Source organism: Patagioenas fasciata, chromosome 2 (assembly GCF_037038585.1).
Source record: "Patagioenas fasciata isolate bPatFas1 chromosome 2, bPatFas1.hap1, whole genome shotgun sequence".
NCBI classification, from domain to species: Eukaryota; Metazoa; Chordata; class Aves; order Columbiformes; family Columbidae; genus Patagioenas; species Patagioenas fasciata.
Genome location: NC_092521.1, coordinates 84,960,059 through 85,032,147, shown reverse-complemented (window position 1 = coordinate 85,032,147; position 72,089 = coordinate 84,960,059). Strand labels below are relative to the sequence as shown.

The window sequence follows — 72,089 nt, the reverse complement described above, 5'->3', positions numbered from 1 at the left end:
TCTAAATTGCATACCAACCTCCGAATTACCTAACTCTATTTTATTCTTTGTGTATTTTATTCTTGGAGTGCTCAAGCACACTGATTAATTGTGTATGTTTACGAGGATGAGGGTGTTTGGATACTTCAGGCTACCTTGTTGCAATTTTGTCTGTGCTTAAAAGGCTTCAGACATTTTACACTTTTAGTTTGAAAGTATGCAAAATACAATAACAAGATGCAATATATGCCAGAAAGTCTTACCACATAGAAAAAAAAAAATTAGGCATGTCATGGTTGTGACAACCTTGAAGCACTCCCCCCGTGCTTAGCAGAACAAAGACCTTGTTATGCCTTAAACGTCTGGTTTTTACTTTGGGAGGAAGAGACAGATGACACCTCATCTTATCTTTCCTGAAGTTTTATGGCCATGGAGGCAGACACTTTGGAAGATAAGGACAATTAACAGTGTTGCTGTAAAAGGTCTCATGGCCTAATTGGGATGATAGAAATGAACCATCTGTCGGACAATCAGCTACCAGAAGAAACCACGAACCAACAGCTACTCCTGATGGGCAAGACAACTCCCTTCTGGTCAATACCATGAACTTTCCCCTAGTTTGAAGACCCCAGACCCATTTCCAGAAGAATCTTCCTAATTAGCATGAAGAGTGAGCAGAGGATGTAGACGAACCACCTTCTCCTATCTCACATGTAAATGAACTGGGTTATAAAACAACCTCACGTATGATACAGGTTGGCGGCGTGTAAATCTTCAACGCTTCCCTTCCTCCAGAGGTTGTTGCGGGACCGATGTACCTGTGGAGTGGTGATATCTTACTCTCCCTCTCTGTCTCTCTCTCTCTCTCCCTTTCTCTTTCTGATATCTTAGTTTTCCCCTTCTCCCTCTCTTCCTTTTTCTTAAACATATAAAGTAATATCATTGTAAGTTCTACTGCTAAAGTCTTGTTAGTTTTGCACTACAGTTACTAATTGTTGCCAATCCACCGGTTTTAGAAGGGCTTTTGCTGTCAATGTGTTGATAAGTTTTGTGGTAGTATAACATACTTTTGCCAAGTCACTTCGCATTGCTACGCAGAATTACCCGGAGTTAGCTCACACCTGATCTCATCTGTTGACTCAAGGTGTGTGTTGCGTTCAGAGTTAACTCATCCCTCATCCCATCTGTTGGGACAGGACAATAGTTTAACCCCAGCTAGTAACTAAGCCCCACACTAAGTTTAACCCCAGCTGGTAACTAAGCCACTCGTTTATTCCTCCCCATGAAGTGGGAGACAGAATTAGAATGGTAAAAGTGAGAAAACTTGTGGGTTGAGACAAAGACAGTATAACAAATAAAGCAAAAGCCATGCACACAAAGAAAGCAAAACAATGAATTCATTCACTGCTTCCTATGAGCAGGCAGTTGTTCAGCCATCTCCAGGAAAGCCAGGCTCCATCACATGTAACAGTTACTTGGGAAGACAAATGACATCACTTTGAATGTCTCCACCTACTTCCTTCTTCTTCTCCCAGCTTTAATTGCTGAGCATGATGTTATATGGTATGGGATATTCCTTCAGTCAGTTGGGATCAGCTGTCATGGCTGTGTCCTCTCCCAGCTTCTTGTACAGCCCCAGCCTACTCACTGGTGGGGTAGTGTGAGAAGCAGAAAATGTCTTTGCCCTGTGTAAGTACTGCTCAACAATAACTAAAATGTCCCTTTATCCACTGTTGTCAGCACAAATCCAAAACTTGCATCCGGAGTTACATCAGTTTAGAGTTTCCCCCAAAAGGTCTCCTTTCTTGCTTGAAAACTCTGTTCAGAAGTATCCATGAAAATAATACAATTTCTGCATAAACTGCATACTTGTACAGTGCATGGTAAACTTGAGGCATCTGGGATGCCTTGCACATATTACTCATAAGCAAAATAGCATGTGAAGTGCTGCAAAGCATAAAGCTTATGGAAGGTATAGGAAGTCATTACGGTTCATGATTTATCACAGAAACTTAGGTTTTTCCCAGATGCACTTGATACATTCAACATGCACAGAGGATATGTGTAGACCAGAAAGTGTTAATTCAGAGTGTCAGACTCACTATTTCTGTTAGGCAAATCTTAGGTTTGACAAATTTGTTCAGATCTGAAAAAAGTTTGGTAATTTATTAATATCTATGAAATGGTCATATGCAGTGATGATAAGCTGAATATTAATATAAAAGCTTTTGAACAAACAACATAGTGGTCATTCTGAGGCCATGAGGTGATCCTTTTTTTAAAAATTAAATCAGTATTTAAGAATTTGGTCATGAACAAGAAGGTCAGATGTCCTTTGACATGTTGAAATATTATGCTAGATAAGGCATCAGAAATATTCTGAAATTATTTTTTTTTTTTTTTTTTTAGATTTCTATCACTGCAGTACAAAAAGAAGATATTTAATCTACCTACCTGCCAATTTTAGAACTATACTGACTTCCAAAGTATGAAGTATTCTGGATTCTGTTGGCCAAGGCCCTCTAGCATCATTTTGATTCTAAGTACAATACACAATAAACTTCTGCCTCTAAATAGCATTATTTGCATCTTTAAAAAAAAAAAAAAAAAGAAAGAAATGTAGTTTTAAGTGCTTTGTTGGACATGAGTGTTGCATGCAGCATCCTTTTACCAAAAGGTAATCTAAGGATTCTAAAGCCATGTCACAGTTGTGTGTGATTTGTAGAGGATGATGGGTTGTGTTCTGCTGCAGTCCAATGACAAGCCTCCTTTTATACCTTTGACTGATTCCAGAAACAAAGCAGAGGTCACTGTGCAGAGAGAGGAACAAAAATGCCAAGCTGCAACTACATTTACTAAAGAATATATTCACATGTCAAACAAATTGTTTTGGTATGCAAATGGTTGTGAATCTACTTGAAACACACGTGCCTTAGGAAAATGTTATTAACCCTTATTATCAGAGGCATTACAATCATACATCATTTGAAAACTGGGCTACATTATAACACTTTTCATTTGTGTTCCTCTGGAGACATTTATTTATTTTTTACATTTTTGTATTAATAGTTTATAAAATATAAACTTTTTGGCAACAACACATTAATAGCCAACAAAGGACAACCTAAAAAAAAAATCTCTTATTCAGAATTCTTCCCTTTGCAGAGCTGATTGATTAATTGGCTTTGTTCATTCACTGGAAAACTCATTTAAATATGAACAGTACATGCCTTAGGAAATTATTATTAAAGAATACCTCATTAGCTACATTGATTCTTTTGACAATAACTAATCATGAATCAACTAAAATATGGAAAAATAATACCTAAATGTTTTATAGGATGTAGTAATTTCACCCATCTCCCCTGACTGGCAGTGCTCTTTCAAATGCAAGTCTTTAAACACCTCATGTAGTTAAAGCTAAATTCTCTGTGTAAATTGTTTGAAAATACCACAACTTTAAGAAAAGGTTTCTGGTTTATATTGATGGTTTCCCTTCCTATATCACTTTGAGCTGTCATCTGTCTAAAGGAAGCAGAGGCAAAAGACAGAGACCCCTAAACTTTCTGCTTCTGGGAATTCATAAGATGCTGCATTTTTCTGTTCATCTGACAAAAGGCTGTATTAGGCTGGTGAACAGTGTTGCTGGTGACCTGGAAAAGTGTTACAAATCTTATTTATAGACTTACAGCTTTGGACATTATGAAAAAGTTATCATTTTCTATGTTGTTGATAATAACTTCAGTCAAAGAATGCAGAAAGACAATTTTTAACATTAGCCATTTTTAGACATTTCTAAGGCTGTCTTCTATGTATATATTTTGAAAGATAACTTTAAACAAATACATTTAGATCTTTCTTACAAACAAAGGAGAAAACTGAACTTTTTCAGAGTACTTGCACAAATTATGAGTTCTTAATTTTTATGCGAGGCTGTTTTCTGAGGCAAAAGACAGCGATGGTTTCATGTTCTGCTGAGGTATTTCTAACTCAAGCAAAAAGAGACTATCATAAAGTAGAAGTGCCTATCAAAGCATCATGAGAATATCTGACAGGCAATTTAGCTGTCTAGCAGTAGAGTATTTATTGCAGACAGTTAGGACAAGTATCTCTAAAATTTTTAGATTCATCTTGTGTGAAGTTTGACACTATCATTAAATGTAACTGTGTTATTGTATTGTAGGATAATTGTATGGAACGAGAAGTAGAAGTAACTTAAAAACTTCCTCTATATAGTACTTTAAAATGTTTCAGTATTCCTGCAATAAAGTTGGCTTGAATAAGTAGTTTTAACATAGGTATATTATTCATACATAGTCAGATAAGAATCAAACTAATTTTACACACCTAATATGAAAGGATTGTGGGATTATTATTATTATTTTTTTTTTTTTTTTTTTTCCCAAAAAGCTAGAAAATTCTTTGTCATAGCCTTTTAGCTTCATATCTCTGTATCTTCCATGTACTGGTCAGCAGTCATCATGAAAGGGTACCATTACTGTATTCTGGGCCCAGCTCTGAAACAGCTACATTTCTGTGAAGAATTATTTTCTTGCAATTTTTGTAATTCTTGTCTGTTAGACATCCATGTTTTGGATGTAGGGAAAGTTTTATTCCTAAAATATCAGAAACACAAAAGGAGACAACTCTGTTAGTATTTTCTTGATGGATCTCATTTAAATCAAAGATTTTTAAAGTAAAAAACTAAGTCATTAATTTATTAGTATTTAATCAATATAGATGCTTAGGTAATTTAACCTAGGAATACCTGTATATGCTCAAAATGTTATACAATACACCTCTTAAAATTATGTTCTTGTACCATGACAGAAATATTACTGGTTTTGTGGATTGCCATGTTATCTCTACTGTATGTCCCTTTTAAAGATTTTTTTTTCTTTTCTTTTTTTCTGAAAGAAAGCTAAGTATCTGCATCACTTTGGGGGTCTAAGGCTGGCTGTAGTGACTTTCTTGAGAAGACGGTTTGTCTTCCTGTTCATTAGGAAATAAACAAATAACTTCCTTCAAATGTTCTTGAGAACATGCCTGAAATTCCTGTGTTATGACCCTCCTTAGTTCTGGATCAGTCAGTGAATTCAGAATTCTGGGTGAAATCAGCATGGAGTTGAGCAGCAATGGGAGACTAATTGTGTCTTTGCCACACAAGAAAGTAGAGACATGGAAACTCTTCTACTGTTGGACAAGGAACTAGGGTTCCAGGTAAGATGCTGTATTTACAGAAATGAAAAATGCAGCCTGATTCTGGAAGTGACTAATGCAAAGGATAGCTGTCTTCAGGACCTAACAGTAAGTGATGCATATATTTACTATAGCGTGCATTTATAGAGATCAGTCTGAGACTATTTTAAAAACAGACAGACCTAGGACATGACTGTTAGATAGGGTTCACTTACATGAACTAATGCAACTTTTAGCCAGTTTTGAAATGTCTTCCTACACATCTATCTTTTAGTTTTTACAGTGTAATAGCATCAATTCATCTTTCTACATTAAAAAAAAAAAAAAAATTAAAATCTATAAACACCATGTACCACAGTTCAAAATTAATGGTGAATTACAGTTTATTGTATTTGCCATTAAATACATCACAACTTCATATTGTATTTACAAATGTGTTTAATGTAATTTCATATGTGCCTGATGCAATGTGGTACATTTTATAAACAAAGCATCGATACACAATGGTGTTACATACAGTTTCTTTGAAATATAGTTCATGCCACGGTCAAAAGAGTGTTTAATTGTTTTGGTTCTTGAAATGATTTTTCGTCCAAGATGGATAATTCAAAAATAATTAAAACTCATTTAGATTGCCTACAGTTATTTAACTTTATTATTTTTGTAACTGCATGGTTTCAAAACCATCATGATAGATCTGCAATTGTTTTCATTTCTTTATCTGCCACATTTAGTTTTTCCCCTCTTCTCACTCTGCAGCAGTCATTGACTTCATTTTGGGTTTTTTATGCTCTAAACATGCTGTTGGTACACAACAAACAATAAATACCAATCACTGTCATCAGCCACATTCGATAATCCTTAGGGCTTGGTGTAAAACCTGCGAGAGCTAAAAGGTATCTTTCACACATAGCATGCTAGTTAGAGTTCCAAGGTCTGAGTTAGAATGCTGTCAGTTCTAGAAGATTCTGGAATGATTGCAGATGTATTCCCACAAGATGAATCTAGGCAAGCTACATTATCATTCTACATCAATAATAAAGGTATATTTTTACTATATTTTTTTGTTTTGTTTTGTTTTGTTTTGTTTTTTACTACAGGTAGTTTTCACTTGTTTTGGTATTTTAAAATATTCAAGTTTGGTTTTAATATTCTATCATTTTATGCACGCTTTAACCAAAAATGCAACATGTTAGAAATATTTTATTAAACTGTGTACCTTTATTTCAGGGAATTTTCTTTCCATACCCACTGAACTGATACCTGTTCTCCTGAGAAACCTGGTCTCTATTTTTTTTTTTTCTCAGCTGTCCTCTTCTTAAAAATCTATGGCCAGATTTTGGAAAGTTTGGCTATGAGTTCAAATCTCCAAATATCATTCCTGATCCAGAGACTGGAAAAGGATATGAAACAATCTGATACAAGCATCTTCTCCATCACGTTTATAGCCTACTTTTCCTATTTCTACCTGAATCTAGGAACAAAAAAAAAAAAAAAATCATCACGAAGTGGGCACCAGTAAGCAGCCAGTGTTATTAAATAATTCTTCATTGAATTCAAATTGGTAACTTTGTTCCTTTGGAATGTAAATATATGAAGATCATGATGTAACACATCTTTAAGTAAGAGGGGCAATGTGCCAACAGAAAAGTTACAGTGATTAGTTATAATATAAGCATACATTCAGCTTTATTATTGGTGTAGAATAATATTGCAACTTGCCTAGGGTTAGCATTTAGGAATATAATGATCTGTTAGTGTTCTTTAGGTAAAATTTTGTTCCAAACACTCTGTGGACTCAGCACTTGAAATGGTAGTAGGAGGAAAGCAGCATTATTGGCCAATTTGAGAGAGCCGTCCCATTATTTTATTAGAAAGTGAAATGTGCATACCAAAACCAACTTGACTTGTATTTGTTAGGAGGCATGGGACTGTTGTAGAAATTCAGGGAAGTGTGCAGAGAGCTTTCTGCAATTTTCAGGCTTCAATTCAATTGTTAGCATCTTAGAACAATACCCTAACTGAAATAGATGTCTCATCTCAGTTCAGAAATCATATGTAAAGACATTTTACTGTCCCTGTATCATGTAGGGATCGGTACTGGATCCCAAAATACTGATTCAAAACTTTTTTCTCCTCCAGGTCCCAGACAGTGCTGGAAGCTTCCAAGGTAACTGCCCCCAGATGCCTCTTGCATTGCCTGGACCTGGTGCTTCCAGCTGTCAGCTCAGAAGGTGATGTAGCAGCCCTATATTTTAGCAGCTGCAGTACTGGGAAAATTGACTTACAGAGTGTAAGGGCACCCAGGCTTCTGTCAGAACTGCCAGGTGGCCTCACAGGAGGCGGGCACAAGATTTCACTTCTGCAACTCAGAAATAGTCTGTTTTGCCAGAGCAACAACTCTTCAGTTGCTGCAATCACTTTACTTTTAATAAAGGTTTGGCTCCCATCAACAGCCAGCATAGAAAGCCTAAGGACAAAACTGGACGTTTTCTACATAGCACTCATACAAAACTGAAATCACCCTGTGATAGGAAATAGTGCGGGGTTCTTTCTAAACCTATGTCCCCATTGTGGGCAATGTTGTAATATATATTTAATCCAGAAAAAAAATCTGTTTCACTTGCCTTGTTCAAAATTCTTGCAAATGGCCTACATTAGTACAGGGCTAGATTATAAGATCAAAAGAAATTAGACATTTTGCATGGAAGAAATTGAGAGTAGGAAATATGTTTGACTGGAAATCCATGAAGCAAATTTCTTTACTGAAACTCAGAGAAGTGTCCTAACCACTCTGGGTATGAAGCTCAGTTTAGTTCCCAGAGACATCTGAAGTAGGAGAGAGACGTTATTTTATGAAAAATATTTATTTTCAGGAATCTAACTCTTGTTATTCAAAAGTAGAAACAGTTTTCAATACTCCAACATGTTCTTGACAACTTTTATATAGAAAGTGTGCAACAGAATGCAAACTGATGAAATATCAAACATAGTAGAAGCAGCTTGAAGCACAGTCTGCTTAGTTCCTTCTTACATCCAAATTATGAAATTAAACTGTCTCCAATTGGGAGCAATCCAAATAGGTAGTTGAGTCAAAATATCACACTGAAAATAAAATGAGCTGTAATTTTGAAGCATGAAATTCCATGGTGCACACAATGCATCACAAAAAAATGTTCCAGAATCATCTCTAAGTATTGTGAGGAAATTAGAAGAAAATAAATAAATATTCGTCAGAAATCATCACAAATTTTAATTTTCTTTGACAATTTTCAGGATTTCCTCTCAAAATCTTCCCTTTCCATTTACATTTTGAAAAACATTCATATTTCACCTTCATACAATATTGTGAAGCTATTACATAATGCAGTTTACCACGGGACAATAATTCTACTTTTCCACCTACCTCTTTTTTTTAGTATGTTTTGCCTAACAAAGTTTTCCATAATTTGCATGTCAGATTGGAGTTTTTGTCTGTGAGGAAATTCTACACATTAAATGCACCAAAAGTAGGGTGTGTTGTAATTTTCAGGACTTCCGAACTGTTAATTTAGATATTGAAGCTATTTTGTTTCACTGCAGCAAAATAGCCTTAATGGTTAAATACTTGTTCCTTTTAAAAACAAATAATCTGTTTGCATTGAAAAAGAGTGGCATTTGAAAGAGACTTTGGGAGCAAAATAATTAGACAGGAAAATTAGCAGTTTTAATTTCAATAAAAGAGTGGAGAGCTAATTCTCTAAGTATGTGTATGCAATAGGTGGTAGGTGTATTCAGATATTAACAGAGTCTAATGCAGTTACTTTATATATTATAAGTCACATCATACAGCAATATCATGTGAATGTTTGGTAACAGAACGAGGACATGAGCAATGGCAGAAAACGAAAGATTAGGTCATCTATCCATGCTTGGTACATATTTTTGAGAAGTTAACTTGCATTCTTTTCCATTTATATGATAGCAGGCTCTCCAGTAAATATTGAAGTACTCCCGTGTCACATTTTGTTCTCTTGGTTTCATCTACCATGCAGATAGTCCTTTTGTTAATTAATACTAATAACTACTACTACTACTACTACTACTACCACTACTACTCCTACTACTACTCCTCACTCTTCCCAAAATCAGAAGTCATAAAGTGCTTAAGGGTGTTGTGCAAAAAGCAGAGAATATTTACTTGGAAGGGGAAGGAGGAGTGGATTGGAGTGCAGAGGAAGCAAAATGAAATGTTCTTGGTCACTTTTACTTTGAATATTATACTTCAAAAATATTTATCTATACTTACTAAAGTTATTCAAAACAGTGCTTGAACTTTGAGACAATTTTCACACTTTATCTTTGAAATCCTTTTTTGTCTGTCTTTTTTACAGGATACTACTAGTTGTTACACTGGAAGAGGAAAGCCTTGCACAGGCTTGCTTTGTAGATTATCATGCAAGAAATTATTTTCTAGTTCTAGTTGTTATCAGAACCTTTTTACATTTCTGAAGATATCCATTCTTTGATTCTCAGAAATACAGTTTCCACAAACTCTAATGCAACGAGTTTTATGTACAGGTTGTCTTGCGGAAAAATGTATTATAAACAATTATTTCATGTACAGTCTAGGCTTGCTTAATTCACTTCTGCCATTTGGAATGGTTTCAAGAGAAATTCCTCCTACCATATATATGTACATATATATGAGGATGTATTTATATGTATAAAATATATCAAGTTACAATATATCATGTGCAAGAATCAACATGAATGAATTATAAATATGTAATGTGTTTTTGTAAATCATGGATTCTTTGTTGTTCTGTTTATTTGTTTGCTTTTTGGATTTTTTTGGCTCATTGGTTTTGGATTGGTTTTGATTGGTTTTGTTTTGAGGTTTTGTTTATTTGGATGTCGGTTCTTTGTTGTTAGGTTCCTTGGGTTTTTTTTAGCAAGACTTTAGGTAAAACCTAAAAAACCTGTTTAGAGCCTTGGCAACCATAGTGAATTGCATGATTCAGAATTATGAAAGTAATTGGGACTTGTTACTAACATGAACTGTATAACTGTACTTAAATAAAATACAGAATGATATGATACGTAAGTATAAACTATATACCTACGCTCAAGCTTTATACCTGGTGAAATAGATGAAATAAGGATAATAATTCTCTCCATCACTCCTTTGTTTTCTGTGAGTTGAAGGAGGTACCTTCTTGAGGTACCTGAAGCATTGAAAGTGTTAAAATAAAAAAAAAAAGCAAAATACTTTTTTTTTCTTATAACTTTTTTTTAGAGATAAGAGCAGATAGAAGCAAGTTGTCTCACACAAATCCACAACATTATTTACAGGAATGAAAGTGTAAATATATTATTTGCTGTAGAGAGTATCTGTAAGGGGGCACTTGAGCATTAGACTATGTACACAAGAGATGCTTACATAATGAGAAGGAAGAAGCTCTCCAGTAACGTGCCTGACAAAATCTACTGAAGAAATATAAAGTATGAAGCCTGTAATTTACATAGCTCTTAACAAATTACATAAGTACCTTAGATCAATCTAATGCAGTTTACAACTGAATGCTTTAAAAGGTACAAAAATGTTCAGCTTACAAAATGGTTTAATGTAAAAAAAGTGACAAATCTAAGCAGATTTTCCCCATGGAATAACATAAGTCTTAGTAAATGTTTTGCTTTTTAGAAGAACCCAAGTAATCTCTGTGAACTTTCAACTGCAAATATGGGACAAAATGCTTTTCCAAGTTCTCCTGGAATTTCATCATAAATAGGATAGTAACCATGTCTTGTGCTTTCAGGAACACTGAGAAATGAGATTTCTTTTATTTTAGACCATGCAGAAGTATTAGTTTCCTTCTCACTTTTTTTTTTTTTTTTTTTTTTCCCCTGTGGTAAAAGATATTTTTCACTTGGATGGTGATGTACCTTACTGTAAAAGATAAAAAGTTTCTGAACTCAGCTATGTGGGAACATTAATGTTAACCAGACAGTAAAGTTACGGAGTTCTCAGCTTTCCAGATTCCAGTTTTTTTGCTGAGAAATGAGATTTCTTGTCTTATTTCCGTATTGAGGTGAGTTTTGGGTCCACGTATCTGAGACAGATTTAAAGCTTCTGTCAACCAGTAGTGATGCTCTTTGCTGTGAAGCATTTCAGTCGAAAATATTAATGCAAAGCACCATCTGTAATTGTTCTGTGACAGAAACCACTACGTTAACTTGTCTTGTTATATCTATCCCACTCCCCACTTTTTTTTTCAAGACCAAAGGCAACAGTCCCTTCTTCCACTTAAAATTCCATGCAGTTGCTAGTCACAATAGGGTTGCACTGAGGGGATATGGCAAATTCAGTTGTTTAACTGGAAAATATGAACACAATTAATTTTAGATTCTAACTGAGGAAGTTTTTTTGGAAGAGTTAAATTTTATTAAATTTGTTAAGTTGAACATTTGGTTAGTTACACAACTTGCACTGCTTTTATAATGTAGAGACTTACTTATCATAAGCTTCCACACAGAAAGAGACTGCTTGTTCATAGGTCTCCTAGCCATGGCTAAATGCAGTAGTCCATTTGTATTGTGCACTATCCCTTCTTCCATCCTACTCTTATAGACTCCTGTGCACAAAGGATGAGAGATTCCAGTTTTACTTGGTGGATATTTTCTCTGTGCTTTTATTCACAGTAAAGAGGACAGCTTCATTTCTAAATAAGAACTGTTTTCTATTTGAAGTCATTCCAAACCTGCTCCCTGATAAGACACTGAACTGTTTCATACAAATTATTTTCAGATAAATTCTTCTTAATTCTGAAATGTGTTTGCTTATCCAATCCCGCCGTGGGTTATGTCTTCAAGAGTGACTTCCTGGTTGCTTCAGGGGCAGAATGTTTCTATGAGGTCAGTACCTAGAATCAACAATTACTGATACAATAAGTCTGTATGAAGAAGGGTCATAGATTTTAGGCATTTACTAAGTTATTAACAATAAGATTCACAGATGTTAGCTTTTAGGCACTATTAGGTGTCAAGTCACAGGAATGGTATTTGTTAAGGAGAAGCGTAGGAGGCAATGCCCTTGCTCTCTGAAGATAATGTGGTGACACCAGCTCAAGTGGGTTTCAAGCCAAAAAACAATATAATGCATATGCAAAGGCTTTCTTGGAAATGTAATGAATATGTATGATCTGGATGGATATGACCTGTGCCTGGAGCTTCTTCCATCCCCTCCTCCATCCCCCACTAGGGGTTGATGGTGTGCCATTAAAGGATGCTTGCTTTTAAAACTGCAAATTTTGATTTTAGAATTTTTTTTAATCGGCAGATTACGGTGTCAACATAGCCATGGAGCCATTTAGCTTGGAAGAGACTCTCAAGATCATCAAGTCCAACCATAACCTAAATCTGCCACTAAACCATAATAATTAATGCTTCTGTGAACAAAAATTTGTGAACTGCAAATAAACTTGAAATCTGCAAATTTCCTTCATGGCAGCTTAGAGTAAAGAGTAAAAAATGCATGGAGAAGTCTATGATAGTTATTGACTTTAGTGAAAAGGAAACCACAAATGCAAAACTGGGGAGGAACTTAAAAGATTTCACCACAGATTTTCAGGAAGATAATATAAGGAGACACATACTCCTTATTGAGTACATGACTTTATGTTGACTTGAAGGAGCAATTGCCCCCTCATCATCATTCCATCCATTCAACCTGCATCTGTCTGGGTTAAACAAACAAACAAACAAACATAACCACACCACGCTCCTAGGTCATGAAATGAGCTCCTTGGACCTCTTTTTGAATGCCTGGCAAATTGGCATATTGGATTATACATTATGCAATATGGATATTTAAAAATGGGATACTTTGAGTGATAGCTTCCATTAATAGTCTACAGATTTTGTATTTCTCTACTATATTTCTATATTATATGAAATTAAATTGTCTTGACTACATGAGGCATAACCATACTCGAACATTTTCCTTTGTGAGAGACAGTAGTGCTTTGCCCTAAAGCTATATTTTCCTGACACTTAGTATTTTTTCTCCAAAGAGAAGCCTTAAGCAAAGGTTACTATAATTTCCACCTCATTGTGAATTGAAGGGAATTATACTTATATTCACCAGCTAATAGTGACTAGCTTCAGATATTAATCCAGAAGAAATATTTTTTTTTACTTCATGGTTTTTTTTGTTGTTGTGAGTTTTTTTCTCTTCTGAATTGTATTGTTTTTCATTAGAAATACTTTTTAAAAGTTGTAAAGATGTTATTTTTTTACTGTGAGTTGCTTACTTGTATTTTGGATCACTACTACAGGTAGCTGTACTTTGTATTATTTTGTTAACCTGGTGAGTTGACACTGAAAGATTATTTTTCTCTTCTCTTAATCAACTTCCCAAACATATTAGTTGTACTTTTATGACACAGCTTACCGTTTTAAGAACACTTCAATTTCTCTTCAGTATCAAAGAGCATCCAATTAAACTAAGTTGGAATCAAGAAATATGTTGTGCTCCTGCAAAAGGAAACACTCTCACAACTTATGGAGGAATTTTAATGTCAATGATCACTTTGCTTACGTATTTATCCTAATTATGAAACATTTTCTTTTTCTTAAGTGAATCTTACATAATATTCAAAGTGTCTATTTTACATATCAAATTGAAAGCTTCTCTTCAATGTGGTTCTCAGCTATAATATGCAAAAACATAAAAGAATTCTACTCATGCAATTGTGGAATGTTTTAAAATATAATTTTTAAATTTCCTTTAGTTTCCTTTCAATTTTTGACCTTATTATATATTAAGCCTTATCTCTTGCCTCAGACATCTGTATCTTAACTACTGGGTGCAGTGCCTTATCTTTATTGTCCTCTCTGTTCTCCTACTGTAGTTTACAAGGAGACCAAAATTCAGGACATTAGTGTAGAAAGGGTTTAGTGTTCACTTAATCAAGGTGGGATAATTGACAGGGTAGATAAACTAGTAAATAGAACTACTGTAAAAATATGAACAAGATGAGCTAGATGAGTAAACTATATTTAAGAGAAAAATGGAATAAAAACAATAGAAAAAACTGTTTCATTTGTGTAATTATAAAATGTTAATTTTAAATATAAAATATAAACCACTATTTACTAAATGATGTTTTATCTCACTAGAATTACACTCTATACAATAGAATCTCTATTGAGTATCCCTTTCTTAGTTTTGTTGCATTGTACAAGCTTCAGATAACATTTTCTGAATCCCACAAGAAAGTACTGATTCTAAAGTTCAAAAGATTGCACTGGTCTGAACCATTTCTCCTATTAATATGAAAGCCTGGGTAATTACATAGTTAAAAGAGGAAAAAATCTTGAAAAAAGTCAAGTAACAAAACTCTTCTGTAATTCACAAAGTTTGCAGTAGTTAATGGGAGTGAAGTTCACCTATTCTTTTTTTTTTAGAACAAAGACATATTTCATTTAAAGAACTTTCGCTTTAACAGCACCTGTTTGAAAATGAGCCCTATAAAGCTATAGTCTTTGGATCATAGAAGGAAACGTTAGGGTTGCCTATATATTTCAGAAGATCAGAAATTTAGGGGGCAGTCAAAGGACTGGAAGATCTACCATCAGTAATGCTTTCTCTTCAGCAGCCATTCTGTGGGGGAAAAGCTTTTTTTGTGCCCAGTTTGTCCCTGTCTAGATTGGTTTTACATTGGATCCTTTCTGACTTTTCTAGTCCCAGGGTTTCAAAAGAGTATAAGACATAATACATCCATAAAAACACCACAGAATTTTGTTTTATCAGCTTTAGATATAGTGTTCAGTATCACTAAAATGGAAATTCTGTTTTGTCTAAGTACCTCTGGGTAATCTGAAGCATACATTTATAGAAAATACATGTGAGCAGGACTCTAGGAAGTTATTTAACTCATTCTAGTTACTAACTACTAGTCAAACTATTGTAGGCCTTTAAATATTTTTAGTTTCTAAATTATTTGACAGAAATTATTCTGAATGATGAAAATAATGGTTGTATCGAGTAAAAATCTGCAAGAAATCTGTCTTGGATCCAATAATATTGAGTAATTTTGTTAAAGAACTGAATGATGGAATAGATGGCATGCTTACTGTACAGGAATTGTGCAAGAATAGCAAGGAGGCTAATCGCAAATATGCTCAAGTGACTGCAGCTGGGATGCAGGAAAAACACATACATCACACTAATTGTTTTACTGACTTTGTGTGCTTGACAAGTAGATCCTCTGTGTTAGATAACATAGGCCTGCGAGAAAATCTAACACACCTTATCATTATGTCTGAGATTCCTGCTTTGTTGTGAGAAAGAGTGGAAGACTGTGCCTGCTTGAAGTCTTGAAATACAGGCAAACACAGCAAGCTCAGTGATCTTCTGCCAGGGCTGAGTTCTGCAGCTCCTGCTTCTTCATTTGTGTCACCTCTGCCTGGGAGCTTAGGTGCTGTTTTGGAGATCCCCTGATAGCAAGGTAACTAAAATAAATTTGCTCTTTGCAATTGCATTCATGGTCTCTGGTTGCTTCTTGTGATGTGCCTGTGTTGGCTCACACACTTACTAAATTCAAGGCAACAGAAAGAAGGTTGGTACCATCAGGTATGTCAAAGTCTGGGTTAAAATTCAAAATAAACTTGCAGTTCATTTTTTTTAGGGTGTTTTCTCTAATTTGTCAGTTCCATAAGTAAGAACACTCTTAAGAAAAAATGGAAGAGCTAAGAGGGATCACAAGATGTATATGACCTAATAACATCATGCCAATGTTTTTTTTAGATATGGAAAAGACAATACTTCCATCTATGAAAAAAATGTAGCAATCCTTTCAGTTGATTCAACACTGGTCAGGCTAAGTGTGTTCTAGTAATTTAAATGTACCAGGGACTCTGTCATGAAAAACAACTGGCAGAGAAAGGCTCATATCCCAACATTATACTTACTGTCTTTCAGAAAAGGATGATTTGGCCTAGATCACCTGCTGGGAATTGTTCCTTTGGATCCTTAAGAATCAATTTGGAAAATGCTAATTTGTATGGGCCAAAATATGACTAAGAACAATTCTAACAGTTCAGCTGTATAAGAAATTGAGCTTCACAGCCTGAAAGTGCTCCATAGAAGTAGTTATTTTAGTGATGCAAATATAAGTGTGGGCTACTATTTACAGCCCTAGACATCTCAAGAAAAGTATGTAACACTGAAGAGTCTTGGGAAGAATCAAACATATCATTAAGTATCTTAATGAAATGGTTTATAAAGAGAGATTTGAATAAATTGCAATTATTTGTTCTAAAGATGAGTTGATTTTCCTTCTATTTCTTCCTTCCCATCATGTAAGTGCTTTTCAAATAAGTAAAAATATTGCGCTGCTTGATCCAAAAAAATTGGAAGAATTTATATTTTGATCATGAAAAATAGGACAAGAGATATCGAGTCTAAAGTTAGGGGAGGAATCTTTGCATGAGACACGCAGAAAGCATTCTATAATTAAAGAACAGCATTAAAATAGGTTGCTGAAGGAGATTGTAGAGACCAAATTCTTTGGAATTCTTAGAATATACTTGGAATAGTCATAGAAATGTTCCTTTAAGAATGGTATTGACATAGGTCTTGGGAATGAAGAAGGGAGATTAAATAACCCTTCCTGCCTTGATTTTGTATGATTGTCTTGAAACAGTTGTACATTGCTGAATGTATTTATGAAAAATCATCATATCCCTTTACATTCAGCTATACTAAGGGAAATCAGACTCTTCTATTCTTGGTGTTCTTTTATATGTGATTAAAATTTATTTTAGATGTAGCCATATCTGATTTTGCATATGCCTCAAAAGTAATGCTTCTCTAGTTTGTGATCTTCACAGTTGTTAACTGTCTATTTAGACACAGTAATACAGCAAATTCTTATTTAGTTGCACACATCATAGGTGTTTCTTGATCTTGTTTTCATACATTGCTGTCAAAGAATGTTTATCTGCGTTGTGTTTCTTCGCTGTCTCCTGGTATATAGCTGCTCTTTATTTAATATTAAACCAATCACATAGAAGGCAAGCTACTGTTCCAAAATACCCAAATAAGTGGCTGTGAGAAAAAAAGTAGGTTGACTTAATGTCTTCCAGTAAGCTCTTAATGCAACTATTAAATTATAAAAATAAGTCCCAATACTGATCCCTGTGGTACTCCACTTGATGTTGTACTTTTTTCCACATGGAGGTCAAAATCATAATTATGACAGAGTTTAAACTCATTCCTTACAAAATGGGAAACAGCTAAGTTGAAAAACAGCTAACTTAAAAGGTTCTTCAAAATATATTCACCTTCTTTACTGCAATGTTAGTCTGAAATTCTGCATCTGTTCACAAGTCATTGATTTCAACAAGAAGTGACACACAGTCTATGAATTTCCACTTATCAAATGCTGTGGGAATTGGACTGTAGTCTGGTTTAAACTGTGACCATAAACCTCAGATATTTCTAATCTTCTCCTCCAACAGTTAACATTTTATCAAATAGTTAACAAGCTTTAACAAATTATCAAATGCTCGATAATGCTCTTCCTTAGTTGTTTTTCCCCCCAAACCTTCTGTATCAGCTGTATATTCGTATGAGTACTAATATGTGTTCTTCAAATATTTTATGAACAGATACAAAAAATTTGCATGTTTCTTGACTTATTTTTTATTGCTTTGTTTCAAAATATCTTTTCCAAGGGTAGAAATTCATATTCAGGGAAAACACAAACTGTATTATTTTTGGTTTTCAAATCTTGTTTATATCTTTTATATATTTGTAAATATGTATCTTTTGTAAGTGTTTGTATATTAATGTCTGCTATGTATGTGAGTCTCTATACTTCTTTTTTTATAAGTGAAAGTATTTTATTTTCATTTATCAGCAATACTTTTTTAGTATTTTCTGAGCTTCAGTCCCTTTTGAAGTTTGATATATGTTCATTTTATTTTTCAGGAAACTTAATTTGCTTTTTTTTTAAGTCAAGCAAAATCTATTTGAGAAAAGCAAACTGAAATTATATCATAGTTTTTACTATTAATTCCCCTGTTTTTCCATTGTTTTTGAAAGGACTTGTTTGCCCCTTCTATAGCTTGCTATGGATAAACATTCTAATGACTTAAGGCTATAGTTTATTATATGTATATTAAGAAAAAAAAAAAACAAAAACAAGTTAAAACTCAAAATTCATACTCATAAAAATCAGTATGTATAGCCATTGGACATTCAAGTGGAAAAAATAGAATGCATAACCTGGTTTTACTTCTATAAACACACAGAAAATCCTTGTATTTTGTTTAATAATGCCATTATTCATTTTAATAAGGTGTTGGTTTGGCTTTAATTGTTGTTTATTTCACTTCCATCATTTTATAGTTCTCAGTCTGCTAGACTTCCAGTATTTCAGTTTGGTTTTCCTCCCAGTTACTCCTGAATAAAAATAATCAGATATTCCACTGATATACGTACTTACATAGTTTTAAAATGACAGCGATATAAGGTGAATATACACAACAGAATGCCATGTGATGAACCCACCTGCATACTCAGTACTGGCAGACCTTAGTGTTATCTTTCTTACTAAGCTCTATATATGACTTGATCTGGAATTTAAGGACATAAGTATGATATGGATATCTGTAATAGTTCAATACAACTTTGGAAAATATGGCAGAGCAGACAGGACTTCTTATGCATGGGAAGGAAAATAAGCACAAGATACCACCGTTTCACCAATTATGTCTCCTCAATTGTAAGGAAGGAAACTTTGAAGAACTCTACATCTTGAGGAATTTCATGTTTAAACTCAGGGAACCATGTTCAAATACTAGTGGTAGACACATTATAGAAAATTATTTTTATAATAGAAAATTACGTCTATGTGTATTGACTGAAACACAATGAGCAGTATATGCTTATGTATAGCAGTGAGATTTGGGACAGGTTGAAGGCCAACAATGTCATAAATAAGTTTATTTTGTAACTTTGTCACTCACTTTTAACTGAGATTTCTATGAATGTGATGTATTTTACTGTTTATATATGTTATTTGCCAGGAAAATACAAATCAACTGTCTAGGTAGAGGACAAATGAACAGCCTTTTATTTATATATGTGTGTGTTTATGTTTGTAAATAGTACTGTAAAACAAAATTGTATGCATGATGTTTTAAAGACACAGCATTCTGTGTGCAATGAAAACATCCACAAAATGTGAAAGAAGGTTGACAGGGAGCACTCAAGACACAGTTAATTACCTGGGAAGTGATATTTAGCACTGTGATTTTCTGTGGCCTGTTCATTTGGTTAAACAGCGCTGCAGAATCCTCTCTACCTGTTCAAGCAGAATGCATGATGGCTGTTGTGAGCATGAATGAGAATTAACCTGGTATGTTTCTGAAAATGGATCAATGAGCACACAGTATAAAATCACCATGTAGAAGGAAAACAAGCAAGTTAGACTTGCATGACAGAGTAAAATGTACCCTTTTTGCAGATCATTGTACATGTCAGAAAAATATAGGGAGAGGGGTGGGGCGAAGTCCAAGAATTCTTTGTGTAATTTCATATCCAATTCAAAATGCAATAATGCTATCTTTTTAATTAGTAGTCCTGATAATACTACCTATATGCACAAGGATTTCTGAAGCCAATGGAAAATCATTGAGAGCCATGAGGCACAGGCAAGAACCTTCTCCAAAGGGAGTCAGAAAAGAAAGATAAGTGTCTTAAAATAAATTAGAAAAGTTCAGTAGAGGTTTTGAATTTGTTAACGCCTATGCAATCTTAATCCAGCCCTTGAGTGCTATCCTGCAATCTCAGTGGAGTTCTGTTTATAAGAGCATAAGGGAAATGGAGTGAGCAAATGCATGTATAAGTAGGAAGATGGTGATGAAACAATGGGACTGTGCAGTTTAAGACTTATCATCCTTCATGGTCACTAGGAAGTCAAGTAAATGATCGGTGTTAAAATGACATCTGATTACTTGTCTCCAATCTAAATAGCAAACTGTGTTCTATAACTATAGCACTTCCCTTCTATTTTTTGCAAGAAAAATAATGTCTCTGAAGCACTCTTTGTTGGCCTTTCCCAAAAGATTTTTTTTCCTATCCTGAAGCATTTTTCCTTACCAAATTTTGAAGTCCTGCCATGAACTTTAGAAATTTAACTTTGAGCTTAAGTGTGAAAGAATTTAAATAGTGATCCTGTTACCTTTTTTATATATATAAATTATATGATATCACATGAGATTGAGCTAAATAGAAGTGTTTGAAAGCCCATATCCATCAAATAATTTAATGCAATTATGGCACTTGCATTATTATGTACTTATTCTGTGGAAAGAACAGTCACTAGGAAAACAATTAAGTACCATGGAAATCCAAACTGTTCTCCCAGTTATTATACAGTTGTATTAAAAGGGAAAAACTAAAAAAAGCAAACTGGGAGTCATTCTTCTCATGCTTTGAAGTGCAGTTTGTTCTTAGGTTGACAGATTTTACCAGGGACTAGTCCAAGGTTCATACCATCAATTTGTTTTTTTAAAGTTGCATAGAAAAGATATTAATAGATATTTCACAAGTTTTAAATACTATTCAGTAATTTTATTTATGAAGAAACTCATTCTCCATTTTTCCAGAATTCATACCTTTTTTTTTTTTTTTTTTTGGTACTGCCAAATTTATTTTCTTATTTTTTGTAAAGGTGTACTTAGTTATTACTCACTGATACTGTTGCTAGGTATAAACCATGAAACATCTATTCAGGAGACCTCTATGCAGTTCTTCTATATATACACATGATAACAACTAGATTTTGCCAAAATTTTATTCAGCTTTGTAAAAACATAAAATATACAAGATATGAACAATCAGAAGCTTTCTCCTCAAGCAGGAAAGCTTTTGAGAAAGGGTTGAATAATGCCTTTCCTTTTCCCTGTGTTCCTTGCCACTCATTCCACCCCACATACACTCTTCAGATGACATCTTATCTATAAATAACAGGTTGCTGTTGTGATGTCTCCTAATGCTGTCCTCACAGATGCAAAACTGTGCCAAGATTGAAATAATTCCCACTTCCTGTAAAAGATTAACATAAGTCAACTGATTTACTTCTATCTGTCAGGTGGCAAAAGATTAACCAACAGTGCTAAAGCATGTAATTTGTGGTGGTTCACTGTCACAAGAGACAAACAAGTCTCCTAATTGGAAATTGACAGCTCTGACACTCATTTGAGCTAAGCTTTGGCTTGCATCAGGACTTGAGTCACCTTGCTCAATCTATAGTCATTAAAACACCATGAAAGTTCTCTCTGCAGGTACATAAAGCCAGTTCCTTGCCTGTGGCAGACTTAATTAAGGTAACAGTTGGATATTCAATCTTCATATAAAAAGAGGAAAATTCAAGGGGTGTTAATGCTTCTCAAAGAACCATGAAAGGAAAGGATAGCACGAGCAGGGAATGATTTTGTCATGATGATGTTATCATAAAAATAATTAAACAAAAAAAAAAAAGGTTAGAAGGGGAAAAAAAGACTCATTTGTGTCAGATATCAAGTCAAACAATGACTAAACTATAACAACATATGTAAACTGATCACACTTTATAGGCGAATGGCTTCATTTCAAAACTAAACATCTGCAGGCTTGAAGTGTTAGGATATGATTCTGCATTTAAATGAGATAAAGATTTTAGTAATTTAATTTCATTCTAGGAAACATTTATTTATGGAGATTCTTCTCTGTAAAGAGAAGTGCAAAGAACAAAATTACAACGTGACATCCACTGTGTATGTATGATGTATACCCAACAATTTTTTACCATAACATGTTTAGAACATTGCATAGGTATGTCATTAGAAAACATTACTTGAAGTGGAAGGAGGAGAAAAGTATAGACAAGTTATGTTTATATTATACTTATTTGTTCTTCTCTTCAAATAGCCTTAAAAAAATACTATTTGGGACTTATATAAGGTTGTCCAGACTATGGAGATTGGTCTTGCAGCCATGTTTCATAACCCTTTCAACAAATTGATCAAAGTCTTTGTCTGAAATGGCAGTATAGTTGTTTATTTTTACTTGCTATTGGAAGACTTTGGGGGAATCCTGTATTTCCACAGGTTGGAAGTTTCCTTTTCGTTGTCAGCCAAAACAGAAGACTTTGTAATTACGCCTCATTTACCTTGCTTGTTTTCAGTTGTACCTGGAATATTGTATTGAATTTTAGTCATCTTGTTGTGAGTATTTTCTTTCATGAACTGTGGGGAGTCAGAAAAAGGCAAAGTGTTTTTTCATGAAGTTATAAAAAGATAACTTGCTTCACTTATTTAGCTACTTAAACACAACAGAAAGGATGAAAAAGGAGCCACTAAATTCTATACAACAGCATGAGTTTTCAATTTCAGGATGATTTCTGCTGAAGCAGTGTTGTGTAGATGGATCACTATTAAATTCCTGTAAGGATTCATCCTTCAGGGCTCACAGTCACAGTAAGCTACAAAATAATGATACCTTTAAAGAAACCCAGATATTAAAAAAAACCAATATATGTGGGTTGTGTTACAATAGCTGAGTCTCTGCTGTAACTACAGTAAAGTTAATAAAGCTGCAGTAAAGATAAAACTGTCCTAATCTGTGTCAGTCTTAAATATACATTTTTCAAATACATGTTCGTCAGCTTTTCTCTAGCCTTTACTTTGCTTTTATATGTTGTAATCTTTTATTGCACCCCACTCAGAGCAATAAAAGGACCTTTTTTCATCCTTATTAGGCTTACTTATTCAGGATTCTCACAGCAGCTTTCTACTTGCATGAAAACAGTGGGAAAGACATGAAAAAATATATGGATGGAAGTATGGGGAGTGACGTTACTGAAGTGTGCTAGATATTACAGTTAGCCATCGGTAAAGGAAGTGGACAGGTGTTGTAAGTGATATTGTTTAAGCAAGAAAAACAGATAATAAGAAAGAAGCATTAAAATCCTAACAGAAAATTTTATTTTCAGGTGTATGACTTAGACGAAACAATATTATGACTTCCTTAGAAAACTATTGGCTCAGAGACAGAGCTATAGAATAGAAAGACCAAAATTTCTCAGTTTTGATTGACCGGAATCACACAGCCTAAAGTTTTACTTTCTCCTTTCTTATTTCTGATGCTAATATGTAATTGTGGCAGTTGCAAATCCCCCAGATGAGATCAGGAGCCTTCAATAGGGCAGCTGCAGGCTCTTTAGCCCCTTTTGTGCTCCACTGTGCCTGTCTCCATGTACACACCTAGGGTTGCTGACATGCTGACAGTCACTGTCCTCCCCCAACCTGGGACAGGCTGACTTCACTTCCACCAAGCTGGAGGGCAGAGGAGAGGTCAGACCCTCAGTCAATTGACAGAGTCCTCAAAAAAGTAGGTGCCCAGAAAAGCTGAGAAGCTTCCGGACTCTGTTATAATGCCCACAGCCAGATCTGATGAGGTTATAAAATTGGGTCCCCACTGAAGACCACCCTTTGAGTGGTCTTCTCGGAGCAGCAACTGTGTGAACTGGAGTCCTTCACTTACACTGGGATGCCATCTAAGGGGACTTCCCAGGATTGAGACCGCCTCAGCTCCTCTTGTGGTGAGTGGTTATTTTTCTCTGTTGGATATATCCTTGAATGAGTCCCTGCCTAACCCAAGCAAGTGATTATTTCTTCTGGGTACCCTTGAATGAGAGGCCTCTAGTTTTGTTCCTTGTGAGTGTATGTGTGCATGTTGTGGATCCTCATTATTTTTATGTAGTCATACACCGATAATCTCCTCAACCAATATCCAAATCTGTATTTTATGTTGTTGGAGTATAAAACCTGTTTTAGTCAGTTTATTTGCTATACTTTTCTAACTAGAATAAAGTCTGTTTTGGAACTTGTTGTCTGCCTAAAACTGACTTTGGGGTGCCTCCATGACAATAATCAAAACTGCAAGGAATGAAAACATGAAATCTATAACCATTCAATACACTTCAAATTTTTTTAATGACATACATTTCAGTTAAGCTCTAATATTTGGCTAGTTAGTATTTCAAATAGTTCAATGTTCCTTTATTTTCATGAAGATTTTAAAAAAATTATGTCACTAAGACATTGGCTTCTAGTAACAAACTTCTGAGACATCTGAACGAGCTGACAGGTATGATAGTTTGCACTGCTCTGGAAGAACTGAAGATCAGGTGGATTATCCTGAAGAGGAGCTAGACATCTGTATCCAGACAAGTGAACTTCATACAATCTTCTTTCCTTTTTCATTTAAGAAGAAGAAAAATTTATTCTTCAAAATATAGTTCCTGTGAGTCTAATGCAAATATGCTCAGTTACTTTAAGGTGTCTAAAAAGACACTTGGGTACTAATGTTCAGGCAAGTGAATCCAACAATGTTACCTCAAAATAGAATGTCACCTTCAGCAGGTGCTGGAAATGCTCTTAGATTAATTGGAATAGCTGTGATTTTGTTTTTGTTGGTTTTTGTTGTTGTTGTTTAAAGAATGAAAGCTCATACAAATTGTCATGACAGGTAACATTAATAGTGTATTTCTCTTTGTCAGGCTCTTGTCTCAAACTGCACTGTATCTGAAGCCACAGAAGGAGGAACTACAAAGTTCATGTAAGACCGTGCTGGAACTTGGATGTTGGCTCTTACCTTGAAACAGAAATGGCATTTAATGTAGTTCTATAGTAAATTTTATTATCAGTGGAAATTGCCTTTAATTTTCATGAGCAAGAGGCCCTTCAGAGGAACAATAAATCATAAAATAGGTTAGTTTTTCAAGGACTATAAAGACTGTAAGTACCAGAGCAGTTTTTGAAAAATCTTACCATGAACTTCTTTATTAAAGGAAAATTGTTCACGTTCTTTTGTTAAGCAGGCTATAGTTTATTTTTATTAAAGCACGGCATATACCAAATGAATTCTGCTTTGTGAACAGAGAGATGCTTGGGAAAGGGAGACAAACTTTTTCAGAAGAAATGTATCTTTTTCTTGTTCTGATTGCAAAATGAGTGTCTAACATATTTGATATACCTTTAACTGAACTTTATTCATTGTATTGGCAACAACTTTAGAATATATTAAGTAGCTGGAACTCTTTGGTCAAATTCCTTAAATTATATTTGTCAAAGAGATCCGGTTCTCAGCAGATGGTTGATGTACACTGTTTTTGAGATTTTTATTGTGGAAGAACATCCAGAAATTGACCTTTCTTTTTTTTTTTTTTTAATTTATTTTATTTTTTTAATATTTGCTTCTTATAAATAATTTCAGGTTACTTTGGTTTTTTTTTGTTTGTTTGTTTTTTTTTTTTTTTGTTTTGTTTTTTTTTTGTTTTTTTTTTTACTTTTTGATCTTTTCTGTATGTGCTGCATTTACACACAAAGATTTGGAAAAATCAATTACTAGAGGTCCTATTTGTGTTTGTGTGTAACTGTTTCTTTACCTGCAGCCTACTCACCTACTCAAGAAGCCTGAAATGGGAGTGAGTAGTACCAGTCCTGCAGATCTCTTCCTAACGTATGAGCTTTTTCTTTACACAGAATAACATGAATTTTACATGAGGCAATCTTGTTTCTCGTTATGTTAGTTGGAACTGTTAAAGTTTCAACATTGTTTCTGGCTTCATCCTTGTTAAATCAAGGCTAGAAACCATTCAGCTACCCAACTCTCTAGTGATTCAAGCACCTCACTTATATAAATGTGTTTTCTCCTGATTTTTTTCAAGTTTTCTAAATTATAGGGTCATTTTTATTGCTTCTCATGAGTAGATTTTTAGCTGTCCAGGGTCAATAGTTGCATGTATTTTGTATTTATAAAGACAGTGATCAAAATAAATCAGTGATTGATTATGATGAGCAAAAGTACAGTAGGGAAAAATATTAGTTTAAGATAGTAACATTTTCTGTGCAACTCTGTTTTAAAATTCACTGAAAAATCTGGTACCTATTGGTATTTTGAGATTGTTTTTTCTTATCTAATCCATATGCTTTGAGCATGATAACACTGAAAAAGGAAAAAGAAAAAGTGATGGAGAAGATTTTGGTTTGGGCTAGTAGAAAGGAAGGAGAAAACTGATGCCAATAGATGTAATCAAGAAAACGAACAAAAAACCAAAAATCTTTAAATAGCTTAGAACCTATTGGCCTGACATTCTTACACTACAGCATTGTGTTTGACACCTGAAATGATTGCCAGACACCAAAAATGATGGCTAAACACTAGTCCATCTGCTGTATGAGACCAGGGAATACTGCTGAGCAGGTCCTTGGGAATATGCATTTATAATTTACTTGTTCTTAAAGACTGATGAAGATGAATTTTGTCACAGGTTCTCAGGGTCATTACCTGACATTAAGATTTTCATGGAAATGAAAAGACTTTACTGACTTTGTATAGAGCCCTTTATAAAAAAGTTTAATGAATATTCTGACAGCTTGATATATGTCACATCTTTCTGTTGTGGTAATGTTACAGATTTCTTTGGTTCCAGGTTGTGGTCTGTTTATTAACTATTAGGTGTTATGAGCAGTTTAATGTACAAAGATAATATCAATCAGGGCAGGACAAGGAAAATTTATTAAATGCAGTATGACTGATACGAGACTTTAAAAGAGACTACAGAAAGGACAGCTAGGTTTCATAATACAAAATACATCGCATCTTGATAAAAACTGAGAGGAGATTAACTATTGCTTATTGAAAGAATAATAATTTTCAAACAAATATGCAATGATTAATTTTGTCCATGGAAGCAATTTTGTTCTTGGTGTCTTATCAGTGTAGAAGTTGTATTATTATTTCTTTCCCTTCCTTCTTTGCAACTTCTGGGCTGAAACTTTTGTTGTTGTTGTTTTTGTTCTGTAACTGGATGGTTAAAAAGGTAACTAACTTTCTATTGAATTTCAGGTTACAAATTCAATGTCTACTGTACTACTATATAATGCTAATTAATTGATCATTCAAATAATTTGCTTTATAGATGATAGCTCACCAACTTTTCAAGAAGCATCCAGAAATCTTCATGTAGCTGTGAGTTTACCAGGTACTATGAAGTAATTTTGTGACAACCGGATTAAAGGTTACCTTTAGTTATTTCCAAAACTTCCAGCAATCTCAAGTAAAGTTGCATATGTGAAATAAAAGACAACATTCTTTTATTGTGGCTTAATTTCTTTAATGATATGGGATTTTTAAGTAATCCATTCAGCTACCAAGCAATCAATGAACTGGGATGAGTAGCAAAACTGGACTAGAGGCGATAATTGTTCTAATTTACTTTCAAAGTAAAATAACACAAAGTGAACAAGTGTGGCTGTAACATACTCTTCTTAAAAGAGATTAATGCGTAATACTGTCATATTAGAGTAATATATATGAAATATTAATACTGCATATATAAGAAGCTTACATATAATATGGTAATGGTATACATACCACACTAATAAACTTCATATTATTAGAATTCAAAACTAGGAAATGCAACTCAAAAGTAGAATACTGAATTTGAAAACAAAGCCACAGATTCTTTAAATTAAAAGACTTTCTGGATAGAAAGACAAGTGAAAATTAGACTAAATTTTACAATCTATATCGATTGCTCTTATGAGAAGTGGTTTGGTTTAATAGTGATTGCTAATTGTTCTAATCTGATCAAAAAAGGTGATACATATAGCAGAAGATAAGTAGAGGACACAAGATTGAAGCAGTTTATGTTTTGTTTTGGCTCTGTTTGTTTTTGTGGAACCTACATGGTTATTATCACTCCTTCCAAGTTTGCTATACTTGTCTCCAAACTTTTCAAAAAACTCTTGGTTTGAGAGCGTTCTTATTGTCTTTGTCAGGTGATAAACTTCTGTTTCATTTTCACTCTGTATCTTTTCCCTCTAGGTATTTCTGGACGCATAAGAGAGGAGGTAAAAGTATTTTCCATGCAACTTGCAAGCACAGCATCTCCAAGCAACAATTCCTGGAGGATCACAGCGTGGCTTGATCCAGAGACTAGCTGCACTTCCTCAGTGCATGCATTAAGAGCAGCAGAGGTGGGTCAACAAGAAAGTTTACTGTCACAGAGTATGTTCAGCTTGGGGAAGAGAGATTAATCATTTATTTGATTAGTATTAATGTATTGAGATTGTGAAAATGCATTAATGAGTATTAAACACATTGGGTTTTTTTCAGCTGTACAGTATCTGGGGGTCTATCAAGAGTAGAATTTTTCACTGGAGGAGAACTGCTGGGTCATAAGTAATTTGATTGTCCTCTGTTTACATTATTTTCTTTTTCCTTTCTCCCTAACCCCTTTTCACCTTGTGATCATGACTAGCACTCTTGAGCAAGACTTTTTTTTTTCTTTTTTTTTTTTTTTAATAGTGTGTATCGTTGTCACGTCACTCACTGATCAAAGGCATTTTGGAGCTTGCTTCTGGACAGTATATTTTGCTGAGATTCTTGCATGGAATGTATGGGGACTATATGGTTTGGATTACAGAAAGAATTCCTCCCTACAAGTCTTCACAGTCAATGCTGCATTTCTTACAGAGTTTCAGTACTGCTTATTACTAGCCAAATATCAGTTTGTTTCTGAATATTCTCCAGCTCTGCATTTGACATCGTACTTTTTCCACTATTCAGGAAGACTAATGTGTATGGCTGAACAGAAGCATGATATTTAAATTATTTCCAAGGTATAGCAAGACTCTTCCAGCCTGATTACTCTATATACTAGTGGATTAGATTACTTGAAAAACAATCTTTTTGGAGACCATGTATCCTTTTTGTTACTTCCCCTTTGGAAGGCATTGAACATACAGACTGTTATCCTAATTCTGCAGAAATAGGTTAGGCATTATATGGTCTGCTTGGAAGGAATTTGTTTATAGTGATTAAAAATTAACACTCAATTTAAAACTAAACCTTGTTGTCTAAAGTTCTTAACTTAAAACATCAGATTTTATCTGTCTAAAATATAATGAGCTTTAGCAGTTAATAAAATATTACTTTATAAGACCTGAACCATGATTAGCATCAAAGATGTTCCTAAATTTTTGAATGCTGACCTGTTTTCAAGAAAGGGAGTTATAATACACCTTCAGACATCATCCCTGCCATCTTATTGCAATAACTTGTATGATATTACTTACCTATACCTCCAATGGTGAAAAGTTGCTTTAGAGTTTGATGTATCAAGAATATATTGGTATGGTTTTATGCTCATTTGCAATCTTCCGTTTCTCATTCTGGGTATGCGGTTCTTAAGGGGAAAAAATGTTAAAATCTTGGTATGGAGTGAGGGGCAGGGGGATGAAAAGAGGGTGATGTCTCATGTTTAATGCTAAAACAGAATTAGATAGAATATCAGAACTGAAGAAGGTAATCTACAGTTTTTTTACACAAATTTCAGTTGGAACAGGCTTTAAAGTAGTACTTTTGGTACTGCACAGTACACAGTAAAAGTATTGACAAGCTACAGTTTTGTGGGTTTTTTTTGTTGTTGTCGATTTTTATGATATTTTAGTGTCACGGAGGCACCCCGAGGCTAATTTAAGGGACAACAGGGTCCAAAACAACTTTTATTAAACCGGTGAGAAACAGGGTTTTAGCACTCCAAAAGTGACTTAAATATAGGTTCGGGTATCAGTTGAGGAAAATTATTAAGGGGTAGCAACTGGTACAACAGGCGGTCCACAGAGTGCATGCACGTGGTTTCACCCAAAACAATGCCGGAACCATCCCCGAGTCCCAGAGGAGTACACACTTGCCTGAACACGGTGCGGGATTATTCTTAAAGAGATAAAGGTAAAGCGTACGCTCGCGATTCCGTGAGGGTAAATTTATAATACACTCGCAATTCTGCGAGGGTTAATTTACTTACACGTGCGAATGTGCACAGTATACTACACGTGCTTATGTGGAAGCACGGGAGGAAAATACACTCGCGATTGTGCGAGGATAAATTTATAATACACTCGCAATTCTGCGAGGAAATACAGTTACACTCGCGATTGTGCGAGGAAATAATTGTATACGTGCTTGTATTAAGCACGGGAAGTTACACGTGCATATGTGCACGGAAAGGATAAATATACTCGCAGTCCTGCGAGGGGTTTTACTCACACCCGTGGCGGCAAGGCAAGCGGGGTCTCCATCCCGGGGATGGGGGGGTCTCGGAGGCAGCATCTTCCTCGTGCTCCGAGAGACCAGCGACAATGGGCCCAGTCTCGACGAGAGTCCCGTTTTTATACTGGCTGATCAGACCTGACTGTAGGCATTCTAGAAGCTTCTCTGCACCCCCACACCGTGTGTGGGGTGCCCCTGAAGCCTCCAAACATCCCCCACACCGGCCACAGGTGCCCAGCGGCTCACTGGTGCCTCGGCAATCCCTTCTCCTAATGGTCCTGGCCAGGGTGCTCTGGGCCAAACAAAAGAAGCTATTAGCTTCAAGTAGCAGAGAGAGGGAGATGTGCCTACTCCCTCCATACTGGAGGAGGGGGGGGAGGAGAGAGGGGGGTTTGCATTCTGCCACATTTAGTTTAGTTTAGTTTAGTTTAGTTTTAGTTTAGTTTGGTTTGGTTTGGTTGTTTGTTTATAATTATTATTAGACCATCTTTCCATCTACTTTAAAAGACCTTTTTAAAAATTATTATTTTTCTCTCTTTACCATAATTGCTTTAGGATTTTGACCTACTGCAACAATTTCAGAAGAGAAGCAGAACAGTCAGCTGGGAATGGTTACCTTGATTTGATCTGCAGATATTACTCTGACTTAATCTTCAGTTTTGTATAAACCATAGGCTTCAGCATTAATAATATTGTACTTGTGTGTTCTACTGTGTCACAAACGGCAATAGGAAATTATTATCCCACTTAATGTATTTTTAGGAAGAAAATATTTTCTGTTACCCATGAATATTGTAAAGTTTCACTCAAAACTGTATCAACTTGCATCAAATGTTCATCAGTTTGCAGAAATGGACCCCAAAACTATTTCTCTCACCACGGCACAAGCTATGTGCTGAGACAGAGATGTATTTGACAATTTTTCTAAAAATAAGCTGCAAGAGTGTTCTCCTAATGGACAGTAAACATACGTGGGTTACCAGTTTGATAAACACACTGCAAATAGTATCTAGTGACTGTCTACGGTTTAATAAATGGGCTTTTTTTTTTATATAGTTGCCACATTTTTAAAGGATTTTTGCAATCCTCCATAAACAATAATATTGTTTATATAATACAAACAGGTATGCTTTAGATTACAAAAGCAAGAAATGAAGAATTGTAGTGTGGGTTTATTTTTTTGTATTTTATATTGGTGTATAAGAATACTCAGCGTCATTTTTAAGAGCTTTTCTTATCTCCTGGCAGTTTAACTCAGACCTTTAATCTTATTTAAATGTCTGCTTTGTGTTGCCTCCCTTTCTGATCTGTAATAAAATTAATAGATATGTCCCTATGTTACTCTTGAGTAATGAAAAACATCAACATTTTTGAACACTATAAACCAATAGTTTTTTTTCTTCATGGAAGAGACATTGATGAATGACATTACTATGCATATTTAGAGCAATTTCTGCACTGTGGAAAAAAAATATGTTTCTTCTCTGGTTAACTATTTCCTTTTCTCATTAGAATACTAACATAACTGTGTCCCTTGTGTGTTCTTTCTCTTTGCAGTGTTCAATCTAGGTCACACTTTCTGTACCTCAGACAAGACTAGAATTAGTGATGGGCTAAAATACCTACAAATAATTTTAATAGTTATTGAGTTTAATGCTATGAATATCCTGCAAGGATTTACATTTGGACTATGATTTCAGTCTCAGCTCTACAGCACATTAACTTGTTTGCAACGTTTATTACTTTAATGCAATATTTCTATCCTGGACTTGCAACACTCCATTAGATAATGTTTACATTTATGAATGATCATGAGCTGTTGTGTGTGTTTGTTTGGGTTTTTTAATTATTCCCAATCCCAAGCAACAAAAAGAATGGATAAATTTGTGTACATGTTATTTAAAATGTCACAAAGAAACAAAATATAAGGAATCTTTCATTTAAGTTTCCTTTTGTTTCCTTATCATTAAAAAGCTGATACGTATTTCCAAATTCAGAGCCTTCATAAACCATCTTTGACTGCCTACATTATACACAGATAAAACTAACAAGCAAATTATGCTATAGGAAAAAAATCTCTTTGCAAGGTCCTGACATCAAACCCAAAAGTGTGAGTTAACATAAAAATCCAATGATTGCATTGAACAATTAGTAAATTTAGGGCAGACTTCCACAGCAGTACTCAATTCACAACGATTTCAATGAAGGGATGGGGAAGAGGAAAGCACTAAGTACAAACTCTAATGATAGCTCCATAGAGAGAATTGTGAGCTTTTCTATTTTAAACATCTAGGTCTAGTATCACAGTATCACAGTATGTTTGGGATTGGAAGGGACCTCAAAAGATCATCTAGTCCAATCCCCCTGCTGGAGCAGGAACGCCTAGGTGAGGTCGCACAGGAATGTGTCCAGGCGGGCTTTGAATGTCTCCAGCGAAGGAGACTCCAAAACCTCCCTGGGTAGCCTGTTCCAGTGCTCTGTTACCCTCACTGAGAAGAAGTTCTTTCTCAAATTTAAGTGGAACCTCTTGTGTTCCAGCTTGATCCCATTGCCCCTTGTCCTATCATTGTTTGCCACTGAGAAGAGCCTGACTCCATCCTCGTGGCACTCACCCTTTATATATTTATAAACATTAATAAGGTCACACCTCAGTCTCCTCTTCTCCAAGCTAAAGAGCCCCAGCTCCCTCAGCCTTTCTTCATAAGGGAGGTGCTCCACTCCCTTAATCATCTTTGTTGCCCTACACTGGACTCTCTCCAGCAGTTCCCTGTCCTTCTTGAACTGAGGGGCCCAGAACTGGACACAATATTCCAGATGGGGTCTCACCAGGGCGAAGTAGAGGGGAAGGAGGACCTCTTTCGATCTACTGACCACCCCCCTTGTAATACACCCAAGGATGCCATTAGCCTTCCTGGCCACAAGGGCACAGTGCTGGCTCATGGTCATCCTACTGTCCACCAGGACCCCCAGGTCCCTTTCCCCTACACTGCTCTCTAATAGGTCATTCCCCAACCTATACTGGAACCTGGGGTTGTTCCTGCCCAGATGCAGGACTCTACACTTTCCCTTGTTAAATTCCATCAGGTTATCCCCCGCCCAACTCTCCAGCCTGTCCAGGTCCCGCTGGATGGCAGCACAGCCTTCTGGCGTGTCAGCCACTCCTCCCAGCTTAGTGTCATCAGCAAACTTGCTGATAGTACACTCAATTCCCTCGTCCAAATCGTTAATGAATATATTGAATAATATTGGCCCCAGTACTGACCCCTGAGGCACTCCACTAGATACTGGCCTCCAACTGGACTCTGCACCATTGACCACCACTCTCTGGCTTCTCTCTTTAAGCCAGTTTGCAACCCACCTCACTACTCTATTGTCTAGACCACACCTCCTCAATTTAGCTGTGAGGATGCTGTGAGGGACTGTGTCAAAGGCTTTACTGAAGTCAAGGTAGACCACATCCACCGCTCTGCCATCATCCATCCACCTTGTTACATTCTCATAAAAGGCTATGAGGTTGGTCAAGCATGACTTACCCTTGGTAAAGCCATGCTGACTGCCCCTAACAACCCTCTTATCCCTGATATGCCTTGAGATGACACCAAGGATAAGCTGTTCCATTACTTTCCCAGGGACAGAGGTGAGGTTGACCGGTCTATAATTACGTGGGTCCTCCTTCTTGCCCTTTTTGAAGACTGGAGTGACATTTGCTTTCCTCCAGTCCTTGGGCACCTCTCCGGTTTCCCAAGACTTGGCAAAAATGATGGAGAGTGGTTGCTTAGCTTGAAGAAGAGACAGTGGGAAGATATTAAAAAAATACATTCAAAACTGATTAAGAAAAATAATAGTTGTGTTCATAAATGAATGGAAAAAAAGTAATAGTCTTAAACTGCAGTTAGGCAGAAGGAATATAAGAGCTTCCTAACAGTAATGATTGTAAGGCATTGGTCAAATAAGGTTTGTAAGATTAAGCCATGATCCTTCTGATCATCAGTATGACAACAGGTACAGTTGATGTTGTCTTAAAACAGGTTTGTGATCTAGAGTTGTCTTGAAGTTTCTTGTAGCCATTGTAGTTGAGCCACTACTGAAACATCAAAATAAAAACCATGACCACTAAGAACTTAGCTAACCTGGATGACAGGAAATGCTACCTCTCTTAACACCACAGGGAGTTTTAGGCTGGAAGGGACCTCTGGTGGTCATCTAGTATAACATTCTGTTGAAAGGAGGACCTTAGATAAGGTTACCCAGGCATCTGTCAAGCCAAGTCTTAAACATTTCTAGCAGGAGAGATTGCATCACTCCTTTCTCTGGGCTACCCATCCTAACATTTGATTGTGCTAATGGTGAAGATTGTTTCCTCTTATATGCAAACAGATTTTCTCCTAAATCAACTTGTGCTCATTGCCTCTTGTGCTGCCACTGTCTGTTCTTTTGGAAAGGGAATCTCCATTTTTTCTACAACATCTTTTCACATTTTGGAAATGGAATGCTAAGATTGCTGCTGTTGTCTAAGTCTGTATTTCTATTGAAGAGACAAAAATAACCAACATTTTGACATGTATCTGACTTTCCCCTGAGATCTCTTGCTAGTTTGATCTTATTCTCAAAACAAAATAAAACAAACAAGCAAAAAAGTAACCCAGAAAAGCAAAATCACTTTGCAGCATATGGGGCATATTTCTGGTAGTTGTTATCTTCCCCAAAGGCCAGGAAACTTATCTGCAAAACTGGGAAATCTGTTTTCAAGTTTCTCAGTGTGATCAGAGTCTTGACTCGAGACTTCTCAACAGAGGTCTCTCAGTAAGTCTCTGACTTACTGAATATCCTTTTTGTTAAGAACTTGCTAGGATGTTACTCTTACTAATGAGAGAGAGTTATTATTGCCTACAGTCAGGACTCCAAGCCAGCTTTTACAGCGATGTGGCAGTAAGCTTCTAAGAGATTCAACCACTTTTAATAATTAAATATGAGTTTTTAGATGTGGCATTTTTGTATTAGAAGGATAGTATTGTGCTTTGATACTCATTCTTGCTATGTTCTGTATTTGCTTTTAGAAATAAAACAGGTGAGCAGAGAAAGAAATCTTTAAACCTAATTACTATTCACATATCAAATGGAATATAGTAGGGCTATCCTAAAGTAACTTTAAGGTTTCTTAAAGGAGTATTGTAGTTGTAATCTAATTTACCAATAGCATGATCATCATTTCAGTTGTATAACTTGTATCTTAAGCCATTATGAGAGGGACTAATTTAAAAAAGTTTTTGGGGGTAGAATTCACTTATGTCATGGGTTTCATAAGATTTTTTTAAAAAACCTAAAAGGCAGTGTTTATCACATCATTTAAAATACCCGAAACTATTCTGTTGATCCTGATATTTTTTTGCTTTAATATAACCCTTCAGTAGTTAATAATTGAGTTTCTCTCAGCTCTAATTTTACCATATAATGTTGATATATAAACTGATTCTACAAAATTAAGATGTTTAAGAATAATTCCTAGTCTTCAGTATTGAGGAATCAGTGAAAACAAGTGATCTGAAGTCTGTTTTAATAAACTGTTGTAATTATTTTCAGCTTCTTGAAGGCTATTCTAAAGTGCAGTTAATCAGGAACTAGCTAAAATCTATTCTGTAGCTGGAAAGCCAAACTTCCCTCCATCTCACTTTAACTCTAGCTGAACTGCCACAACCCGTGACATTTCAAATGCATTTAATATTTTATCATTCCATTCCTATGGATATGTTTTGTTTAGATATAATCCAAAGTAGCAGATCCAGAAATAGAAGAGGTTTATTTTAAAGTTGACTTGCTGTGTCACACCTCATTTGTCATGCCATTCTCTATCTCGTAAACAACCAAATACAATGATATGCTCCATAAAATATGAGTTATGCTTCCAAGACTCTGTACAGATTGTTTCAGTTTCTAGTGGCAATATATGTGCATGTATTTCTTTATGTTCAGTTGCTGGATCTTAGTTTGTCATTTCTGGTAATATGTAGATGGTGAATGGCAATTAATATTTGACATACCTTCTGTGTCTTGTGGAAATATATAGTGACTTGTCAGTCTAAGCTCTTGGATTTTATTGCTTTGTTGACTGGTTGGTTTCTTTGTTTGAGGGTTTTTAGTGACCAAATTGGAGGTAAATTAAAAACTACCATGATTTTCAGAAGGTGAGTACTTAGCATTTCTAAGAGACAAGTTATTTGTGTCACAAACACTTTACTCAAATTTGCTACTTATGATAATTTGAGGTACTTATATATGATACACAACTTTGACAGGAAAACCATCATGCAACACACTGCTCAGTCAAAAAACAAAAACAAACAAACAAACAAAAAACCAACCAACCAACCAAACAAACAAAAAAAACCACAAAAACTTTGCAAATAACCAGGTGATCTACAACACAAACCTTTCTGTTCATGCAGTCTACTTTCTGTTGCATCAGAAATTACTATAATATTGGAGCCTAAGGAAGGATCTTATTTTTTTGAATAAGAAAAAGTACTTTCTTAGGAACCAGAGCAGACAAAGCAAGTAAAGACTCTCAACCTAATTCAAAGTTCATTGACGTCAATGAATTTCTTTCCCTTGACTTCTGAATGAAGTCCTAAGGGAACAGGGTGATAAATGTATTGGCATTAATGTTAATCTTACCTAAATACTATAGATTACATTATTCAACTGACATTCAAACCATAATTACTTAAAACTGCTTCACATATTTGCTGTCATTTTCATAGATGTTTCTTTCACATAGAAAACAAACAAACCCACATTGTTCTGTTTGTTTTATTATGCAAGAGATCTGAGTGCTTAAGGAGTGTATTTACATTCATTGTAGCCTGTAAAGATGCTATTTGTGTGTAAACTCAGTGAGAGGTATGATAAAGCCAACTTCAGTTCTCAGATGATAAGAAAATATAATTCCTAAATCAATTTCATAAGCTAATTTAAAAAGCTGAGAAAGAACGAATGTGACCATACTAGATCGCAGATTCCCAGAGGCAAAGTAATATATGGACTGAGCAAAGCCATGGGGAAGATAATTCCAATCAGACAGTTATAATGAGATAAGCCAGATGGATATGATCAAAAACAGTTTTAGCTTTAGGAAATTAAAAAGAAAAAAAGCAGAAAATTAGGAAGGTGTTGGAAACATATAATTTAAAGTCTGTATCATGAAAAAAAGAATAGCTAGAAATAAAGGAAGTAAGATTTTGTGGGTTAAGGAAAAGCAGTGTTGCTTGCACCTTTATTTCAGCATTCTATTTGACTCCTGAAACAGTTGGTTTTGTTGTTTGTTTTTGTTTGTTTGTTTGTTTAAAACTGCTTGTGGTTTTTTTGTTTTTCTTTTTAAAGGCAGTTACAGCTGACTTACAAAAATACAGTTCTCAATCACTCCAGGTTGCTAAGGGTTCAGTGTGCATTTTGAGTTGACTCACTCTGAGCTGTGCATATGACAATTTGGCTCTGTGATGAAAAACAAATATTTTTTAAGGGTAGATGGAAAGGGAGGGAGAAGAGATAATGGAATCTCTTTCTCCTCCACAAACAGAAAATGCAAATAAATAAAAAATAACATTTTTTCTGTTTGAGAATTTTCTACTCATAATGGATGTTTTGTATGGATAAGAGACATTACAATTCTGATTATGCATTTCTTGAGGTGAACAACAGGTTGAAGATCCTACTTAGCATTTCTGAGTATACCTTATTCAAGGCAAATTATAAACTTGTAAAGGGGGATTCCTTGTAGCTGCAATGTGCTTTCCTTATTTCAAAACGTAACTCTGAAGCCAAGACATAAATATGTGTAACAAGAAAACTTCTTGCTCATAACACTTGTTGCATTTCTGACTATGGAGCTTAAGTAAAGCAGTCTGGATGAAGTTACAGCTTCAGAAATTCTTCAAATAAACAAACAAATCTAAAGAGAAATAGATAGACCTGAAAGGTCTGATTTCTGCAAGGCCATATCCTAGTATCAATATTTCATCTAATCTTACCATCCTTCCCTTGGGTATCAGGGCCATCTGAAGGTACTGAGGTGCCTCTCAGCCAGCTGCAGGAGTTCAGACACTAGAACTAGACTGTGTGCAGGAGGCAGCTTTTCAATTCCTTAATGCTATGGTCAGCTTAAACACTTTAACACTGTGGATTTCCTGATACAAGCATAGATTATGTAATAAATATTTCTTTCTCTGATCTTTAAGAAAACATACACATCAAATTATTTGGGATTAATGTTGGAAATTAAAAATGAAAATGGATTATTTTTCATTTTTCTTTTTTTTTTTCCTTTTTCCTGATTTAACTTCAAACAAAGAAGAGATTCATGTGAGAGTTGTATATGAAGTTGGATTTTTTACAGTGAACTTCATTAAACTTTACTCAAAATTACCTGTGTGCAATTTTTTTTTACTAAAAGGAGATAAATAAAATGCTCTGAATGAAATGATAATTTAGCTGTAGTTAAAGAGTAATTTTAAATAAAGGATTAATCTCTGTATTTTAATGATCATATTATCCTTCTGGGAAAAAAAAAAAAACAAACCCAAAACTATTAAGTTTGATAAGACATGATCACCTTATCAGTATAACTGAATTTATACGAGTGCATGTAAAATTAGCTAGGACCTAAGCAAAGATATCATTACGAGTTAAATCTGCAACTAACTTTGCTAAATGAACATCACCAGTAACTACTCATATTAGTTGCTATCTTTAAGCCTTGGATCAATCTGCACGAGAACGGAAGTAAGAATTAAAAGTGCTAAACTACAGTGATTACAAATTCATCTCAAGCAGCACGCTGCAAAAGACCTGTGTCCTTTGGGTAGGCAGAGAGTGTGACATTGTTGATGATCAGGAGAAGCAAATGTCAGTGACCCTTCCCCAACACAAATGCATACACATTTATTTGACTCTAAACTGACCAACATCTGCTACCCTAAGCTTCCGTGTGCAAACTACAAACAGTCAAGTTTTTGACATACTTGACTAGGCTGCCAAAATTATGGAAGAAGATTAGATGTCAGCTAGGTAGAATATTACTATAAGACCCTTCTTGTTGCTCTTAAAAATGTCCCTTATTCCTAGTCTATTATATATTATATATACTCTATATCTCATTATATATATATTATATATAGTCTATATCTCATAAAAAATTTCTCTGATGTCTAATTTAGACTGCTAGGAAAAGTGACCCAAGCCTGTCTTGCTAGTAATTATTATTCTACTGTTTCTGTATATGTTGCTGTCATTTCATAAACTCACATTACCTCTTGCTTTATGTTTAAAGGGCAAATTGTCTGGGACATGGACCTTCCCTTTTGTCTTGGTACACAATGGTATGATACAAAAGGGTCTGTGACTGCAACTTGTTAGCAGTAATGGAAATGTATCTCATTGGTATGTGGAAATAACTGTTGAAATACAGGATTTATGTACAGGATAAGCTTCTCAAGTATATTCAGAAGGACTAAAGATAAGCTATTTATGTCCTTAAACAGAGATCAGAGTTGTCATATATGTACCTCTGACTAGGAAAATCAATCCTAGCTCGGAGCTGGAATGTAATGTATATGAAAATCACAGAACTTTTATTGTTTATGAAAGCATCGGGAAAACGGTACATTAAGACAAGCTTCTGTTCCAGTTTCAAAATTTACAAAATATAAGCATATTGGAGTGAGAGCTGGAGTGCATAAAGCGTTCTCTGTAGACTTTCAAATCTATGCCATGCTTTGTGGAGTACAAAAAAGGTATAATTTGTGTGTACAAAAATAACTGATATTTAATCATTTGTCAAATTTTTAACAATTATGAGCTTAAAATCTCCTGTAAATCAAAAAGCCTGTTTCAAACCTGTTTACTTGTATAGCACAACTGAATTTGGTGGATTTGAATAATGATTTATAATAGTTAAATATTATAATGATTTAGAGAGCATTAGTAACCTAATTCCTGCAACCTTTATTGTATTAATATAGCACAACTCTTCCATGTGTAGTAAATATTTCCATTAACTGAAGGAAAAAATACTTATGTTGTTTCAATTAAAAAATTAAACTCACCTGTTTAGTTGTACACAAAGCCATCTAGTGAAACAACTGTTATTAAATACCTTGGTCCTGTTGTAAATAGTCTTATATATTACATTTGCTAAAATGGAGGGGAAGGGAGGGGAGGGGAAGGGAAGGGAAGGGAAGGGGAGGGGAGGGGAGGGAAGGGCAGGGAAGGGCAGGGAAGGGCAGGGAAGGGCAGGGAAGGGCAGGGAAGGGCAGGGAAGGGAAGGGAAGGGAAGGGAAGGGAAGGGAAGGGAAGGGAAGGGAAGGGAAGGGAAGGGAAGGGAAGGGAAGGGAAGGGAAGGGAAGGGAAGGGAAGGGAAGGGAAGGGAAGGGAAGGGAAGGGAAAGAGCTGGCAGTGATTCTGTGACCTGAAATAGGATGTTTCAGCTGGATATAAGGAAAAGCTTTTTATCCCTGGGGACAATCAGCAAGGAAGAAGGCTTCATGGAAAGGTTGTGCAATCTCCATTCCTTAACATCCTCAACACCAGACTTGTTAAAGCCCTGAGAAGTCAATCTGATCTGATCTCTCAGATTAAGTACTTTGAGTAGGAGTTTTGTCTAGAGGCCTCCTGAGGTCTCTTTCAATCTGAATTATCCTGTGAACCTTGTCGTTACTAGTTGTCAACTGAATGGCCTATTGAAAAAGGAGAGATGTTAGTTGGTGGCTGCATATGTGTGGGAGATTTGAGGAATTTTCTTAAGGTTGTTGTGTGGATGGGTTTCTGTTAGATAGAGATTTATTTCTGAACTAGACAAAGCAACTCCAAGGCCGGCGCGAAGGCTGAAAAACAACACCTGTTATGAGAGTGAGGTAGTTCTATCATAACAAGACCTGAACATGGACAATATCTGATCAGCCAATGCGTGTTTAGAAGGTGGACGTGTGATCAAGAAATAACTGCATATATAAGAAGGCTTGTCTGTAATAAATGGCTTCGCTTGAATTCATATTGGATTGTGTGGAGTCCATGATTTTGCGCTCTCGCACATATGAACGAAGTTTTATGCAGTCTCTGCATCAATGCTGTTTCCTTTTCTTAAATTGTGAGGTTGATTCCTGATCTGGCTCTCTTTACTTATATGACTTTAGTTTAGCTATCTGTGAAATTAGGATATTTTAGTGCTTATTTCCTTGTTTTATGCTACTAATTTTGTTGCCCATTGAAGACAGTACAGGATTTGAGAACAGATAACATTTAGAAGAAAAAAACCACAACTCCTCAGCTGCTATCTGCAGAGGTCAGGTATCTGAAACTATTATTCAACACTACATCAAATCTATCTCTAAGCCCCAGAGTTCTGAGTTAAAAAAATCTGAGGCCACATGCTCTGAATGCTGATTGAATATGAAATGATCTATCTGATTTAAGTACGTTCAGAAATATTAATGGGTTATTTTTTCTCTGACAGGCTTTTTCTGGTAGTGTCAGTCTTCTTGCAGCACCAGGGCAGCATCATATCAGCTCTCTATTTAGTCTTCAGGTTGTTCCAACACAAATGGCACAAATGCTGGAAAACCATCAGTATCAATTTTGTACTAGCAGCAGTAATCATGGCACCATGACCTGATTATGTAAATAAGGATAAGCAGATTTGGGCTTTTTTTTTAAATTTTTTTTTATTTTTTCATTTTTTATTTTTTTTTTTGTTCTGTTTTCTTTTGTTTTCTTTTTTTTTCTTTTTTCCTTTTTATTTCTCCTTTTTTATTTGTTCTTTTCTCCTTTTTATTTTTCCTTTTTTCTTTTTACTTCTTCTTTTTTTTTTTTTTTTTTTTTTTTTTGTGGTTACAGGGTTTTATAGAAATTCTGAAACGGAAAATACTGTGTTGACTTCTGACATACCAGTAATGTATGACTAAATCATGTAAAGAATAGTCAGAGATAATATTAGCCAGTAATCATTTACTCATACATAGTCATGAAGAATGAAATAATGTCTGAAAAGTATGAAGTAATGTGCATCTTTTTATACCAGAAACTTAACCTAGAATTTCACGTTTGTTTCACCATATTTATCTAGGAATTAAATTTGTCACCCTTGACTCCAGATTAATCTGTTTTACTGTTTCTCTTTTAGAAGTCTTTTAGGAAAATCCTCCTTTATTTTTAGATGTAAAACTACTACTAATACAATAAACACAGTTACAGTTAAGGCTTTTTTTCTTTAACTCTGTCAAATGGGAGTTTTAAAATTTATCTTCATGTAAGAGATTGAGTTGAAAATCTCTTTTTGGCCTCTTTTTGACAGATTTTTTTTTCCAAGTAGAGATTCAACACTAATGCAAAGTATTAATGCCAACTTCATATGCATCACAGATTGACAGCTGGGAATTTATTCTACTTTGACATTGTTAGTGTTGCTATTAAGGTAGAGAAGGTGAGTTTGGAAGTTTGAGACTCTGTTACTTTTTGAAATGGAATGGAAAAGCTTGTGATATCTTGGTGTACAATATTATTGAAACAGTTTATCACAAAAGAGTAGCAAAAAGTACATGGACTTTTTTCTTGAAGTTGTTTTCATTATTCTAAGGCTTGAGTTTGTGAGAGCCTGAGGCTGCCATCACCAAGCTAAATGTTTCTAGTTTGTTCTGAACTGTAGGTCCTGAAGTTACAGCATGACTCTTTCAGTAGTTGTCTGTCAGGATATCTATTTCCATTTAAATGGACTATAACCCTGCATCATACATTCCATGATAAGGGGAATGGACAATAGGAGTAGTCATAAGGCAGTAAGGGAGAAGTGCATCAAGGAGAAACCAGATCCCCAATGGCAGCTTCAGAAGTACAGCTTCATGTCTCTGCTAAGTTCAAACAGAAACTTTTGTGAAAGAAAAAGAGGAGCAGAAACATCCACACAAAAATGTGACAGTTTGTACATTCAGCACCCTGCAGAGATAGAGAAATTTATTTTTTCAGCTGTCAGTGCAATTGCCAAAAATGTATTTGTGATGATTATTAGGATAACCTTGAAAATTCAGTTTTGCAGCAGTGATGGTAAGAAAAAGAAAAAATACACAGAAATGTGAAATACCAGAATATTTAGAGGTAAAATCAGTTTTAAAAAATACTAGGGAAAAGGTGAGAGTAATTAATAGTCAAAAAGAGAATTTAAGTGAGAAACAGAATGGCAACAATTCTTTGGCTAAGCAACATCTGTTTTACTTGAAAATAGTAAAGAAATATTCATGCTCGATAAGCAGGTCAGAGCTACTTTGTTCCCAACAGTATTATATGGACTACTAAGACTTTTAAAAAACAAAGGCTGGAGATTGGATTCAAGCAGACAGAGAACTAACTCCTTTCACTTGTTTGGTTTTTAAGATAGTTTAAGACATGTTTTGGAGTTGGGGAACTGTTTAAACTGCTCCTTTACTCTGTGCTTACCAGACTTAGACTCCAATACTCACATCTGCTTCTACACTGAGTTTATTCTGTTGTGTAAGCCATGTCCTGTTTCCCCCCAGTGCTGTATCAGTATTGCTCTACCACCAGCATCAACTGGCATAAATTGTAGTGTGAGCCCTTATACAAAGTCAGCTCAGTCCAGATGGAAACCTTGGAGACAAATGACCAAGAGCAAGACTGCATAGTATGTGTGCAGCTATATTTTTAAAAATTATTTTCATAACCTTTTATTTTCAACACTTTAGACAAATTTTCATGGGAATCTGAATGTTCATTTTCTGTTCCATGTTTAAAGTTCTGAAATGTAAGGCCCTTTTCATTAAAAGGGGCAACATTTCAATAGTGTGTTTGAGTTTCTTAACATGAACAAAAAAGTGTATGTTTTGCACCAATCTTGTTTGCTGAGAAATTACATTAAGTTGTGGTCTTACTGTGCTGTGTTTTATGGATACTTAAGTAGAGAAAAAGTTAACATCTTTTCCTGTAAGGTAGCACATCTAGAAGATTTTTTTTATATTTCTGAATTCTTAGATTAGCCAAATTGATGCACCTAACACTTGAAGAAAAATTTAATGTGAACACAAAATTATACAACCATGCACATTAATTAAAGGAACTTATTTTTTACTGCATTTTTCAATAATGTTAAAAATAATTTCAAAGCAACAGAAGCTGTGTGCATGTAGTAATGATTTACACTGGCTCTGTACAGCCAGAAGAAACTTAGAAAGAGGCAAAGCAACTGAGCCATTGGTAAAGCACATTTGTGTGTATGTGTAATGTTTGATCTAAATTATTCATGTAAAGGCTAATCTTTGTTTCCAGTGTAATTTCAAATGCATATTATAATTGCTTTGGTTATTTGATTAAAGCCAGCCATCGAACGTTACACTATAGAAAAATAATGAAATCATAGAACAATCCATTAAATTTCACTCATTTTACTGACTGTCAACACTGTATTTTTCAGGAGAATAGAAGTGAAACACAATGCATTATCTGCTATAGATAAAACTACAAAAATAGAAAGTGTGAGGTAAACCTCCTGACAATAATGCCAGACAGGAAAAATGGATCTTCTCCGAGAAATACTACAGAAGTTAGCAACCTGTCTGTCAGATGTTGGTTGCATATTCAGTGCTCATTGCCAAAAGAAAAACTTAAGCAAAGGACAGAAGCATTTCTCACTATTTAGTGTGCAAACAAAAGGAACAAACAACCCATTCAGCATATGCATAAAATATTGTGCAAAGACATCTGGATTGTATTTGGAAATGTAATTGAATAAGCATTTCAAATATAGACAAAGATTTTGTTTTATTGCTCATTATACTAAAGTGGATATGGCCAAACTATTCATCAAAACAACTTAAATGACACTTTCATTCCTTTTAATTTTCTATAAGGAGTATATATGTTTTAATTAAATTCTCTGTCAAATGAAGTAGCAAGAATATGGTGAACAAATACCATCTCCTGAGTGGTTTATTAGAGACATTTTATTTTGAGTGTCTGCATTACTTGTTTTTTGTTTGAAAAGTATTGTATGCCACCTGGCTTACTAAATATGAAGTTTGTTTTTTTTTTTTTCTTTTTCATTGTATGATGTAATAAATACTGATGAGGAGGTCTCAATACATTATTTTGGTTAAGTCATGGATAGTGTGAAATACATTGTTTTGTGAGAAGCATTTAACTTAAAATGTCAACCTTTCTACTTTTGGGGATTACTCTCAAGCAAGATGTGATAACCAACAAGGTTATATTGCAAATGACATCAAAAACAGACAATAGAAGCAAATCCATTTGACTTTGAACTGCAGAAGGTCAAAAAAAGCTGTGTGTGATCACTTTCTGTGTTTCAGTGTGTTGGGTATTGACAAAGATCATGGCCGAAAGCATTGTGGTGCAACTAGTTCAGCCAGGAGATGACACATTCAGAGCAGGGAGAACTGAGATCTACACATCAACGATGAGCTAACAAGCCACAGATCAGGCCGGCTAACCGATCAGAGATAGAGGATGTGCTGGAGGGCACATAGCCCCATCTCCTGATATGCCCAGCTTGGCAAACAAAGGAGAAAAGTTAAGACCCTTTGACATGGCCCAGGACTTGTCGAGACTTGCTGATTTTTTGCAATCAACCCTCCCCCTGGATTTTCTGCATGACATAAAAGGGCAACGCGGAGACCCCTCAGCGTGGCTCAGGACTTGTCCAGACTTGTTCCTCTTTCACAATCACCACTTTCCCCCCCAGACTTTCCTCTACTCTGGGAGCTATAAAAAGCTCACCTAAAGCAGCACAGGGAGGGAATACCAGCTTGACCTCACCCAGGGAATACCAGCCTACCAGTCTCACCAGGGGGGCCTGCCAGTCTCATTCAAGGGAATACCAGGTCGGTCTCACCAAGGGAATACCAGTCTACCAGCCTCACCAAGGGAATCCAGCACTCCGAGGACCCTCACTCTGACATCAGAGGACGCTGCGCTCCTGACCCCAGCATCCTCGCCATGGAACACCAAGGCCACACATCATGATGCAAGTCCTGTCATCCACACTGTGGGACTGTAAGAGACTGGATTCCTCACTCTTCTTTCTTCCTTTCTCTCTGCTCTTTCCTTCTCTCCTTTTTTCTATAACCCCATTTCTTTTGTCTCTCCTTCTGTATATATCTTACTCTCTTTCTCTCTCCCTTATACCTTAGTTTTCCTTCCCTCTCTACCACTCTCTTTCTCCCTTTCCCTTTTGAACATATAAGGATAACACCATCTTTAAGCTCTGCTGTTGATTTCTGGTTAAATTTCATATTATAGTTACTGTTGGTTACCAATATATCAGTCCTAGTAGGACTTTCACTGTTAATGTGTTGATAAGTTCTGTTATACTTTTGCCAAGTCACCATTTGCTGTAACCAATATTCTAACAAGAACTTTTAGTAAAGCTCACAATTGAATTGGACCCTGGAGGTGATTGTCTGTCATTCACATAACCGCATAGAATTAACCTAGAGTTAACTCACACCTGGTCTCATCTGTTGAGTCAGGGCGCGTGTCACATCTAGAGTTAACTCATCCCTCATCCCATCTGTTGGGACGGGACACAGTGGGAGTGTTTTTTAGATGCAACAGCATTGATTATTGCTAATCTAGTGTATGTAGGCTTAGGTCAATCATTTGCCATAGGAGTGTATTTAATATAATCTTTCCTGTCTTCTCTTGATAAGAAAGATCATTCTATTCATTGGTATGCTTATCTATTAGAAAATTCAGATTTTGCCTCCTGTCAGAAAGAAGAAATACTAGTTTGGAAATTCAATCCATTTTATCTCAATTCTCTCAACAAATGATATAATTTCACAGAAAAAGATTGCTCAAACTTTCGATGGCCTATGGGAAGTCCAATAAACCAATTGCACTGAAGTATCACACACTTTATATTTTGGATTGTATGCAGAAGCTGCCTGCAATAATGTCCCAAATGTAGATAACTGATACACTGCCATCAGCTGTTAAGTAAAGAGGTGCGGTGCCTTTGGAAGCTGTACAAAAGGACAGCGATATTGATGCTTAGTTAAGATTTTTCGGTGAGATGCTGTGCAGTTGCAGTGTTTTTGTTATGTAAGAATTTTAGCTAACATGACACCAGCGGGTCTCGTCATGAACTGGAATTCACTGAGTTCATCCACGTCTCTGACAGCAACCTGCTCTGCTGATCTGCTAGAGATCACTTAGTCCAGCTGGGTCCCTCTTCTTTGTTTACCTTTTTATACTATAGACTTTTATCGTAATGCTTGTTCGTATAGTTCCTAAGGTACTAGGATCTTGATCTTCATAGGGCTTCTTATACAGTATTGTAAAGAGCTTTTAGTGACTGACAGCACATTAAAATATTGATCTACCTTGCAAGTATGTCCTAATAATTCACTGACCAAGCGTACATTTGTCTGCCTGACACTGAAGTGAGGGAAAAAAGCATATGTTACCTGGAGTATAATTTTAATGACTGAGTATAATTTTTTAAGGCTAGCATAAAATTTCTGTATTTGATCACGGTAATTAACATTACACATGATTTGGTAAGTTAAACAGCTTTTGCCTTGTAGCATTCACAGGAATTGAATACTGTATTTAATTTTAAGAAGACACTCAGGCTCTAGATTTCCAGTGCTATTTTATGCCACTGAGAGGAGGAAAAGCAAAAATAAAACTACAAAGTTGTAAGTTGTTTATTAACAACTGCATATGGAAAACCTGTCCTTTCTCACAAAATGCTTGAGGAAATCTAAAAATTTTATGGAAATGAAATAGTCAGTGCTTTCATTTACACCCACTGCTAACACATGCATTTGCTAGTTCAGGAAATAAGCTAAGTTTATGCAGTCCTGTCTAAAATATTACCTGTTTTTATGTACGTGGGAGAGAGGAGCAAAGAAACAATTACATACAGTTATTTTAGTCACCAGAATGTTGTCCCTTCAGTTTGAACCTACAAAAACTGCCTTTTCTGTTCTTAAACTCTAATTGACATTTACAAACTTGCTTCAATAATGCACGGTATGGATATAACTCTCTTCTTTTAGTGAACACATCTGTTATGTCTATGAAACTGTACAATCTCAGTGTTAAGAGATTTTGTCTTAGCTTTTACCTAGCAACTCACAATAAATGTGTTTCTCAGGGTTCACTTTTTCTTTCACCCCCAAATCTTCGAGATTTCTATACTAAGGGACCTTTTGGAGCATGACTAACATATAAATTAGTTCTTCTGTATTTTAAATGAAATGGACATTTTTAAACAGATACATCAGTCAGGTACATTTGAAATTGTGACTTGGAAAGTTTTCATACTGAGTGCTGTCTTAAAAATATTAGGTTAAGAAGGTTATATCCACTTCTTGGCAAATGATGTTATTATAATATACAAGAGAGTGCCTAGTTGGGAGGTAAAACATAACTGATTACAACATAAAAGGTAGAAATCCCTTCACTGGAAGTAGAGGACTAAAAACAGAGGGCATTCATAAAATATCTACATTTGAAATGGTACATTTTCATAAATGTTCTGTCAAGAAGCATCACCCATCCTCCCCAGTCCTGAGGTTTAGGATCTTTAACATCTACCTGTGTCCTAGATGTTGCTGTTAGGAGATTAGGGAGTGTGAAGGAGGCCATTATGAATGTGTGTTTCACCAAGATTTCTCTCGTCATTGCTTACAATGAAGCTGGTGAGGGGCCTGGAGCAAAAGTCCTATGAGGAGCCATTGAGGGAACTGGGGGTGTTTAACTTGGAGAAAAGGAGGCTGAGGGGAGACCTGATTGCTGTCTACAACTACCTGAAAGGAGATTGTAGCATGGACGGTGTTGGTCTTTTCTCCCAAGCAGCAAGTGATAGGAGAAGAGGAAACGGCCTTAGATTGCACCAGGAAAGGTTCAGATGGGATATTAGAAAAAAAAAAAATTATTTATGAAGAGGGTTGTGCGGCACTGGAACAGACTGCCCAGGGAAGTGGTGGAGTCACCATCCCTGGAGGTGTTTAAAAGACACATAGATGAGTTTCATAGGGACATTGGTTAGTGCTAGAGTTAGGTTATGGTTGGACTCGATGATCTTGAGGGTCCCTTCCAACTGAAATGATTCTATGACTTAGTTTAGGTCTCACTTATCTGAGCAGTGCCTTTGTTTAGGCTTCAGCTTCTGACAAAAGCAATGAATGATGGTGCCAGTTACTTTCCAAGGAAGTTTTTCTTTGATCTGTGAAATCTGGGAAAATGTTGCTGCACCACATCAATCATGTAATTTACTTTCTGTTCTCTTCTGCTGCTTTGTGTTTGTGTCTCAGAGGGGCCTGTCAAAAAGTGAGACACTTGATTATCTAGTATGAGATACCAGTTATATCAGAACAACCACAAAATTAATATTGTTTTCTTTGCTTCTGCCTTGCCTAGTCATCCTGTTCCATCCTTGGGTCCAGCTTTCAACTGAATGGTGCAGAAGGGGAGCCAAGAAGAACTTGTAACAAATTAGGGAGCTTAATAAAAGCATGCAGAAAAAGAGAAGAGTTGCATTCAAAGGGAAATAGCAAAGGATGCCTGGATGCCTTCCTGTGTAATATCATCTAGGTGTTCCTGCTCCAGCAGGGGGATTGAACTAGATGATCTTTTGAGGTCTCTTCCAATCCCTAACATTCTGTGATTCTGTGATTCTGTGATAGTAGAAAATGATTAGTGTAATTAAGTATAACTTCTAAAGTATTCCAAATATATCCCAACATGTAGTCATCTCTCTCTTACGCTTCTTTGTTATTAACAAAGATATCCCACGTTATCTAGATTGCATGTACCAAAACACACAGAGTTAAAACCAGGCTTTCAAACTGCTACTGGCCAAGATAGTTTTACATTCACTCTCACTGTGGCTTTTTTATACCCTGCAGGGTTAAATTATATGCCTTACTGACATTAGAACAGTGAAATGCATACCACCTTTTATCAAACATTGGCAACATTTAGTCGACAATTAAACAATATAGTTAAATATACTCAAGCTGTTACATGAAGCTTATAATGATAGATGTAATTCTAGTTGGTCATATTAATAAAAACTGTAGTATTCTTAACTTAGCCCATTAAAAATTGACACCATGCAGCTTTGCATGCATGAAAGTTGAATTTCTACAGTTAACAACATCAGAATGACTTACACAAAAAGATAAGGATATGAGTTGACAGGTGGTCTAAATCTTATTGCTTAATGACTTAAGGCCTTATTCTGCTGGGTTATGCGCATTATGTGTGTATAGTTTGAACACATATATGGTAGAACACCACTGTATAGGTTACATAAACCCCAAATACTGTCTCAACAGAATTTATTCTTATTATCTGACAACTCTATTAGAATATGAAGGTGCAAGTTCAGCAGAGTAAAGAGAGCTTTTAGTGTCTATGTGGAACTTTTCCGATGATTGAAGCTGTACTTGTTTATCAGTTTGCTATTTAAAATTATCCCGAAGTGCCATATGAACCTGATATTACTCAGTCTTTCAATCTTCTGTTTGGAAACATCACTCAAATTAGTCAGCCTTCTGTGCCAAAGTATCTGGTGACATTTTTCAGAAGCTATTTTAGAAGACAGGTATTTCCCTCTTTTAAGAGAAGCTAACCTCATCAGCAGAAAGTCAGTGGACATTTATCTATACTGTTTAGATTCCCAAATCTGTTGGACATCTTTGACTCTGCTCATGCCAATAGTATCTACCAGAGATAATGAGACAATCTATGGGAATAGATCAATAATGAAGAAAATGCATACACCACGACTGCCCCAATATTATGCCAAATTGCTGATTTATGTACACCTGTTCAAATGATAATACTTATAGTATTATTTTTTTCCTGAAATTCAATTATCTCTTGAAACTCTGATCACAAATTGTGGTTGTTAAGAAGGTGGCAGAAATGTATTTTATAAGTCAGGTCATGGAAAAATATAAATAAAACACAGAGCCCTTATTTACAAATACCAATGATTTAAAATAAGCACAGACGAAATTTGTTTAGTAATGCTTACTCAAGCCTTATCTTTGGTATATCAGATACTGGCACTGCTCTGTGAACTCATTACATGTTCTCAAAACAACAACTTGAAATATCTTCTTGGAGCTTATAGAAAGCTTGGCTTGATACAAAGCATCTCAGTGATGCTGTTTTACTACAGCTGTTATGCAGCTTGGTGGGTGTCCTGGTTTTGTTAAAAACAAGTTTCTCTTTTAGTGAACTTGCCTGTCAGCTAAAGCCTTCATATTAGCTGCGTTTTCCTGGAGGACCAGATACATGTTTTGGTAAACCTAGCAATGGAATGCTAACTTATTGATGAGCATGGATGCCCCTCTCGCGAGAGGGGCAATGAGAAACAGGTGACCAAGAAACTGACCAGCTGAGTATAGCATCCCATTCACGTGAATACTTCATATAAAAGGAGGAGATCACAAGGATCTCGTCCCTTTTCCTTTTTGCTTATGGCCGACATTAGGAGAGGACCTTGCTAGTCGTCCCTGTGAACTGAGGCCTAGTGACAGGCTGAATCCAGCTCCGGTTGGCTGTAGAGGCCAACCCAGGACTTTGGGTGCTGGCTCTGCAGTTGTTGGGACTTCCAAGATTGGCTTTGTACATTTTGTATTATTTTCTCTATTCTTATCAGTCGCATTAGTAAAACGTTTTTAATTTTTCCAACTCTCTTCTCTCTGTCCTTCTTTCCCTCCTGATCACCTGTCCTTAGTGGGAAGGGGGGAGAGGGAGGCGCTGAAGGGGGAAGACCGGGGAGAGGAGGTTAACAATACATCTGCCACAGTTTTACTGTCACCCTGCAATCAAAACCCTTGACAGATAATTGACCCCCAATGTAGGGCAGAGAAAGGGTTAAAATTTGGCACTAAAAAGGGGTAAATTTTGAGATTGGTTCTTTTACTGCTCTGATGTATCTTTCAATTTTTTTGGCATGGTGCCAACTCATAGAGTTGTGATACTTGCGGGTCTGTTTGCTTCGGACATTATTTAGTGGTATTAACGCAAAGTGAATTAAATTAATTTAAAGATGTTGTGGCATAATTTGTATCAGTTATTTTCTACATTGTCCTCAGTGATCCCATACCTGTGCTGGGCATTCTTTCTGAATAGAAGTATTCATTATATAACAACAAGAAACTGGATGGTGGTTATGATGATACTGTGTGGTTTGGCACTGGTTTACTTTATTATACTGCAGTCGATAATGAATTTCTACTCATTTCTGCTTTACCTTGAAAAACTTCTGGGAGAGATAAAAGACAATACAGCTATGTGTCTGCTAATTGGTTGAGTGAATCTTTAGAAAGGCTGGTTAACAATACTTTTGCTTTTTCGCTAGGACAGTTTGCGATTGTTTTCGAGAGCTTTGAATATCCTTGGAGCTTTGATAGAACTATGATGGTGCTATTTGTTTTGCTGAATATGTGTCAGTTTGTGTTACTGTTAAGAGAAATGAGGTTCAATAGGAGGTTTGTGTCTCTTTTTAGTCCTGAGATTTGCATTGCATCTTTGGAAGCTTTAGCAAAAAGCACTCCTAGCTGCCCAAGAAAAAGCAAAACAGTGAAAGCTGTTGCTGCTACCACTGCCCCCCAAGTTGTGTCTTCACAAGCTGAAGCTACAGCTCCTATGCAGAGCTCCTCTGCCAAGGTCACTGCAGATAACGTTATTTCTCCAGCCTCAAAGGCTGACAAGGCAGCCCCTCCTTCTTCACACACTGGGCACTGTTGCTGTTGTAACCATAACAACCACTGTGAGTATGCCAGTGACAGTAACAGTCATTTAGATTCTGGAAATGAATCAAATGATGATGAACCCATATCAGTATCAGTTGCCAGTTGTAAGAAAGTCACTAGAAAGACTATTCATGCAGTAGGTGATGGCACAGGGGCCACAGGGCCAACATCAACCCAAGGGGCATCATCAGTGCAGGGAGGAGATGAAGTGACCACCACTTGGTCCTTTTCTCCAGGTGAACTGAGAGATCTGCGAGAAGACTTCAGTCATCATGAAGGTGAGACTATTGTAACCTGGCTGCTCCGTTGCTGGGACAATGGGGCAGAAACAATTGAATTAGAAGGTGGCGAAGCCAGGTAGCTGGGGTCTCTGTCGAAAGATTCCACCATTGATAGGGCAATTTCAGGAGACCCTAATGCCACTACCCTCTGGAACCGACTCCTGACAGCTATGAAAGTAAGATTTCCCTACAAGGAAGATTGTATATGCACACTATGGAAATGGATGGAGAGAAGTATCCAGTTCCTGAGAGAATTAGCTGTGCGAGAGATCATCTATTTCGGACCAAACAGCCAAGAAGGGACGGACCCAGATAGAATCAATTGTACACGACCTCCGTGGCGCAGATTCGTACAAAGTGCACCACCTGCATATGCTAAGTCTTTAGCAGGAATGGTCTGGTCAGCTGGAGGTGTACAAAATAGTACTGAAGTGATTGAGCAGCTCCGGGACTTTGAGGACAGCCTTGCTGGTTCTCTACGGGCTTGTGTCTCTGCTGTGGAGAAACTGTGTGAAAAATCTGATGACTGGTTTGAAAAGCTGTTGCAAGAAATCAAACAACTCAGAGAATTCTCTGACACGTACCATTCACGACCTGTACAAACCTATGTTTCAACTATTAGGAGAAGGTGTTTCAAGTCTCAAGAGAGAGGACAGAGGCAGTCCACAAGAAGAGGTTCATTGTGGTTCTTCCTAAGTGAGCAGGGAGAAAGCACGAATAGATGGGATGGAAGACCTACCTCAGAATTTCAAGAATGAGTACATGAGATAAAATGAAAAACTCCTAGGAAAATGGCTACTCCAGTTCACAAAAGGAGCAGAAGAGATTCCGATGCTCTTGAAGGAACCTCTAATTCATACCCAGAGACTGCAAAACAGAACTTAGAGGTGCCCTGCCTCCAACCAGGTGGAGGAAAGGGATAACAGAGTTTATCGGACTGTACAACACACCCCCAGGAGTACAAAGCTTTAGTGGACACTGGTGCTCAGTGCACAATAATTCCTTCTGATTATAAAGGAATGCAATCCATTGATATTGTTAGAGTGACTGGGGGATCACAGGAGCTGACTGTTGTAGAGACTGAAATGAGCCTAACTGGAAAAAACTGGCAAAAGCATCCCATTGTGACTGGTCCAGATGCTCCGTGCATCCTTGGCATAGACTACCTCAGGAGAGGGTATTTTAAGGACCCAAAAGTGTATAGGTGGGCATTTGGTATAGCAGCTGTGAACACTGAGAAAATTGAAGAGCTGTCTGATTTGCCTGGTCTTTCAGATGACCCTTCTGTTGTAGGACTGCTGATGGTTGACGATCAGCAGGTGCCAATTGCTACCACAATGGTGCATCACCAGCAATATCGCACCAATCGAGACTCTTTGATTCCTATCCAGAAGTTGATCCATCAATTGGAGAGCCAGGGTGTGATCAGTAAGACTTACTCACCTTTCAACAGCCAAATTTGGCCAGTGTGTAAGTCTAGTGACGAGTGGAGACTAACTGTAGACTATTGTGGCCTGAATGAAGTTACTCCACCACTGAGTGCTGCTGTGCCTGACATGCTAGAACTGCAATTTGAACTGAAGTCAAAGGCAGCTAAGTGGTATGCTACAATTGACATTGCTAATGCATTTTTCTCTATTCCTTTAGCAGCAGAGTGCAGGCCGCAGTTTGCTTTCACCTGGAGGGGCATCCAGTACACATGGAATTGCTTGCCCGGGGGTGGAAACACAGTCCTACCATCTGCCATGGGCTGATCCAGACCATGCTGGAGCAAGGTAAAGCTCCAGAACACTTGCAATATATTAATGACATCATCGTATGGGGTGACACAGCAAAAGAAGTCTTCGAGAAAGGTGAGAGAATAATTCAGATTCTTTTGAATGCTGATTTTGCCATAAAACGAAGCAAGGTCAAGGGACCTGCACGAGAGATCCAGTTTTTAGGAATAAAATGGCAAGATGGATGTGAATGGATGTGGGCAAGTGACATGTAAACTTTTTTTTTTTAAAAAAGCATTTTTCTGTCAGGGATCTGCTTTCATGCCATCACATTATGCCGTGGCTAGGTTAGCCTCTCTTTAAATAGTTGAAGTCTGCTGGTGGAGTATAGCACCAAGCAGACGTAGCAAATAAAAAAAAAAATGTCTCAAAAGCATGAACATATCTTGTGTAGCTCTGAAAGGTCAAAATCCCGGACTTGTCACTGTAGAAATGAATTGTTGGTTTTTGCTAGCTTCAGAATGCCTTCTCTTGTAGAACTGGAGCAAGTTACAGGTGAATAAGAGTAGCATATATAGGCTCTCACATACAAAACCAAGCAAAAAGAGCCAATGAGAAGGGCATAAACCAGTTTCTATCCCCCAGGCTTTTACTCTAATAGTAGATAAGAGTCTGCAAAATGTCAACATTTTTGCATACAGGCACCCAGTGCGACAAACTAATTTTTCACATTCTTTTTTAGGTTACTTAATCACAACTTCAGAATTAAAAAGAAAAATAAGATAATGGCTGAAAACTGAATAACCATTCCTGTAGTTTTTAAGTACATCATTTGAATCATCAGCTCTAGTCATTTAAACTGAGATGCATTAAATTGTTTAATGTGCAGAATGATAACCAAACATCTGACCACCTGGTTGATTAGCATTTAGAAAGAAATTGTACAGTTGAGAAATAAAAACCAATTACAGACCTTAAGAAAGACCATGAAAGTCACATATCTTGTAAATATGAATCTAAGTAACTTAATAAAATAAATTTTTTGCCAGCTGTTTCCAGATTTGCTAAATCAAAGTAAAAGGTTTTTTAAAGCCATCTAGCAGATGGAAGGAAAATGTTCACATTTCCTAAAGTGATAATGAAATTTAGTTATAGCAAAATTGGAAGAAACTAAAAATAAATACACAGATTTTAATGGTTATGTGAAACCAACAGCTGTCACTGTAAGGTACTGAAATGTAAAAAATAAATTAAAAAAAAAAAAAAAAAGAGAGAGAAAGCATGTTACCCCTCCCTTTTTGTTAATAAAAAAGTGACAAAAGAAAAAATGAAAAATGTGAACAATGTTGATTTTTCTTTTTCAGATCTGTGTTAATGAGTGCTAGTTTTTATTAGGCAATGGTTATAATGCAGTGCAACTAACTCATAAATTCAGTACTATTGAGACTGGTAATGATTCAAATGATAGACATAAACCCATTCAAATTGATACTTAGGACATTGATAAAGAAGGTCAACAGCTTGAAACGTTTTCAGTGTTCATTTCAAAAGTTTTAGCACAAAGAGCTTTATTTCCCTACAGAGACCTTCATACAGTTCTTAGAAGTCATATGTGCTTACCTGTAGGATTCAGACGAGACAAAGAGAAAACACCACTTCTGAAGCCTAGTAGCAGAACTCCAGTAGTAGTTGAGTTGTTTATAAAGGGGATTAATATTTTATTCCCCTCATTATCCACCTAAATAATTATCCTAAATAAATTTTTTTTTCGTGTTCTAGGCAGGAGAAAAGCAGAATAAAAACCCTTCTGCATAGGCATGAGGGCACACTAAATAGTCCACTTTGTATTACTTGTTAAAAAAAAATAGCTGTAGCTATTCAATTCAAATGAAATGAAGCCCATACATACTACAAGACAATAACAGTTATTTAAAATAGTTTTATTTAAGTATTTTTAATAAACAAAAAGTAGTCACCTTGGATTATTTTATCATTTCAGCTTGTTCACTTTGTTTGATCACAAGTGGTGCAATGCATGACAACAAATTTCTTGCCTCTGTTTTCTGATCCTTTGCTTTGTAGGCCCTTTGCCTTCCTTTCTGACTTTCTACTTTAAAACATCTGAGCTTCAGATTATGCTGGTCCTTTTGACTTCTTATGCACCTATTCCTTGTGATGTCACCCAATCTACCCAGCAAAGAGCAATTACTGTCTCCCAAGAAAACTCATCACTGTCTTATCTGTATTTGTAAGAAAAAGTGCAAGGGTGAAATATAGACAGACATGAAAAGAATGTTTTAAAGTGCTGATGAAAAATTAAAAAATTGTAGGTCTCTAATTACAATACACAGTCATCTAGCAAGTCTCCTTCTGCACTTTGCTGTCATTGCATCTCATGTTAAATACTGACTGTAAATTCTCTGAGTTGGGATATTGCTTACATAAAATTTATAAGGTACCTTAGATGTTTTTGAATCAGAAAAAAAACTTGATAATTGCACAAAACCAGCTGGCAAATCTTTCTTTTTTTCTTTTTTCTTTTTTTTTTTAAACATTATTTAACATTCCTTTCTACTTTTACTGTGTAAAAATATGTCACAGAAAAGTATTAATTATAACTAAAATTATTCATCTTCAAAATGCATGGACTTGTTTGAATATTGCTGAAACTTTACATTTAAATGAAAAATATCTGAGTTTTACTTTATTGTTTTAATTTCTTCTCAATTCTACAGTCTTGTAGCATAAATAAAATTCAACTTCAGTCTCTAATTTGTTGGCTTACACATAGTAATACAATGCTACTGCAAATATTTAAATTTTGAGATTTATATTTGAAATCATGATGGAGGAAGCTTTTGAAATAGTGGAATTTCCTTGAAAAACTCTGATTTCTGGTATCCTTTGTTAATATGTTAACCTCTATTAGTTCAAGGAAAGTTTAACATTATTTGAGAAGTATACATGGGGAATTTTCAGTAAAATGTGTTATGTGATGACAGATAAACTTGATTTTGATAAAACCATCTTCAGGGTAGTTTTTTAGATAAGAATCATCATATCAGTATTATCACTAGTATACTGGACACTGTATTAATTTGAAATGTAGGTTCAATCTCTAGAAACTTGAACTCAGCCATCTGTCATTTCAAAGATGGGCTGTAAACACCAATGTGGAAGCTGTTGGTATATATTTCTTTTTTCTGCTGAAAAAGCTTTGTAAGATGTTAGTTACATCACAAAAAGACAAGCAGGGTAGCTTTTTAAATTATACACACTTCTTTCAAATGGATATTAAAAGACTTTTTGGCCAGCTCAAGTTCTAAAGTAAGTACCTGTGATCTGTTATTACCAGTATAAATTGTTCTTTAAACTTGTATCATTATTTTTGTGTTAGTTTTGAATTTTGAGATATCATAAGGCTTATTATTCAACTTTTAAATTGTTATTTTAATTTATTAATGCTAAGAAAAAGTAGCAATGACTTAGCATATAGACATAAAATAGTACTTAATTTATCTGAATATTATATATTTTACCCCATAAGTGTAGGGATGTTGGAGAATTCCCCTGGTAGGCATGCCATCTACAATATCCCTGCAAAAGAAGAGGTCCTGAAGCATTATCAAAAAGTGTTATTATTCTTGTGTTTATATTGGTAGCCACAGACCTGAAAGACTCAGCACAGCTTGCAATCCATACTCAACCCAATATCCACACACACTTTGAAAAAGAGGATATTTTACGACAGGAGTTGAAACAACTTCAGTGGAATCATTGATTCATGTTACTCAGAGAGAGTTTACCTTTATTATCAATTCAGATTTGAATGAAACATTCTATACTTGTATTTCTATTGACCTTTTTAATTTTCTCTTACTGTCTAAGTATCTACAATCGTGAGATAATAAAGGGTGTAATACCTTGTCGAGATATTTGGAATACTTTCCTTTCAGCATACATGTAGAAATTGTTGGATTTCCTTCAGGCTTAGGATAGAGTTATGTAAAAATTTTATTGCTAACAACACTTTAACACCCCTATCCTCACCTGCCCCTCTCCCTTGCTTTATTAAAGAAAATTTTTTTAAACCACAAAATGTCAGCTTAGCATTCAGGTTTTCCATTCAGCTATGCTAGAATTAGATCACAACAAGTGTTAATCTAGTTGTCATGCAAACTAATGATAAAGTTAAGGACCTCCCAAGTCTTGCACTAATCATTGGTTCTGTGATGGTATAATGCAAATATTTGCTTTTAAGAACATTTCTTTGATGATAAAGGCTTCAGAGTATGCTTTATAATTTAGATTCAGGAAAGTTAATGAAATCAGTTCATTACGATACATTTAGTGCCATAAAATGGCAGATATATACTAGGAACATAATGGATGTTACTCTGGGGCAAGATTACTGCATTTATGACTCTCACAAACCAATTTTGTGTTGAGTGCATGTCAGTCAGCCAGGAAAGGGATTTCATCCACAGAAGGCCTTAGAGCTGAACACTGCCTGTGGGAAGCAGCTGAGCTGTATGTTGATTACAACATTTTGCAGCTACTGATGTACTCAACTAAATCAAAACCCAAAAACTATTTTGTAAAGATTTAGACCTATATGGGTCAAGGAAGAAGTAAACAAACTCACTTATAAATATGCATAAGGTACTCTGTAATAAAATGTGTAATATATTTCCATATCAGAAGATGATGAATGAAGTATGTATGGACATGTGGTGGGTGGGAGGGAAATTATTGTACATAATGCTGTAGCAGTAGATCTAGCCTTAGTTTGAATGGACCTGGGAGCTAATAGTTGTGTAGTCACTATGGTATCACTTTACCAGTGCCTGTGTGTTGGAACGATAAAGGACTCAGCACTCCGATTCAATGGTAGACGGCTCTAAATGCCCTTTTTCAAGCTGTTCCTGTACTAGCTCTTCGACATGGGCGAGTTTTTCTTTACTGAGTAGCCATTGATTTACCCATACTGGATCATCATTTTTCCACTGTAATTTCAGTACTGGTCGCCCATCATCAATGGCCGCTTTGTGGAGAGTCTCTGGCTGTGTGCTGTGAACAAGCCAGGGCTTGATGCGGCTGTGTTACACGGAAGGATTTCCCTGAGACACCAGAGACAAAAGGAAAGTAAACAGGAGCTGCTCTGCCCTCAACCCAGGCTGCAGGAGGGGCGTTGCCGCTGCGCATGAACAGTCTGTGAACAGTGCCCTGCAGCCAATCACCATAGTGGGGGGGGATGAGTGACTGTGAGTGTAACCAATTGTAGCCTGCACTTGCCGCATGGCCTTTTGGTATAGAGTATATAAGGCTTGGAAAAACGTGGTCTCGGGGACATTGATATTCAGTGTTGTTTAAGAGTTCATTAAAGAGTACGGATGGTAAATTCACATTGAATTAGACTCCTTACTCTCGCCCGGCCCGCCCGTTCGATCAAAGAGCTTATGCCGGCGTCTGGATTCGTCAAATTTGCTACCGCCACATATGGTAGCAGAGGATGGTTCGTTAGCAGAGCATAACGCTTCGGATCTACATATGGTAGCAGAAGGATGGATCGTTAGCAAAGCATATCGCTCCGGATCGAAATTACTGCGGTGAGCAGCGTTCATAAAAACGGAGCCAAGCCGGGGTGTGGGATAGTGTGCTTAGTCCGGTATCAAAAGACGGGCACCAGTCGAGCTGGCCACTCGCATCCTACGTTAAGACCGCGCTGATAAGATAATGGATATTGAAACAGCCGCGGCACTGCTGACGACTATTCTCTCTAAGAGAGGTATTGAATCGTCACAGGAAAAGCTAATCACATTGATTTTTTTAGCTCAGAAGTGGGGACACTTTGGGGAAGTTCCACTTTTGTTTTCCCCAACGGAATGGAGATCAGTGGGGGACACTATGTGGGACAAAACTATCAGAGGGGAAGAAGAGAAAGAAATTAAATCTGTGAGAGAATTGTGGAAAACCGTATTAGAATCATTAGAAGTTATGAAATCGGAACAACGTGCCGCCCTAAGAGCCGCGGAGGCGCTTGTCCCAGAACAAACCTGGACTGATAAAACTTGTCGTCCAAAAGAAAAGAGGGGCCTGTGGGCTACTCTGTGGGGTCTGCCTGCCGTTCGGGGTGGTCGCGGGGTCCCGGCTCAGCCAATACTTTCACAATCCGATCTGCAACGCGGATTAGAAACTGCGCGGCTCGTAAACAAAGAACCGGAAGTTTCCCCCTCCGAGTCTCTGGGGCAATGCGCCAAGAAGGCGGAAGTGCAACTAGTCGACTGTCCGGATGTGGGAGGCCCTGAGTGCCGCCCTCCTCCTACCGCTCCGCCTCTGCCCTGCCCCGAGCCGGACGCCCCCCCTGCCTCCGAGAAAAGCGTGGGGGCCGGGCCGCCGCCGCCGCGAGGGACGGGGCCGCCTCAAACTTTGCCTCCGCAAGTACCCGCGGAAGTTTTTTGTGAGCCTCCTCCTACATCATTGGGCTCACCCCAAGCAGTAGAGCAGTTACTGCAAGTTATTACCAACAAGCTTGAACAACTTAAGAGTGTCAAATGTAGAGAAAAATAAGGAACAAATTGAGTTTCAAAAACCAGCTTGCCCTTCACAAACAATGCAATCAAAAGTACCTATAGATTCTACTGACCAACCACAGCTCCGACGTGGCAGATGGTCAGGGTCATCAAAGATGCCATCCTAGAAGGTGATTGGTCTCCAGCAAAATTAGCCCTACCGGTAATTCAAAATATGAACACTCAGACAACGGTATGGGAACCACACAATTGGAAAATTTTGCAGCAAGCAAAACAAACAACCACAAGCTATGGTATACGTTCAGCAGCTACCAGACACAAAGAACATCTCTGAACCTGTATCCCAATCAGCGACCAACTGTGAACCAGGCTTCTTTCACCTCAACAAGCCAAGCACCGCAGGAAGCCTCGGAGTTGATGTGGAGACAGCAGTAGATATAACATTGACCAATACTGCAATTCACAGAATACCAACGAATGCTAAAGGACCTTTATTTAGACAAGATAGTCTCATTGGAGGCCTATTGATTGGCCGTTCTTCTGCTAGTATCAAAGGTCTTATAGTAATACCAGGTATAATTGATGCAGATTTCACAGGAACTGTTCAAATCCTGGCCTACACTCTGCATCCACCAATTTTTATTCCTTCTGGGAGTAGAATAGCTCAGGTAGTAGCACTGGAAAACTGCCTACCAATGCTTCCAGGAGTTCCTCCAGCATCCTCAACAGAAAGGCGTGATAAAGGATTTGGATCGACAGGTCCTGCAGTTTGCTTCACCTCATCAATGACTCAGCGTCCCATGTTACGTGTGCAACTATTTCAGTCTGATTCTACTGTTGTTGTAGAGGTAAATGCAATGCTTGATACTGGAGCTGATGTCTCCATCATTAGTCAATTCAAATGGCCACGAAATTGGAAACTTCAAAAATCAATCTCTTCCACTGTAGCTGGAGTAGGGGGTCAAACTACTCCAAATATAAGTGTTGATCCCATTTCGATTAGTTTCCCTGAAGGTCAATGTGTTACCCTTAGGGTGTATGTAATGGAATTGCCAAGCAGCCTTGAGGCGCTTATTGGCCGTGATGTCTTGGGGCAACTTGGTGCCGTGTTAACTACTTCACCTTTTCCTTAGTGGTCACTGGAAAGCAGTTGCCCAACCCTCCATTGACCTGGCTAACAGATAGCCCAGTTTGGGTTGACCAGTGGCCGTTAACAGAAGAGCGACTGCAAAAGGCACGTGAATTAGTAGAAGAGCAATTAGTTGCAGGCCATATCAAGCCTTCTACTAGTCCATGGAATACCCCAATTTTTGTAATACCAAAAAAGAGTGGAAAGTGGCGATTATTACATGACTTGCGAAAGGTAAATGATCAAATGCAAGCCATGGGTGCTTTACAGCCTGGATTACCATCACCTGTAATGTTACCAGAAAATTGGCATATTCTAATTATAGATTTAAAGGATTGTTTCTTTACCATTCCTTTACATGAGCAAGATACACAGCGTTTTGCATTTACACTGCCTTCAGTAAACAAAGCAGAACCAGCTAAAAGGTATGAGTGGGTAGTGCTACCGCAAGGTATGAAAAATTCTCCTACACTGTGCCAAATGTATGTTGCATGGGCACTTCAACCTATTCGTGCATCATGGAAACAAACAATTATTTATCATTATATGGATGATATTCTGTTCTGTCAACACGCTGAGTTCACAGAAAGCTCCATAGTCCAAATTACAATCAAACTCAAAGAAAAGGGGTTGGTTATAGCTCCAGAGAAAGTTCAAAAGTCTGCACCTTGGAAATACCTTGGTTGGTCCATTTGTGATGCACAGATTCGTCCACAAAAAATTGAATTACATACTGATTTACAAACTTTAAATGATGTCCAAAAATTGTTAGGGGACATACAATGGATTAGAAATTGCATAGGTATTACTAACAATGATATAGCACCTCTTACTTCACTTCTAAAAGGAGGTGATCCAGCTAAGAAAATAAGCTTAGAGTCCGTGCATCTCAAATGTCTTTCTGATATTATACAAAAAGTACAGACAAATTGGTCTAGCCGAAGACTTTCTGATCGACCAATTTCCCTCCTTATTAGCAATCTAGAACATCCGTGTGCAATCATCTGCCAGTGGCAAAACAAAAACGGGGAATTCCCCATAGATGTTGCTACAGATTCTTCCTTTTGTGCCACTGTCAGATTGAAAACAGAAAATGATTTGCGATTATTAGAGTGGATTTTTCTCAGTGTCCAACCAAAATTCAGTATTCAAACGAGACCAGAAGCAATTGGAGAATTGATTCGAAAAGGAAGATCTCGAATATTAGAAATTAGTGGTCAGGAACCAGATGATATCAGTATTCCGATAAATGGAGCCGATTTAGAATGGTGGCTGAGACATTCGATGCCTATTCAGAATGCATTATTAGGATTTATAGGCAAGGTACATTCATGACAACCAAAAGGTAAACTATGGCAATTCCTTAGAACAAATCAGTGGTTAGAGAGAAGCAAAGTAAAAGCAAAACCTGTTGAAGGCCTTACAGTATATACAGATGCAGGAAAACGAAGACACCAGGCAGCATGTGTCTGGCAAGAGAATAGTCAATGGAAACAGCATTTAATTGAAGGTTCAAAAGAGGATTCATTGCAGACTTTAGAGCTCACAGCAGTAATATGGGCCTTAAATAATTGGCTGAAATTTGCTTTAAATGTTGTCACAGATTCTTTGTATGTAGCAGGTGTAATACCCAGAATGGAAAATGCCCTGTTAAGACAATCGAATAATCCTCGATTAGGAAAATTGTTTGTACAATTGAGAGCTATTTTAAATCAAAGAAAAGAACCCTGCTGTGTGATTCACATCCGCAGTCATCAATGGAATCTTGGTCTAGGTGAAGGAAATCAAATTGCAGATAGTTTAGTAAGTTCAGTACAGCACATGCCTCCAACAGATAAATTCCAACAAGCGAGACAAAGTCATGAGAGCTTTCATCAAAATGCCAGAGGTCTCCAAAGACAATTTGATTTAACTTTAAATGAAGCAAGAAGTATTGTACAGGCATGTCCTCAGTGTGGAAGCCAGATGTTAGGTATAGGAATCGGTGTCAATCCTCGAGGTTTAAAAGCCTTAGAAGTATGGCAAATGGATGTGACACATGTGCCAGAATTTGGAAGACTTAAATATGTGCATGTCACAATTGATACCTTTTCAAAAATGATATGGGCTACTGCTTTACCAGGGGAAAAAGCACTACATGTATGTAAACATCTTACAGCTTGTTTTGCTGTAATGGGTGTCCCAGAAAAGATTAAGACAAACAATGGCCCTGCCTATGTTAGCCAGAAAGTTAGAACTTTTCTAATGAAATGGGGAGTGAAACACGTTACAGGTATACCTCATTCCCCAACAGGCCAAGGAATCATCGAGAGAGCACATCAAATGATTAAAGGGTATTTGAGCAAACAGAAGCAGGAAGAGTTAGATTGTCAACAGCGTTTAGCAAAGGTGTTGTTTACCTTGAATTATTTATGTCTAACTGGAGACCATGAGGAGCCTCCTGTGATCATTCATCATTATCAGATCAGACTAGGAAGGAAAAACACTTTACCGGAATTCATGGTGAGATATCGTGATCCCACCACTGGATTGTGGAAGGGACCAGTACCTGTTATTTTTAATGGTAGAGGGTATATGTGTCTCTCCACAGATCAAGGTCCATTGTGGGTTCCAAGCCGAGCAGTAAAGCCGGAGTTGAAACAAACTCAACCAAATCAACTCCCTGCAGCAGAACCTTCGGAGGTCACAGAGTGAGGTGTAACCTTTGCATTGATTTAGCTGTGACATGTATGCGTACTATAGTTATATAAGTAGAGCTTTAAACACCACTACCTCTTGAGTAAGTTTATCAACACCCAGCACATCGTTTGTTATAAGTTGAGTATCTTTAAACCAAAGTTCTTGGGATTTGTTTAATCAATCCATTGCGATATTTAAACGGCAATGGAATACCTCAGGTTCATTGCAAAGTGCACTGTTTACGTTGATTGTTGTTGTTATTTATATGTTATGTATAAGTTGTTTTTTATCACATATCAAAGAAGGATTAGTACACACAGCTAATCAATCCTGGCTTGTCCAAAAAGAAAAAAAAAGGAGGAATTGTGGAGAGTCTCTGGCTGTGTGCTGTGAACAAGCCAGGGCTTGATGCGGCTGTGTTACACGGAAGGATTTCCCTGAGACACCAGAGACAAAAGGAAAGTAAACAGGAGCTGCTCTGCCCTCAACCCAGGCTGCAGGAGGGGCGTTGCCGCTGCGCATGAACAGTCTGTGAACAGTGCCCTGCAGCCAATCACCATAGTGGGGGGGGATGAGTGACTGTGAGTGTAACCAATTGTAGCCTGCACTTGCCGCATGGCCTTTTGGTATAGAGTATATAAGGCTTGGAAAAACGTGGTCTCGGGGACATTGATATTCAGTGTTGTTTAAGAGTTCATTAAAGAGTACGGATGGTAAATTCACATTGAATTAGACTCCTTACTCTCGCCCGGCCCGCCCGTTCGATCAAAGAGCTTATGCCGGCGTCTGGATTCGTCAAATTTGCTACCGCCACACCGCTTCTAGAAATTTTGTTGTTTTGTCACCAGAGTTGCTCCTAGTTGTCCTAACACATCTCGTCCTAATAGAGAAACAGGGATAGACATCACATTCACGCAGTAAAGAACTAAATTACTGATGTTCTTCTGTATTATCACAAAATGCACATTGTGAGTCAATGGAATCTCATGATTTAACAGACTGTGAACTTATCGTACCATATAACAAAGACCTACCAAAATTACAACATGCTTAAACAGATACCCACGAAGAAAACAGGTTAATAAGGAAAGTATCTTGCAGACTTTAACAAGTTTTCTGATCTCTGTGTTATCAGTTAATTCTCTCTCAGCTTGTTGAAGTTCAAATCGTCCCGCCTGTAAAACTGTCTGAAATGATTTAATGATTTCTTGTTGGAGTGCTTTCCTATGTTTTAAAACACCTCCCAATACCGATTTTTTAGGGACACAACTGAAAACAATCATTCCTGACCCCATCTTGCAAGTAAAAACCTTGACGGGGGGGGGAGGGGAAGCACAGGGCTGCTTGCAGCCTGAGTGGGAAGAGCAGGCAGAAGGTTTTATGGCACACTTAAAAACAACCAGTAAAACAATTAACTCACATTCCTGACAAGCTGCTTGATTTTCAGAGAGACGGTACACAGGAGCACATAATATGTACCGTAAAACTCGCAAATAACATGCTGATAGCAAACATTAGCATTCTCTACTGCTAATTTCAACACCAGTGCTTCCTTAACTTCTAAGTTTTCAACCTACTTATTGATGGTCTCTTGAAGGTGGTCAATAAGTTGCATGTAATTCTCATTGGGACCCTGATTAATAGTTGCAAATGATTTGGCTGCTTTGTTGGTTTCAGGCACCTCTCTCACAGCTTGATATTGCTGACTGTTGGATTCACTCGCTTATAGCTGATCTGATCTTTCACACAGTTCTTTTGCCCAGTTCTTATCCGGCGACTCCTTCTGTTCTCTTGTAGGAGTTAGAAGGGTAGAAGGCGGTGAAGGCAGACACGAATCAGTAAAAGAATTGATATTACACTTACTTATGACTTTAGCATTCTCAGCTTTCACCAGTCCTTTTGACAAATTATCTGACTCCAGTTCTTTGGACTTCTTGGTCTCTCCAGGGTTGTGTGATGGTACAGGAGGCCATTCACTTGGTAATTTTCCTCCCTCCGCCCCAGACTGTTGTATCATTGGGGGTGCCGAAGGCACAACAGGGCATGGAGCAGGAAGGGTATCGAAAACACGAACTGGATAAGCTTCACAGTTATTTTTAGAGTTCTTATCAGGCTGCAACGCTGCAAAAATTCTGGTAACCGCAGCCCGCTCAGCTTTAAATTCTTTTAAGGTGGAAATTATAAGCTTCCATGTAGTCACTAATGATTTAGCTTCTTTATCTCTGTCGCTAACCTTATCCCATAATTTCTGCCCTATATCGTCCCAAAGTTCAATTTTAAAAGCTTTCTCAGCTTCTGTCGGGTAGCCATTAGTTGTACACCAAACCAACAGTCTATGTATGTTACTTTCTTCATATTTAAGTCCTCTCATAGAGAGAATATGCAGGAGGATTTTAACTATAGCTTCTTCCTCAGAGGATATATTCTACCCCATAACTTCACTCTTCCCTCCTCCTGCTCCCAGCCGCTCACCTTTCTCGGGGCCTTCTTCAACAAAATTTATCCGTGGAGCATCCGTACCTCTCCGCCTGGCTCTCAGTCCAGCTGAGCCGCCTCCGACTGGGCCGCTCCAGGCTTTTCCCCAACCTTAGTGAGATGCCGTTCGGAGTATCACGTCGGGGTCACCATTTGTTGGAACAATAAAGGACTCAGCACTCCGATTCAATGTGAATCACGCAAAGTCATTTATTACAGAAACATGTCTCCTTATATATGCAACTATTCTCTAATCACGAATCCACGCTCCAAGCATGGATTCGCTAAAAGAATATCATGGGCAGTTCACACGCTGGAGCCCCACCGACGATAGGTCCGACGACTCATGCCATGCTGAGGCCCTGTTAATGAAGAAATGCCCCTCTTTCTCACAGCAGATTCTGTTCTCAGCTTCTCGAAGTGGCCTTGAGATTCCTTTGGGCCTGACTAATTCAACAACATATCTCCTTCTAACGAAACCTCTCCACAACTGTGTTTCCCTTAAAAAAAAAAAAAAAAAAATCACAAAGAAGTCGTGACAGACCATTCATTCTGAACAGAAACAAACTACTTGCTTAACTGGCAAGAAAGTGTTTCTTGTATATTTTACTTTATTTTTCTGAAAGAGCTATGAAGATGTCATTTCTATGACTAGTATTTTGTATTAATTCTAGTTTTCCTTCAGTTTGGATGTCTGTACAGAATAGAGTGACTTGGATTTAACTTGTTTTGTGTGAAGAAAACCCAAGAAGAGCCAGCATAACTAACTTATTTTTTACTTTTGTGATTTTATATTTGGATGATAGTATGAGTGTGGCAGATGCACACTCCCTGCCTCCCAAAAATCCAGAAGCTTCTAGGTTCATGGACCACTGTGGTCATACACACACCCCTTGATTGACAGACAGGGCCCTTGACCAATGAAATGCTTTGGTTGAGGCAAGTTTCTGGACCACAGCTCAGCTTCAGCTAGGGTATAAATGGAGCCCGCTGGAGGCTTCCTTTGAGTTGGTTTTCCTTGGAGCAGTGGGTGTGCAGTTGAAGACTCTCCTCCTTAGACTAGCCATTTAAGGAACATTCCCTGGGTACGGAGACACGAACGTGGTAAGAAATCTTGTGGGTACCCTTGAGAGTCTTCACTTTGACACAGAGTGGGAAGATGCACATTTTGAATTAACACTCTAGAATTTTGGAATCTGATCCCCATGAGTCTGAGTTGGTTATATAGTAACTGAACCCTTAACTGTTATCCAAACCTGTGTTGTATAATGTTGGAGTGCTCAATCACGTTGGATGAACCCCATTTGTAGCTGGTTTTCTCCTAAACAGTTCTGGGTAGAATAAAGTCTGTATGGAGCTTGTTGCCTACTTGAGTTGACTTTTGAGGTGCCTCTGTGGAATGAGTTACCTCATATTCACAAAAAATGAAAGGTAAAAGTTGGAAACTCCAACTGAACTTTGGAAAGAGAATAACACATAGAATTTATTGCATTTATTTGAGTTCTTTGGTTCTTATGTTTATTCCATTCACACTGTTCCCATCTGCAGCACCAGCTTGCTCTTCTTCCCTTAGGACTGCAGGGTGTTTTAATAATAAGCCTTCAAGACCCCCATAGCAACAAGAAGTCTGATGAAATAAAGAGAAAAAGAAACTGAAATGATCCCTAGAGAAGGAAAACATATTTTCCACTTTTCATCTCCATTTCACAACAGAATGATGGGCTTAACTAATAAAAGCCCATTGGCATTCCAACAAACCCAAACAGAGTTTGCCTGTTGGGTAGTAATTGTAAGTTCCAAATATTCACATACATAATTAAATAGTGTTCTGTTGGTTTAAATAAACATAATCACACAGAAACCAAAAGAGTCAAATTATTTCATTATTCGTATTTGGACTAAAGAAAAAGAAGAAAAGTTTTCCAATAAAATTTTCTTTCCCTGCCTGTTCTCATTTCTAAGCTCAGTTGATTTATAGAAATTAATTCAGCTGACATCAGTAATCCTAGGATAGTATTAACTTCTGAAAAACATTATTATCATTGGTCAGAGTTGAAAACCATGTCAGTTCCTACTAGCAGCCCGTATTCTAATCCTAACCCACTCTTCTGAGTATGGCTATAATCTGTTTAAGTTTTACTTGCCATTAAGTGCGTACATGTCAAATTGACATGTGTTCAGCTATGGACCCATAAGAAACATCCTGCCTAAATCCCTGCCTCCCATCTTGATGGCTGTCTCATGATTTCCAAATGCTTTCCCTTTCCTGAGCAAGGTTCCTTTGCCAGCCAGCCTTGTGTTGCTCTTTTAGGCTGCCTGCAGGGTGCATTGCCTTTTCTGTGACAACATGTCAGATGCACAGCAGAGGCCAAGTGCCCCTGGCTGAGCTGATCCTGATGGTGAGCTGCACCCCAACAGCAGCTGGACAGCAGCCTCACACGGAACACAGAGAGCAGGTGAGAAATAACTGTAAGCATTCCTGGCATACAAAAGAGCAAGTTTTATAATTCCACAAAAGTAGCCAATAATTTTTTAATATTTCTGCCATTAATATTTTCATTTCAGGAAGGAGATACAAGGTTATTGATCCAATGAAGATATGAGGAGACATAATGTTTTCTAGGCTTGTGGCTACAAGTATACTGAGAAGAATAGGGATGTCTCAGGCACTGTAATTGATTAGTTGTACAGGAACAGTACCTCTGACTCCTGATCTTACAGGTTTGATTCCATGTCATATGCTATTTGCATATTTGAATACTTTTACCTTCCTCCTTCTAAAATTTTTCTGAGGCCTATTACCTCAGGTAGCTTTTAATGCAGGTAAAAAACAGTAAAAGATGGGATAGGGGAAAGGACTTTTTTCCCATATCAGTAATTCTGTATGCTGTCATTGTTTTTCTTGGACACCATGGCAAAGGTGGGGTTTTACCAGTGTGTACAGGGAAGTCTTTCTGGTGTAGCATAAGAAAAATACAGTTGGGTTTTGAAAAGATCTGGTTACAATATGACCACTTAGAAGCTGTAGTTTGGATACAAAATGGGTGATAATATTGTTGTGAAGACACACAAGTTTATGGTTCTGGATATGTTCAGGATTAATTTTATTTGTCAAAACTTCAGAAAAGGACAATACCTTAATGGGGTCATGTTATCACCATGACCTGTGCAGAACTCCACCATGGTAGACAGGCAGTAGAGAGAGATCATATCTCGAGAGACTTTCTGTTTCCACTCAACATCTCTGCAGTGGTATGACTTCACACATGTTAATAAGATGGAGCTCGTTTAGAATTTGAAGAGCCCCTCAGCTGAACTTGAGGCAGCATAAGAAAATCTCATTAGTGATATAGAAGATAAAATAACTTTATGTCAGTGCTCTTGAGTGAATCCAAAGAGCTGTATGTTGGCTTTTGGTTTGCAAAAAAACCCTATAATTAAAAACTATTCAAAAGCAGCACTGAGCCATGTTTTTAGTTAAGGAATTATCATCAGACAGACTTTTTAAAAGACCATAATTGTTACTCAGTGTAATTTGAGAAGCTTTTAATATAACTAGTTTAACAAAAGTGTTGTCTGTAAACTGTTTTCTAATGATATTGTGATTTTGGAATGATTTCAAAGTACTAATTAATCACCTGGGATTCATCAATAAGAGAATATAGTACTGTGTCTTTCCTTGACTATACCTCTTAAACAGGAAAGAGTAAAATTAAAAATTCAAGACAGTCAATAAGAAAGTGTGCTGTGTGTCTTTGTGTAGATCTGTAGTTATTATCCAACAGGGCTTTGGTATGTGTTCTGAAAATTCTATCAAGACAGCGGAATTCCTATAAATACATATTTTTTGTTAATAGAAACAGAGTTTGAAGATACTTTTGAAAATAAAATGTATTTCAAGGTGGTCATTTATTATTATTTTTCATTTTACTATTTAAATTATTTTATCTGAACGAGTGTTTAAATATACAATATACAAATATAAATGTTTAAATATTCATGATATTTTCTAGTGGCCTCAGATTCACAGTGTTTCTGTAAATTTACAATTAACAGTAACCAAAATGAGAAGACAAGTAATAAATAACTTTCTCCCTTTGCTTTTTTCAGAGGCTATGTCTTTATCACTACCCATTTTGATCAG

General features: G+C 36.8%; 1 long non-coding RNA gene across 1 annotated transcript; it reads right to left on the bottom strand.

Annotated features, from left to right (window-relative positions):
- Positions 1 to 21,137: 21,137 nt before the first annotated feature.
- Positions 21,138 to 30,539, bottom strand: LOC139827397 (uncharacterized). Its single transcript, XR_011737929.1, has 3 exons — positions 30,332 to 30,539; positions 29,359 to 29,468; positions 21,138 to 21,277 (listed from the first exon to the last, which is right to left on the bottom strand). It is a non-coding gene; the product is annotated as an uncharacterized lncRNA (long non-coding RNA).
- Positions 30,540 to 72,089: the final 41,550 nt, after the last annotated feature.